Consider the following 71,481-nt stretch of genomic DNA (forward strand, 5'->3'; position numbering starts at 1 on the left):
TTGTGTGTATTCTTTGTAGCGTCTCGTGTCGCAAGACATTGCTTTCTCCTCACTGTTCCTCAAAGTCATTGTTGAGATGCTAATCTGGCTAGACAACCCGACTGTGGAGGCAGGACCACTAAAGACACTGCTCAAATCCTTTGCCAGTCAAAACTCTCATAAACACAGGCACAACGATGGTAAGCACCCCAACTAATTATCTTTTCACTTGTATCATTTTCTGTAAACAGTGAGTGATAAATGTCTCCGCCCTGTAGTACGTACGGGTTTCCTTCACCTCGCTGAGGCTTTGGCATATCGCAGAGACACTGAAGTGCCACTGAGAGCCATCATGGTGATGCTGAGAGCTGGAGAGAGATGTAATGCAGAAGCTGAACTCATTGGAAAAGGTATCAATAGAGTCATTGTGTGGATATGAATGCATATTAAATTAGTTTGTTTAGCTGTTCCAGAGATTAGTGAATATCATAGCAAAACTTGCTTGTTTGAAAACTGATTAGTTGCCTCCACCTTAGGTACATTAATTGTTATCATAGGTTATTATGTTTTTAATTCTAGAATAAATTTTAAGAATTCAATTTAATAAAAATGTATGACAATTATATAAAATCATTGTTTTATTATTATAATTTCTGACCCTTTTAGATTTTTCATACATTTAGAACAAGACAAAATGAGTGCTTCACTAAAAAGAAATCAACAGCAGAGTTGACCTCATTGAACTGGGAGCAAGACTCCTGATGAATTGGTCCTTAGATGATGTGAACCAAATCACCAACCTTGTATATTATTTAACACATTTGTTACAACCCTAGTTTGGTGCCACTAAGGCACAAAAGCTGCTGAAGCATTTAACATTTGGCTTTGCTTCATATGAATGCAATTAGGCAGTCCAAAGCACATGAGTAAATGTGTTGTGCTGTTTTTTTCAGTGTTACAAGGACTGATGGAGGTGAAGTCACCATATTTGGAGGAGCTTCTGTCTCTGTTGATGACTGTTGGTACACAGAATGGGACGGCTGGCCCTGTTGCCATGGTGATTTCCTTGCTCCTTCAGGAAAGTGAGGAGCGAGCTATGAAAAAGGAAGTGGATTCTACCAAGTGAGCATTGCAATTCTATTTCCCTCTCAAGTCATGCAAGAAACATTTATATTTGACAGCACTAAATGACAAACACGGCTGCCTGTGACAAAAATAGCTAAACGGCGCCTGCCGTCTGTGGCCTTGTACTTGTAAACTCCTATTAGATTTCGTTCAGGAATGTTTAATTGGTTTCGCAGCTTTATGGTGGCTTTAGAGGCAACGTTACTACTGAAACATTTTGTAAAGTGTGATTCTTGAGGGCTAAAATCACAATTTCCTGAACACTGGAGCTAATATCTTAAGCTAAGTTGTATTTTGCATCATTTTTGTTTGAGGTCTCGATTAAGGCTGTTGAAGCCAAAAGATGTTGAATTAAATTTCTGTAGAATAACCCTTCAGTTTGAACTTTGCCAGTAGCTCTGAGGTGACAAAGTCAGGGCTGAACTCTGGGCTGCTGGTTGATTGGCTGGAACATCTTGACCCTGAGGTTACTTCAGTGTGTCCAGACCTTCAACAGAAGCTGCTGTTTGCCCTCAACAAGGTAAGATAAGCATTGCATGTAGATACTCTTCTTCTTTTGTCTTATCGCACGAGAATAGGTATTCGCTTGGCATTAGTGGTGCCTCCTTTCTTGTTGTTATCTGTTTCAGGCACGAGGCACTCCAGCCTACAGACCGTATCTGTTGGCCTTGCTTACACATCAGTCAAACTGGTCCACCCTGCTGCAGTGTATCAGTGCTCTTCTCAGCAAACGCAGAGACTACAAGTACATATTTTTTTTTAAATGTTCCTCTTAAAGTAGCTTGACATTTTATTGAGGAAGTATTTTCTTACATTCAGCTCAATTTCTCTGTACTAATCTTCAGGCTAGACCCATCATCAGCCCTGGACTTCCTGTGGGCGTGCAGTCACATTCCACGTATCTGGCAAGGACGCGACCAGAAGATCCCTCAAGTAGGATCAAAACATTGCAAACAAACTCCCAGTTGCCCACTTATTTTTCCACATCATTTTCAAATGAGACCAAAGTCGAACCGGGTCAGTTCTGCTGGAGATGATTTTCATGTTTTCCTTTTTGTCTGTACAGAAGAAAACAGAGAAGTTTGTGCTGCGTCTCAGTTCAGAGGAGCTCATTAGCCTGGTGGACCTGATCCTGTCGGAGTCAGAGCTCAACAGTCGCAACTCACCTCATGATGACAAAAGTGGTGCTGACCAGACCTCCTGCTCCCTCATCCAGTCTAGGCTGCCCCTCCTTCACTCTTACTGTGATGGAGCTCTAGAAAACATCAAGAAAGTATCCGAGTACCTCATCAACTGCACAAAGAAGCGGGAGGACAGGTAAGACACAGACACCTCTCTTGTTGTTTAAGATGTATGTGTTCATCACATTTTTTTATCTAAGGTTTGCCAAAGTGTTCAACCAGTTCATTTCAATGCATTGTATTGTTCTCTCTAATTAGTCCAAATACTGTAAGTCATTTTTTTTCTTGTTATGCCGCGCTCATAAACTTGGGGTAAATCGCACAAGATTTTCCTTCTCGATGCAGATGAACTTTTCAGACTTCCTCTGTCAGCCACAATGCTGTGGACCAGGGAAAACTCGATAATTAGGTCTATTGGTGTGAAATTAAAACCAGCAGAAGTCGTCTGTACTGTGATCTCTTTAAAAGCTCAGTGTATTATAATGAAGGCAAGAGGATTAAGGCTGAAGCTCTAAACTTGCCTGTGTTGTGAATTCCTGCTCTGACTTAGCTGTCAGAGATCAGGGTGCAACTCTTTGTGGAGGCAAACCCTCCTTTCATGAATATGTCTCTGGTTATTAAACCACTTTAATGAGGAAACTTTGGCCAAGGTCAAGCAAAATTAGCTTCAGAATTACAGTATTTTAAGTACAGCTAAGCTGTCTGGTTAAATGGTAGCTAGTGAAAATATGGCAGGATAAAAACATGTTGAAAGTAAAGGGTTTTGGCCTTGTGTTGAATAAACACTTGATTGTATGTTAAGTATTCTTCTTGGGAGAGCTTGCTGTCAGATAAGCTGGTGTTTATTCCAATTACACGCAAACTATTGAACAACGAGCAGACTTCTTACTCTTGGTCAAGGTCGCACTGATTTACTTAATGCATAGCTGTAATCAACTTTTCATTTAGTAGAGAGTGCATCTTTTGAGCCCGACAAGAGCTTTAGCCAGTAAGAGGATTTTATAAAACTGCAGTGACTTGAAGGCAAATACCTCCGAATTACATTATGCCATTGAAGTACCTAGTTTGTATTAATGTAGATTAATTGTTGTAGCTTGTAGACAAAAACAATAGAGGGCTGTTTTATCGTGCTACGTAATCTTTAATTTCATATCAGCTTTGTTGGTAATCAGTGCAAAAAAATAAGTGAGAGTTGTTTCACAAAAACTACAACTTGTTCTGTAAAGCTGCATTATAATGCCAGTAAGGCTATACAGTAAAGCTGTGACAGGCTTTCTATTGCTGCACAAAACTGGTCAAGCAGTCACTGTCAATTAAATAGCTTCGAGCTACACAACTCAATAACATCGCGGATTACAGTCTTGATTATTTTCTTACTAAGCTTGTGGCCTTAGGATGGACGGCTGAACTGTCCTAAGCCAATAATAAAAAGTATTTTCCCTAAAGTGAAAGACTTATTCCTTAGTGGCTTGTCCCTAAACTATAGCATAAAGTATACTTAGCTTTTTGTTTACTTTGGCTTTCAGTGCAATGAGTAAGTGGTGCCAGAACTTGCTGCTGCAGATCTATCTGCACTTCCCTGAGGTCATCCAGCACGTTACCCTGCCTGAAGGCACATTCAGCATCGGAGGGGCTGCAGACGGCAGCAGCTGCAAGGTAAAGATGTCTTAGTTGCTCAGTTCATCTTCATCTTGAAATGTACCCACAGAAAGTGCTCGTAATCGTGAAAATTATTTGATTTTATAATTGGCTTCTTGTGTTCAGTAGCTGTTTTGTGTTTATCCACTCAAAAAATGCTTTGTGCTGAATACTATTGAAAATGCAGTTCTTAAACCCATGATATACCATTATACTATGGAGTGTAAACTGTGCATTTGAATGTTTCTCAGCTTGACGTCCTGGTCCATCGCCTGGTCACGCTGCTTGCTGATATAGGAGACTCAAAGTCCGTTGAGGGCCGTGTGTCCGACGCCAACCTTGCCTGCAGGAAGCTGGCTGTGTCACACCCTGTCCTTTTACTCAGGTGGGAAAACAAGAAAGTACACCATGTTGCTCTTTACAAGCTTTAGATTAACTGCTGCTATACAAGAGTATTCAAGCTAAAGACTGTTGTTCCTTTCTTTTTTCTGTTTTTCCTCCAGACACCTTCCCATGATTGCAGGCCTCCTACACGGTCGCATGCACCTAAACATGCAGGAATTTCGACAGCAAAACCACATGACGTTCTTCAGCAACGTGCTCGCCATCCTGGAGCTGCTGCAGCCACTTGTTTTCCACAGTGACCACCAGAGGGCGCTTCAAGACTGCCTTCTGTCCTTTATGAAGGTCCTTCAGGTGGGCAGCTCACATGCGTTCAAATCCTCGCTTGAGGATTCAGGGTTGAGATCAGACACAACTTGTTTGAATGAGTTGTAAATGCAAGTTTTACATTGTTCCTATATATCTGTGTATCCCTCATCTTGCAGAACTTTCAGAGGACTCGCTCTCCGTTGGTTTTCATCAATAAGTTTCTACAGTTCACGCAGAAGTACATAACGCATGATGCAGCAGCAGCCATTCCTTATCTACAGAAGCATTCTGACATCTTACAGTAAGTCTCTTTTGAGTTAATTTGTGATAAATCAACACTGAATGAATTCTCTTTATAATATTTATACCAACAATGGTTTTCCTTTAAAGTTATTTTACTGTTTCTTCTTTCAGGCGTATGTGTGCTGAAAATCCAGACCTGGTCCAGCTGAAATCTCTGCTTGCTGGACTCACTTTGCCAGTGAAAAGCTCCTCTGCGGAGGTTTCAGCAGAAGAAAGAGATGGTAAGCACAGTTGTAGGTATCAGCTTTTGACAACCTGAACATGGAGATTTTACAAAGCCCTCATATATGTAAAAAGTAGAAACATTTAAGTTGTCACCTTTCACCTGCTTGTGTACCGTTTGTCTGAATGTGTGGTTACATTTTCAGTGATGCAGTGTGAGAGCTCTTTTATATTCTTTTCTTGTAAACGACGAGTACTACAGTGGCATGCAGTTTCCTAAATAATATTTTTTGCTTCTTAGCAGATGATGTGTCCACTGGTTCTCTGCCACTAGTCAACATATCAGCCTCATTTTCCCTGAGTGCTGCAGACATGACAATGTACATGAAAAAGATGTCCAGAGGAGAAGCAGTGGAGGGTAACTAACATGTTACTGCAGCAGTGCCCCCTTCATATGTTCAAATCATACTGAGTAAGTATTGTCTCTTTTACCTATATGACTAATGTACAGATTTTTTGCCCCGTCTGCTATAGATGTGCTGGAAGTGTTGACAGAGGTGGATGAGAAGTCAAGGAGGAGCCCAGAGATCATACAGTACTTCATTGTGAGTCACGAAGAACAGACGCAAATGAAGATCAAGTGTTCTAACTGTCAGTGTGTCACGTCGATCACCACCTTGTTTTTGTGTTTGCAGAGTGATCTGCAGAGACTCATGACTTCCTCTGAAGAGTTGTGTCGGAACATGGCCTTCAGTCTGGCCCTGCGCTGCATCCAGAATAATCCCTGGTAAGTTTACATGGCTTCAGGATGAAACCATTCACAGAAAGCTTGTAGAAATCAAACCAAAATGTGCAGCAGAACCTGGGAAGAACCAATGATTTTCTTTCTAAATGATGCTTCTATGATATCCATCTGTGTGTCACTGCTCTACAGTCCATCTGTCTTCATAATTTCCTTGCTGTCACTTACTTTTCATTGCGTAAGAGTGTATGTTTTTTGTGCTGCAGCCTGGCAACAGACTTCCTGCCGACTTTCATGTACTGCATGGGCAGTGGTAACTTCGATGTGGTTCAGACTGCGCTGAGGAATCTTCCAGAATACGTGCTTCTCTGTCAAGGTAAGAAGACACGTATAAGCTGTGCCGTTTCTGTAGTCTAGTCTCATGACCTTGCAAAATCGTAAATAAAGCGATAGACACACACATCCGTAGCCGCATTATTCAATGCGCTCTTTTCTCTCTCCAGAACACGCAGACATTTTGCTCCACAAGGCGTTTTTGGTGGGTATCTACGGACAAATTGACACCAGTTCAATGATCTCAGAGTCCATGAAGGTCCTCCACATGGAAGCAACAACATAACAAAACACACGACTCCCCATCTGATTGAAAATAAGTGTCATTTACCCTCTGCATTCCAGAGCTCCATTATTTCTTTTAATTCCCTTTAGTTCAAACATAATTTCATCATCACAGTTTAACAAACTCAGAGGCTCTACAGTGGTGCAGATTAAAGGATCCTACACTGAGCTGGTATAGAAACCAGTAATATAATAACTTCTGGATAATTTAGTGACTTGAAAGAATGCATTAAAATTCCCTCTAAATGAGCTGAAAATGTTATAATTAAAATGTGAAATTTCTGTTATTTTGATAATACGGCAATTAGTACATGTGTTACATTGTAAGGGATGTAAATTATTTTTAACTAATTTAATAATTAAAAGAGAACTGGAATTGGAACATTCAGTTACATTAGTTCAAGACAACAGACTATATCAAAACTGGAGAAATGGTCAACAGTGGTTATAAAAATAAAGATAAAAATATCATTTTATTCTAATTATTACACAGATACTAAATTGTTTTGGTTGCATTTTTGAGGGGAACTTTTGCATTTTTTAAGTTATTAAGTTATAAACAGACATTATTACACAGCTCCATGAGAAAATAAACTACAGCTTTTTTGCTTTAATTTTTTAAATGGTTTGAATATGAAATATCAAAATTATTATTCAGGTAAAATACACACTAAAATGAACCTGCCACATCATGGTCCATTGTTTTATCACAGCGGTGTTTGATCAGTTTAGTTGTAATCTTTTCTTTTGTTTTTCTTTAACATTTTTCAGTCCCCAGTGTTTCTAAAATATACAAGAAAAAATGTGGTTTATTTTCAGTTGTCTGGTATCTTGAAGGGCTTTAATTTGTTAAACAACCATCCCATTTAACACTTTTCAAATTATTGAAACTCAGAAGCCAAAGTACAAAGGGTTATCATTCAAAACAGTATCCTCCAATGCCTGAACATTATCTGTGAGCCATTTTCATTTGAACATAATAAAATACCTTTCGGAATCTGCTTTCTTTATTGTTCGTTTAACTTTACCCCACTGAAAATCAAGAGTGTAACATTACAGCAAGTAAGGGTTGTTCTTCAGAGGCTCAGTGAAGACATTTCACTGCAACTTAATCTATAAAGCAGTTGCATGCTGAAATTGCAAAAACAGAAATTTTGCAAGAACCTATAATTACCTTTCAAAATAATGTTTTTGCACCTCCAAAAAAGACTGAGGTGGAAAAGAATAAATGGTGTAAGGTTTCATTTCATTCCAATAATTCTTGGATCCTGATAAAACTGGAAACAGCTGTCACATGTGCGCTCGCTCTTCACCGGGGTGTAACAGACAAATTAAAGGCGCGATGCACATGCTGTGATGGAAAGCATTTTGCCATGAAAGTGTGAGTTGTTTTGCCCAGCGCCAGTGACTTCATCTGAAAACCTCTTGATGGAGTCAAAGGGATACGTTAAACAATGTGCAGGCATGCTGGCGAACGAGGAAAGTGGACGTCCCTGTTGATGGTAAATTAACCATGGCGATAATTGTTCAATCACACAGACCAAAGGGTTCTTTGAAGATGGGATGTGGGTAGGCCATTTTACAACACAGAGTGCTGCTGGTGTTTTGTTACATGGACGGACGTGGAGATGCAGCCGCAGCATGGTTAAGGATCCTCAGTGATGGTAAGACATGCCCACACTGGTGGGTCAGTGGAATCTGTCATTCAGATATAAGAGACAATCAGTGAGATACATGGGCTGGACTGTTGAAAGCAGCTTGTCTTGGATTACAATGATGCAGTGTTTACTTGTAAAGTGTAGAACTGAAGCTAGTGATTCAAAAATTGACGAAAAACTGCTATGTTAAGGTGGTATGTTGACTAGCAGATGAAATTAGGCTATTTTTCATGGGGAAACGAATGACAGGCTGAGTTGTGACGGCTCATTGTAAATTGATTTAAATGTCTTCAGAACCTTCTAAATCCTCTTGCATGAATATTTATTCTCACATCCATTCCACATGTAATTAACTCGTTCATATGTAAACTGGATCACGTCCCACCAATCAGGCACCGTACCTGCTCAATGCTGATGCTGTTTGGTGTGTTAATTGCACCTGTATGGTGTCCTATAACTAGCCAAAAGCTCTGTTTATGGTTATCAATCAACTCGCTACACAAGTCTTAGCAGCTTGGGGTTTTGGTCGGGCGCCAGCATCCTATTGGCTGGACAGCAGTGAGGCGGAACAGAGATGAGTGACAGGTAACGAGAAAGAGGTGGGAGGGGGGGAGCCTGTTGCTGAATAGTCTGATGGACCACTGACAAGTTAACAACCGCTGCCTTTATTCATCATGCCAGGCTCAGTGTCCTCGAATGCAGCTGCTAGGACTTAAATGCTTGTTCGAACATTTTGCTATTTTCCTACCGCATATTTGTTGTGGTAGAGGAAAACTACGTGCATTTATATAAGTACTATTTTGAGGTGGACATCTCAGATTAAGAGGTTACATAAAAAAGTGAATGTTAAAAAAAAGTGCAAAAACATATGAACTTCTTTGGTAAGCGAGCAATGACCTCTTTGAAAAAGCAGTGGTTACATGGGATTAATATCTTTACAAAATGGCAAAAATAGCAAAAACTCCCAAATTTGGTTTATTTTCTCCCAAATTAGTCATATCAACCTCTCCTGTTGGAAACCACTGGACCAATTTACAAGTTTATAAAATAGTAACTAATACTAGTTCCACCTTGAACAGCTGAAATGGTGAAATTCTGCAAACACATTTTTCTATCATTTTGTGCATAAGGAGCACTTTCCCTTTTTATACTTTACGAGCACTTTGCTGATAATATACAGTGTTTTTATGTTCCATTTTGTATGCAGGAAAGTAACTACATGTGTTATAAGTACTGTGTTGAGGTGGGCGTTTCAGATTAAGAATTTATAAAAAAAAAGCAATGTTCAATTTACTAAAATGCCCTGAATGTGAATCTTTTTCACTCATGAATCAGGACTCCTTACAGAAACAGTGGCTAAATGACAATGAAGAGCAAAAACTTCAAAAAAGAAATGTATTTACTGCACTTCATTGCTAACCCTCTGTGTGGGGAACAACACGACTAATCTACACATTTATAAACTAGTAGCTAAAATAGTTCCACCTTAACCAGCTTAAATCAACCCCCCATGTTGGGAACCACTGGACAAATATACAAGTTTATAAAACGGTAGCAAAAGCGAGATCCACCTCAACAGAACTTTTACTGAAACAATAAAGTTCTTTGAACACATTTTTCCATCAGTATGCGCATTTTTGATACTTTTAAGAGCCTTTTTGCTGATAATACTTTAGTATTTTCTATTACTTTTATGTAACATTTGGAGTACAGGAAAGTAAGTACGTGCATTTATTTAACTCTGTGACTAGCGAGGTATGAACCCTTACAAAAAAGCAGAAACTAGTTGGAGCTACTATTTTTTAAAAAAAAAAAAAAAAAAGACAGAGAATAACAAGTCCTAAATTTGTGTCTTTTTTTTTTTAAATCACCCCAATTAATGCCAAAACCTCATGTTGGGAACCACTGGACCTATCCACAATTTTTAAAGTAGTAGCTAAAACTAACTCCGTCTCTAACAGGTAAAAAACATTCTGTAAACACCTATTTATCAGAATTTGGACTTTTGAAACTTTTAAGAGCTCCCACTTTTATTCAAACAGTTTGAATTACTTATAAAGATGCATTTATACATTGTTGTATCCGTACTTTAAACAATCTAAACACTTCTTCCAGCTCAGCCCATGCAAGTGATTGTGGGTTGCATGCTGGTCGCCACTGGGTTTTCCTGCCCATGTGAAAGTGGACAGTGAATGAGCAGCGAGCAGGAATGCGGCCAGCGGAGGCTTCTCGGTGTCTCTCTCAGCCTCAGGAGGGGCCCCGATGTGCCGCTACCTGCCCATGCACATCTGTCTGCTCTCCGTCTTCCTCTCAATGGCACCCTCGTCTTAGATCATCTCCTCTTACTCCACGCTTGAGTTGCACTTGGCTTGCATGGAGAGAGAAAAAAAATCCGCGGACCGTCTCTCGCCTCTCTTCTCCCTGGCACTTTGATGTCTCAAGTGTGATTGCTCTTGGATTGTGGCCGCTTTCCCTTGAAGGTTTTGACATGAAAAGCAGGCTGGGCTCTCAGGTTTATCCCATGGCCAGTGATCCAGGACTAAAACAATCAACCTGCTCACTGTGGGATACTATTACCAGGGAGAGTGGGACACCAAGCATAGGGGCTTCCTCAGCCATGAAACACACTTTTTCTCCAAGTTACAAACACATTTTAGGTGTGTTGATTGAATTATACCAATCCACGCTCCCATTAATAGATTTTAGGCCTAAGTTTGGGCAGGCAGTTGACACTAAAATACATATTCAAGCAGCCCGAGAATACATTTCCGACATGTTTGCACAGAGGTGGACAACTGAAACGATCCAACATTTGTAATGAATTAAAAAGAAATGAAGCCAGTAATTGCAGTTAAGATTGACCCAATCCGATAAGTATGAAAATGTGACATGTCATTAAGAGCGCAGGCATAAGTGACAACCCTTAAGCTTCACTTATACTTTCATTAAATATTGAATCTATGCTCATTGCTGTTCCAGCCTGCAAATTACACCAGATAGATACATTCCCATGACAGTGGAGCTGACGATTATCATCCATCTCCCTATGACATTTGGCAGAACTCTTGTTTTATGAGCTAAAGTGCCATTGTAGTGGATGAGAAAGAATAATAATGTGCAGCGTTCATGATCTCCATTATATCAGATGATATCTTCTCACACTGAGGGGCACAGTGTGACGGTTAATCCCCTTCAGCCATGTCTGTCAAGGAAAAAAAACTGGGTAAATAGCCGACATCATTTAATTTCGATTTCAACTCGATTGGAAATGTTTTTCCACAACGAAATCCAGATTAAAAAAGTATTTTATGTCAACATAAGAGCCTTGGTAACAGTTTAATGTGGATATTTGAAACTATGATTGTGATTCACTTTGTTATTGAGTGTTTTTCCCCTTTAATGCAGCTGTTATCAATATTTATATAATATCAATGCATTAGCTGACAATGTGAATAAGGTTTCTCTTAAACCTAAAATTGCATCTCCCTTCAGCTTTCCAGAGCCATATAGGGAGGTCGAATTTATTTGTTTTGGTTCGGTCTCACAGCTCAAATAGCATCATTTTCAGCCTTGACTAGCAGCTGTTTTCAGTGTTTTCAGTGGGAAATTTATTAAAAACCCACTGTACACTACCAGCTCAGCAACAAACACCTGATAGACACAGTTAACATCTCGCTGTTTTGGCTGGCGTGGAGAATTCTTCATAAGAGGTGGTGGAGACCTAAAACGGAGCTGAAACAGAGTGAATATTTGACTTAGATTTGCCAGTTACAAATGATTGATAATATTTTTGCTTAAAGATCCTCTTCAGACCTTTAAGCTGAGTCTTTTCCCAGGGGTTTAAGTTTTATATTGTATGAGGACTGGCTTCTAAACTGTGTGCCCTCAAACCCAAATTTAAGGTTAGCCATAGCAACTGTTCCATGTTGAAACAGTCCTCTTGTATTAAACTCTGCATTTACTTTATCTTACACAGTGAATGTCAAGCATCCATGTGACTTCAAGATCTCAAAATGCACATTTGGGGGGGATTTTCTGTGTCCTTGTCTAAAAATGTGCAATGAATGAATACAAGCTTGGACAAGTCCACTTGAAGCTAAAGACGTGTGAAGGGCATCCCACTGGTGACTCGCTAAACCCACAGATAATGCACATTCTGTCTCTGCCGTTAAAGGTCTGCTAATGATGCGATGATTGCCGTTTTAGATCTCCAGTGCTGCCATGTCATTCAGGGAAGTCAAAATACCAATACAACCTGGCATTAGCCATTACTATTGTTGTCCTAATGCCTCCTTCAATTATCCACGAGCAGGCCTTTAGAGCAGCTACTGTCAGAACCTCCCCCACTGGTTTTTCACCAATTTTGTCCCTGATTATCTGGATCAATGGGCATTAAAGGACCCAGGCACAGACAAACAGAGGAGTTTGAGGGTGGGGAAAGGGGGTCTACTTTCAGACAGACCAGAAATCCCCGGAACTGTCTGTGTGCCAGGGACAAACGGAGATGGCTATTCAGTCATCAGTCCCACCACACACAGTGTTTATTTAGCCACAGCTCAAAGCAGACATTTCTAATCTATTTTCTTTCTCCCTGAAAAGCCAAGAAATGATTTCTTTCAATCTCTGTCTGTCCTTTCCCATAAGCTTCCACACAAACGGAAAGTACCACTAAAATCTGTTTTTTATCAACTAATTCAATATGAAGTTACAAAATGTTTATTGCTAGGTATTATTTGTGTGGTTATAACAGCTTTTACAGATTAATAGATGCAAATGTTTGAATGTTTTGTTTGATTGGGTTTCAGTGCCGTTGAAGATTAAAACAGTGCAACTTTGATAGAAAAACACAGTCGACTTCACCTAAATATCAGCTTTCAGTTTCAACTCAGGCTTTAAAGAGATCCAAATTGCTCAACTGCTAATCCTGACCTCTTTACTGCGTCCACTAAGGCTTTAATTTAGTGTTTGAACAGGTGCAGATGAAAGGGCCGCACAGGTGACGGAGCTGCAGTCCTCGCTGTAGGAATGACCATCCCGTGACTCACCTCAGCTGGTTCCTGCAGAGGTCCCGGCCTGATCAAAGCCACCTCAGGGTGCCGGTTCAGTTGTGACAACACTGACAGCAGCGTGTTTTTCACCATCTGAGCTTGATGAGCAGTTAGTGAGGTACGTTGTTGGGTGATATGTATCTTTGGATTAATTGACACATCTGTGTTTAATTCACACAGGCAGTGCTGGCGATCATCTCATCACGGATCCATCAGCGCTAAGCTACAGCTGCCTTACTCAAAGGGGGAAAAAAGTGTTAATAATCTTCCTGTCTTGGCTGTTAATGTGTTGATATGTATGCTTTGATCTGAGACGGAAAAATCCTCTAAGTGTTTGGTAACACTTTGACGACTGACTTAATACTTTCCAGCAGCGGTAATAATATATTAGCACTTTCTTTCCTCCTGCACGTATCAGTTATTAACAAACACATACTATGACATAAGTACTTTACTATGACTAGAGAAGCAGTTCCTCCTCATCTCACTGCTTAGCATCTAATACACAAGTTTCAATTTGGAGAGAATGTGCCAGCATACCACAAATCAAAAGTTTTCTGTTTGAGCTGATCATTTAACAGGAGTTTATTCCTATAGTATGATCATTTTATAACAGTTAAGTGTGTTTCTTTTATTGCAACTCAGCTGCTCGTTTAGGTTTTGGTTAAGAAAGCTTATAAAAGTGTGTTTTAGCAAAGAATGTCAATGCGCCTCTCTTGAAATAAGCGTTCATCATGTCATCAACAGATTTCCTGATGAGGATCTTGTACAAACACATGTTGCAGCAGTCCAATGAAAATAGACAATTAGACTGATAAACACAACAGCAGCTCTATGGCACTGTTAATTAGGTAAATAAATACATTTAATGCGCTCATGATAGTTTATTACTCCACCAAGGAGGCGGAGCCTCAGCGGTTTTATGTGACGATTGGGAACGTTTGTTTGTCTGTCTGTCTGTCCGTCTGTCTGTCTGTTTGTCTGTCTGTTAGCAACATTACTCAAAAACGGACAAACAGATTTGGATGAAATTTTCAGGTAAGGTCAGAAATGGCACAAAGATCATTAGATTAAATTTTGGCAGCGATGCGGCTTATAGTCTGGATCCATGGATTTGTTAAAAATTTCTGTATCATTGTGAGATAGCAGCACGGCGTCACTGTAACTATGACAACAAGTGAACACTACGTCAGCTGCCTGCTAATGATCACAATTGTGATCCTACTACAAATTGACCGTTGCGGACTTATTGGGACTAGTGTTTCCGAGTCCCATCAATTCCCGCTGCCCGCTACATATTTAGGTCACATGATTCGGTATCCATGCGTAATGTACACATACATAACACACGACTGTGCTCAGCACAATGTCATTTTGTTTGTGGGTACATCTATATTAAATGGCCATATTCTATAGTGCCGTGATTTCTGCCACAAAATTTTTGAAGATTTCATCCGTTGGAAATGATACAATGACAGAGCAGCCTTGGCAGAGTACTGCACTCTGAGTGCTTTTCCTGTTTTGGTAAAATGGTACCATCAAACCTTGTCATCATACTATATGTATAAGTATTCGGTCACAAAGTAAAGCATTGGAATTGTTAGAACTTTGGCTGAAAATGGTGCTACATGAAAATAAGGGATCACCAAAGTTATTACAGGTTCATTCTAGGGGTAGAGGAAATTAGGCTGTATCCTCAGGGGACCACGAATGTGTATCGGAAATTTGTAGGCAATCCATCCAACAGTTGATGACATATTTCAGAAGGTTTTTTAGCTAATGAAATCGATACAAAGACCACCTGGGTTTAAAATGATGTCAAGAAAGCACCACACCCAGGACCAAATGATGTAGAAGCTACAAACAGAAAGATGACAAAAAGATGTAATAAGTCTGAAACAGCAGAGCATACCAAGCATTATAAAAGCTGATTTTTATTCCTGGTTTAATATTCAGTTAGTGGATTTGTAGCATTTTGTTAAATAGGGATTTGCGCTACACTGCTGCTAATCATTAAGTCCATTGCTCTAAAGCTTGACATGATGCACAGCTGATCTTTGGTGATTTAGAAATAAAACATCACTTTACTGAAAGAAATACAATAAAATCAACAACAGAGTAAATCCCAGGCTATTACCAGGGCTTAAAAACAGCAAATAAACTTCCAGGTTTGTGTGTTTATACTGAAATCTGTTTCTTTTGCTTCAAGAACTGAACAGTTGTTTTCATTACTGCTCCAGTGATTTGATCTTATTGTTTCTGACAACCGTTAAACTGGTCAGGTAAGAGTTCAGTGTGTTTGACGTGTGTGTGTGTGTGTGTGTGTCGAAACGAGCATAAACATCCTCGCAACGTACTCAGCTCCCATTAGTCACACTTGAAACATTGAAATTTCAGAAGATGTTGCAACTTGTTCTGGGTAGAAGAAGTTCAGGACATATGTAGGATGTGAGGAAAGGAAAAGAAAACTAGTGACAAATCCAGTAAACGCTAATGGGGTGATACTGAGAGATGAATCATGGGTCGGATCTTCTGCTCCGTCCCATGAAGCAAGTCCTGCTGTCTGTTTGGATGTCATGTGATCAGGGAGAGGAGGGGGAGAGGAGAAGAAAGCTCAGGTGAGACCACCTCCACTACTCAAGTCTTACCTTTACTCTTCAGGCAACACCTTCTACTTGCGCTGAGCACCAAACAGCAGCTGAAGTGGACACATTTAACATTATAATTGTTTCATTGTCTACCCTTTTTCTTTACCCTGGACATTGGGATGCGTTTGACCATTCCACCAGCATCCACCTAGAAGCCACCCTGGCCATTTTCAGTGGACTGCCTCGAAATCTTGGACTCTTAATAGCTTGGACATGTTTGGCCCAGGGCAGCTGGTTTCCACTCTTCTTCCTGCAGTTTTCCACTCACCTGCAGCTCACTTTTTCCCTGCATTCCCGAGCAGACTGGGCTCTCAGCCTCAAATCCTGATCCCGGGGCCCTTCATCAGCTATGAATCCCTGAGGAATTATCTGCAGCCGGAGCCATGCAAGGAAGCTCTGCTGCTGGCCACGCAGGCGGTCGGGATCGGGCCGCTCACAGAGAGCATAGGTGAGTTCAAACAGCAAAAACAGGAAACTGACACTTGTATGAGACTGTTCAGATAGAGCCAAACTGGCACGACATGTCCACAGTCTCTAAGACGGTCTGTGAGCGCCATCTGATCGCAGTGTAAATGTTTACAAAAGACTGACTAACAGCTCGTAACTAACAATCAATTATCAAGCAGTGTTAAAGTGGGCCTAATGATTGCTGCGCTAATTATCCAATCTAGAGCCATTAGTTCCTTGTCACCCGCTGGCGATTGTGTAATTGGTGCTCGCACTGTGCTTTCCAGATGAACAGAGGCCAGTGAAGCAGCGTCGTGCACGGGCCAACTACAGCAGCTGGCAGCTGGAGGAGCTGGAGAAGGCTTTCGAGACCACCCACTACCCAGACATCTTCATGAGGGAAGCCCTGGCCCTCAGACTGGATCTCATTGAGGCCAGAGTACAGGTAATTGGAACACCGAGTTCCTGCTGGGAATTTTTCACTTTGTACTCATTCAACAGATATCAATTTTTATGTACAGTGTGCAAATTAAACTCCTCAGCATTGCTACCAACTTGTGATGAGTGGATGAAACCAATAAAGTTACAGTTAATTCCAGGGTGTCATATTATGGTACAGTAAAGAACATGTAAAGTCGTATTTCTGTCAGTATAAATGCAACATAACTTTAACCCTCATGTGGTCTTAACATCCTGTAGACTCCCATTGTCCTAAGGGTCAAAAATGACCTGCCTCTAAAATAGAGGCGCTTAATTGAATTTTCCACCCAAAATCTCTTTTACATGAAGAAACAACCCGTCAGGCACTTTGTACATGTCTGGGTTTTATGCTCTTCAGAGGGCAGAAAGACTGTACTTAATCAGTGGACACCACTCGTTTTTATTACATCTTACATATTAAAACTGTTTTCTTTACTAAAGTAGAGGTTTATTATTGCTGCTAATGGTACTGCATAGGTGTAAACATTATTTGTTTAGCAAGAGATAGTACATGTATACCCTAAGAAAGCACCAGAAATGTGCAGAAAGTAGCTTTAAATGCATTTTTTGAAGGGAAACAACAGTGCGACTGTGATTTTAACTGCCAGGTCAAAAGTGACCCTATGACAATCTTTGTACCCTGTTGATGTACAGCTTTGAGGAAAATATAAACAAAGACAATGTTTCACTTTTTCTAATGTTGGGGTCACTTTAGGAAAAGTAATTAAATCTCAAGTTGAATAAAGGTCATTCAGGGTTTTTTTTGCTGTTAAACATAGTGGCTGGGTCTTCTTTGACCTTAAGACAACACAAGCGTTAAAGGATAGGTTTTTGTCTTTGTGCACCTCACATTAATATATGTGTATTGAAACTATCACCTATTGATCTGTCCTTGTTGTACTTGTCAATATCAGCCAGCACAGCTACACAGTAAGTGTGGGTTTAAAACTTCAGTCTGTGCAAAACTACATTTAGAATTTCAGTCCAAACCAATTTAAGACTTCAGCAGTCAGAGTTAGTGAGGCAAAATCTGTATTCTCCAAAGTTATTTTTACTTCATACTGTTTTTTTGTGTGTTTTTCTTCTGTCACTGCAATTGCAAAATACATCATCGGCATGTTAATTGACAGGAAATATTTGATCAAAGCCAGTACAGGTTTTATTTAACTTAGAACCAAGAATTCTTAGCTAAATATTTTATCATTTTAGAAGTTGTGCACAAAGTTTTTTCATTATTTCCATTATTGTCGTCATTTCTATTTCTACACAAATATCTCGTTATTTGTTTGAAGGTTTGGTTTCAAAACCGCCGTGCCAAGATGAGACGGCAGCTAAAGCTCCAAGGCCAGCTCGCAGGGCCTTATGTCAAAAGAGACGATGATGAAATGCCTGAGAAAGCCAGCAAAGGTTTAAAACAGACCGAAACTTCTGACGGTGAGCACTGGGAGAGACAACAGGAAGGACAAAATTATCCATGGACAAAAGCTTCGAGTGCAGTGTTGAGCGTGCGTATGCAGCCCGTGACCCCGAGGTCGGGCAAGTGGGAGAGGCCGGAGGGGCCGAGCTCGGAGGAGCTCCGCTGCTGCAGCATCGCCAAGCTGAGGGCCAAAGCCAGGGAACACGAGGCCGAGATCCACAGCTCCGTAGGCATGTCAGGAGGTGACACACAGCCACAAACACAGGAAACCGATGCCACGCACAATGACTGATCATTTCCCTTCTTCCTGTTTGTAAAGATAATATTAACAAAACACTATAAATACACAGGAGCATCATTTTGACCTGTAAGATGCTGAGGAGCTTCATTATTTAGCCACATTAGCTGAATATTTCCATGTCTGTATTCTTAAAATCCTTTTTATATTGCATTCCAGTTAACTTCTTTTATGACATTTCCTGTTGGGAACTTTTTCCATACAAATACAAAAACGCTGTACTTCATGTAACAACTGGCAGATTTTTATTTTTTGGTTTTCAGTACATCTTATATGTGACTGACGATATTTACTCTGAATGAACGCTACACGCTCTGTGCTCGGGGCTTCAACAGATAATGACAAATGTTGACGTCTTAACATATCAGTTTATCTGGGCGCCCTGAAATAGGATACAGTCAAGCAACGTCTAAATGATTTCAGTAATGACAAGCTCATCGCTGACCTCTTGGGTTACCTTCGCAGACAGGCAGGATGTCGACATGCAGCCGCACGTCCTCGCAGGAAACAATGGGAATAGCTGGAAAATGAAATCATGAACACTGACTGTACAGTATAAAGATCACATGATGAACTGCATCAAAGATTTAATTTACTGACAGCTATAAATGTCCCTAAATGTGTGTCTTTAACTGCTGCGCGCAATATTTATCCAGTATTATATGTTAAAATTGTCTGGAATCATGCACACAGGTGTAGATAGGGATGTTAATATGTGCTTTCTTAATTCTAGGTCAAACTCTGTGTACAGTTTCTTCATGCCTCCATACTTTTTTTTTCACATAGAAAACATACTAATACTGTTTTTAATGCATTGACCACAACTTGGGAGTGGTGAGACTTGTCTTCTAACAGTGTAGTATGACACTGCCCCCTTCTGGGCATGAGGACGTCCTCAGACAGGCATGATAACACACTTCACACAACACAACAAGCAGTTTTTGTTTAGAAAATGCAACCACTGAAAGCATTTTTTTATATATACTCTAATCAAGTCACAAGCTCTTATTTGTTGTCTGCCATCATTTCAACTTTTTAAACCTATTTAGCTCTGCCTGAATTTCCCGAGTCCTCTTGTGACAATTAATAAACAATTCATGTCTTACAGTATTTGTGGCCGGTTTTAATGAATGAGGTCAGTGTGGGTCGCTCCGATTTCAAAGACTCAATTTCATCTGTGGTCTCACACTAATTACATTCCCCATGTCAGAGGTTTGAACGCTCACTGATGAGGTCTGTGGGTCAAATTTGATTTGGGGCTGCTTTTCAAAATGGGTCAGAGAAGCATATTGAGTTATTTTGTTTCCTCCTGTTAAGGTGGAATGACTTTGCAAGCTTTCTCACAATTTTTAAAGTATAATTCATAATCAGTTTCCTATATGAAACTTTCTGAGAAATCAAGTTACAAGGTTTTTTCCAGGATTGTATGGGACACCGTGATATGGGCTAATTAGGTCAGAATCCTTATATGGGGATAGTTGGCCTCAATTAGTCCCCAATTAGGCCCCACACAAAGAAAAGAGAGGTTAAAAAAACAACAATGCATGTCACAGATAGTTCTTCTCATATATATATGCTGGCAGAGATAACAAGTTTGGTGTTTTCTTACTGAATAAATCCTGCAGCAAATTTCATCTTTACTGGAGCCTAAAAGATAATTTTCACAAAGCATTTACTGAATACATTATAGCCATACAACCTTTATAAAAACACTTTTTGTCATATCACTATACAGTGGCTTATTAGTTATATGTGCTAGCAGATAAGTCCAAGTCTTTGCCTCACCAACAAAACCCAATAAAATAGAATAAAAAAATTTGCTCCCTTTCAGCAGGCACAGATGAAATCCAGAAAGCTATTGAAACAGGAGGAGTTAATTCTAAAAGGGAAGACTACTAGAGGCAATAAAATGATCAAAATCTATCATAATTGCACTCAAAGGTCATATATTAGGAGGACAGAAGAAATCCTGCACCAGTGTAAAAAAGAAAAAGTTTGGACTTTACAACAACAACAAAAAATAATGCAACAGTTTGCATCTTTCTTTTTTGAGTTATGAAAACTTTTAATGAAATTATGTTCAAACAACAAACTACACCGAGTAAATGGAAATAAAATTTCCACTCCAGTCAAATGTATCTTTAATTATTGGCCTTAACCGCCCGATAAGATAGAGGAGGACACTTAAAATCCTGGACTCAAAGTGAAGAAAAATAAGCTACTTCAGCCTAAAATCAACTAATGCAATTTGTTATAGTTCAAATTGCACACAATATTAAGTTTATGCAACATGATCCATCAAAAATAATGTTTGCAACTTAAAATTATTATCTAAATCTGCAAATGTTTGAGACTTGAACTGAAGATGAAGAAACATAAAGTTATCAAGCCAATTTCATTAAGTTACCCCACCCTGTTTTATCCTAAAATCAAGTAATGCATGACATTTGAATTTAATTTACACACAATATTTAGTTGATGTCTCTAGCTCATCAAAATAATGTTTCCAACTTGACAGGCCTATCTAAATCAGCTTTTTTTTTGTCTCGCAAACATCCATTTAATTAATTGGTGGGAACAGGTCAATTGAAATACTTTTTGAAATGGATCTTTCACTGTTGTCTACCCAGTTGTATGGTAGTTTCAGACATCAGTGTGAATTAACTGGATTTGATTTTGCATTATATATGTGGTTAAAAAAAACCTTGGACAAGAGGTAGATATACACGACCGTTCAAAAGTTTGGGGTCACTTAGGAATGTCCTTATTTGTGAAAGAAAAGCAGTTTTTTTCCAATGAAGATAAGATTAAATGAATCAGAAATACAATCTAGACAATGTTAATGTGGTAAATGACTGGAAACAGCTGTTTGTTTTTTTTTAAATGGAATATCTATATAGGGATACAGAGGAACATTTCCAGCAACCATCACTCCTGTGTTCTAATGCTACATTGTGTTAGCTAATGGTGTTGAAAGGCTGATGATTAGAAAACTCTTGTGTCAATTATGTCACCACGTGAATAAAAGTGTGAGTTTTCAGGGAAAATATGAAATTGTCCAAACTTTTGAACGGTAGTGTAAGTAAGTAATATAACTTAATAAAAAAGAATATTTTACGGTCTAGATTTTAGTGACAAAGTAGTCTAACCCACAAGCCAAATATAGTGTTACAGTGGAATGTTGGACCATTCTTGAAAAGACAAAAACTTTCTTTTTCAAAAGGGTGAGTTTTCACTGCAAACATAAAATTGCCTGCCCAAACTTTTGAACGCTAGTGTATGACCACATTTGGATTTCAATAAAAACTTATTGATCAATTTCTACAATATTTCTGCACAATAGAATGGAAAACTTTTGCAGAATTTCCTTGGGTGGATTATAAGGACAACTATAACTACTTACTTTCCTGGATGCTTTGTATGCAACTGTGGTGAATGGCGAGTCTGCAGTGGGTGTTAATTAGTGTAATGAGCTGAGAAACACAAACCACCACCAGCAGCAGCAGCAGCAGCAGCAGCAGCAGCTCCTCGTCCCGGAGATCCGCGGCGCTCAGAAGGAAACAGGACGCAGCTGCAGCGCCGCAGTTCGCGGTCAAACCCACAACTGAGACAGTGTTTTTTTTTTTCTTTTCCTCTGACTCCTCCACACCGAGACCTGCTGCCTGTTGCACACTTGGTCCGTGTTGTTTCTGGAGTCATGGCTGCCATCAAGGCTTTGGAGCAGTGGTGTAAACTGCAGTGTGACGGTTACCGAGATGTTTCCATCACCAACATGACGACCTCGTTCAGGAACGGACTGGCTTTTTGCGCGCTTATACACAAATACAGACCGGACCTGATGTGAGTATTTAAAGCGGGTAAAATCTGGTGAGATTCTGCTGGTGTTTGGTGAAGAAATTAAACAGAATATGCGACCGAGCTGATCCAACCCGTGCAACATTTGTGTTTCTGATTTCTTGTAGTTTCTGCTTTAACTTTGGGAAAGTGGGTCAAATTCTGCTCTAGTTAAACTAAAAATTTCACAAATAAGTGATACACTGATTTCTTGTTTTTTTTGTCTTTGATGCTTGATATTAACCTTAAAGTGCTTTTATTCATATTTATTTTTGTTTAAATCTCCTAATCTTAACATACAGTCATTTAGAGTGTTAAATCTTCTATTAAGAATATTTTTTCTAAGGAGATCCATCATATATAAGATATATAATGCCTTAAAAATGTTACTTTTTAATATTTTTTTGTATTCCTCTGGGAGTTTTTTTTCCCTCACCCTGCATATCTAACTTCTCCTCTCTCCTCATTGTATTTACTAGAGACTATGACTCACTCCGACAAGAGGATGTGTTCGAGAACAACATGCTGGTAAGATGTGTGTCAAGCTGTTCAACATTTTGTCTCACTGAGAGGAGCAGATATACTCGAGCTGCAAAATCTGATGCAGCATAAAACATCCACTTCATTAACCCCGGATACATGATGGCACACACACATACACACACACACTCACTGTATTTGTTCTTGCTTTGGCATTTATGCAGCAGATTAGTTAAATATTTAACTGTTTCAAAAGCCTAATGCTAATTTCCACTCCGACTTTCTCGAACCACTCTGTCCTTATTTTGTTAACCCCTGTGTGAGTCAGGACCTCTCCATTATTTAGTCGTCTACCATCTCCCCGGCTTCCTGTGACCTGCAGGGTGCTACAGTATGCACTCTGTATGACTTCTGTGTTGTCTTGGATGATCCAGCGACTAACCTGAGCCCACTGGGAGAGGCTCTCTATCCATTTTGAATGAGGCTTGCTGTCATCTGGCACTCGATCCTACATGATGACAGTTCACTTGATGTATACTTTCTTGAGTGCAAGAAGAACAGATTTGTTGCCAGTGAACGGTGTGTTTGATCATGTTGTGATCAGCTGCTGAAGATGCTCCCAGCGCTGAAACATGAGAGCTGCAGTAACTCACACTCTTCTATATTTCATGAATAGTGTCACGTTTCTTACAGGTGGTTATTTCAGGAGTTGTGTGCATTTGTAGCCGAAAAAAATCAGCAAAATAGATCTTCAGATTCTTTATGTTTTGCGCTTTCCTTTTATATCAGCACATTTGGTATTCAGAAGGAGCTTTTATTTAAATTTAATGAGCGTGTCCAGGCTTATCCTAAACAATGCCCTGATATCCTGCTCCCTCCATCCTCTTTCTTATCCCTACGAGCTCACAGGAACTGTGCTGTTCATTATACAGCCTTTTTCAGACCTCCCTGGGCTGTGGCACAGAATACTGCTGGTCTATTTAAAGTAAATTGTATTGTTTGACATGTTTACACATGCTGCAGTTGTAGGAGTTGGTATGCCCAGTGAATACTTTGTTTTCATGTGGTTAAAAAATGCCTTGGATCTGCTTTCTTTGTTGACAAGAAATGTGATTAAACTTGCTGGGGCTTTTTTCTTCTCCTTCAAGGCTTTTCAGGTGGCAGAGGAAAAGTTGGGGATCCCAGCGTTGCTAGATGCAGAAGACATGGTGGCTTTACGGATCCCAGACAGGCTGAGCATTCTTACCTACGTCTCCCAGTACTACAACTACTTCAAAGGACGGCCTCCCAGTGAGAACATCTCTGCTTCAAAAACAGCTCTCGTACCTTTATAGACAAGCTTGGGCTGTTCAATTCAAAGCTTTTTCTTACATGTTTCTCTCTCAAGCACAGGCTGAGGTGTGTTGTTTCTTTCTTGTGCAGCACTGTGGTTGTTTGACACTAATGGTGTTTTACTTGTCCTCAGTGGGAGGTGTGAAAAGGCCAGCAGAGGGCTCCAAGGAGGAGCCATCAGAGAAGAAAAATCTCCCAGTTGTCGCCAAAACCTTTGTGTCCAAAACCGCCATTGAGAATTGTTTACCTTCCATTCGCACAGCGCAGACCTCACCCAAGCTGGCCAGAGCTGCTGCTCAGGTCAGTACGGATGTCGGACAACACGTCATCAGGCAGTGTTTACAATACATACATACGTATATTCCTGTAGGTTAAGTATATATCAACCTTCAGAACCCTTAAACCCTCTAACTGGTTTGACAGGCATGTCATCTTTACGAAAATTCCATATTTTTTTAGGCCCTCATGCTGTGAAAACAATAAGAATAATCCGATTTTCAGCTTTCTGACAGTCCTTGAACTACTCATCTGTGGCACGCTTTTCTATCAAAGATACTTAAAAGCTTTAAATCATGACATTTTATCAAAATCATTTTATTGTACATGTTTCATTGAAAATTTGCCACAGTTTTAAACAGATTGTATAAAAAGCAAGGACGCTATTAGTGGGGACTTTTAATTTCAATGACTTTTAGCTGAACTGCACAGTACAGATAGTAGTAGAAGATTAAAATGTAGGTAGTAAATAACCACTAATTTCCTGGTACTGGTAGCATGTGTTGGCATTTTGATAAATCTTGCACATGTTGATTCCAAGTTTTTTTTTTTTTTCAATTGTTTTGTAAAAATAATCAAAGAAATTCAACTTTCATTTTTAAGATTTTTGTAAATATACCTTTTTTTCACTGCACATTAGACATTTTTGACTTCCAGCCATGGTTGTGCTGTTTCCATAGAGGTGCAGACTTTATAATGCACTGAAAAATGAACCTATTGTGAATAAAAAATGTGGCAGTAAGTTGTTAGCTCCCTTTTGCTTTTCATTTACAGAAGGTGGTTTTGACAGAGAACACCAACAAAAACGGGACTCTCAATAGCAAATGCGTTGCATGCAAGAGCCACGTTCATCTGGTCCAGAGGCACTTTGTCGAAGGCAAACTCTATCACAGAAGCTGTTTCAAGTACAAAATTAATCAATATTAATTACTACCACTATTTTTATGTACTGTGGATTATTCCGTTAATCACTTCATGTTAATAAACTTCCCCACCAGATGCAACGAGTGCTCCAGCGTGCTTCATGCAGGAAGCTACAAACCTGGGAAGAATCCAGACACCTTCATCTGTAACGCCCACCAGAACAATTTCAAGCCTTCAACCTCGGAGGCCGCGATCAAAAACGGGCCAGCTGTACCCAACAGCGCCAGCCAGACCCAGCCTGCACCGCGCCCCTCGTTGCTGCTGTCGGCTTCACCGAGCATCATTCTGAAGCCAATCTGCCCGCCTCCACCTTCCCAGTCCTGGACGGCCTCAGCACAGAGGACGCAGGCGGCCCGGCAGAAGTTTTTCCAGGCTGCCCCGCAAGTTCCAGATGCCTCAACCGGTAACAGGAAGGAGCCTATAAGTATTTCAGGAAGGTCAAAGGTCGCAGCGAGTGTTGATGATGAGAAGAGCCGGGCCAGAGGGGTGATTGGAAAGAAATTGGCGGAGGAAAACTGCAACAATAACAACAAGCGCCCATTCACCATCCGATCAGCGGAGAGACGGTGAGCCCGCATACAATCTGTGCCCATGAATAGGCTGTCATTTGCAGTATCTGAATATTTCTAGTCGTTCCCTCTCTGTGTGCAGCTGATGGTGAGGAGCTTTCTCTCTCTGCAGGTTTGGTGATGAGCCAAGTTCAGCCGACAGCCCTGGTCTGAGAAAGGATAAATGCAGCCAAGGCCCAGCAGGAAACTGGGGAGGACAGGCCTCCACCAGCCAGACAAACAATAAGGAATCGCCATGTCTAAAGGCCATCAACAAAGACAACACAAGGCCAACAACTGTACACAAAACCGCCAAAGGCAAGCGCTCCTAAATTCATTTCACTTGTTCTTGATCCATTATTTGACATCTAGCCAGCATCCACTGCACCTCCCCTCCTATTCTCTGTCTGTCTCACACATTCATAGAAAACAAAGCCCTTTTGTCATTTTTTGCCCTATTTATACAGCCGGTGCATCCAGCATGCTGTTAGCTGACATTTTAATTTCTGTCTCACACTAATGAACTTTCATAGTTGAATTGTCATTCTCTTGGGATGGGCGTGCATGTGCGGGGTGTCAGAGGGGTTGTAGACAGAAACACAATCACTGGAAGTTTAATTGTGAAGGGTATTCAGACAGTTTTATATTTAGCGATGATGGAAGCTCTTTTTTTTCTTTTTTACATAAAAAGTAACCAAAATTAACCATATAAAAACTGAACATTACTCCAACCTGTTGTGGAAATCAGGCTCTCTAATACAGATGTGGATGTGAGGATGAGTCACTTCAGTTCATTGTTGTGAGTGATAATGAAACCCATAGCTGTGCTTATTATCAGCTGTTCAGGTGAGTGTGACAAGGAAGAGTCAAGGGAGTCTTTTGTTTGTTGATTACATGAGCCTGCATGTCATTGTTAAAGCAGATAAACAGCAGTACACTAACTTCACACTTGTCTTGACATTAGGAATAATTTCAGCACTTGTTTAACATGAGAGAAAAAGTCTAAGACTAAGTCATTATGCTTTTATTTCGAGCTAAAATAATTAGCAAACTGACCAAGTTGTTTAACTGAGTAACAATTAGCACCGGTTTTTAAAGTTTGCAGTTCTTTGTCAAGCAAAAGTGTCAAACATTTGATATAATGTGAGGATTTACTGCTTTCCTCAAGACATTGACAGACATCATCTTGGGTTCTTGGAACTTAAGAAACACTGTAAAATAAAATAAAATAAATAAATAAAATGATTAAAAAAGCAATAAAGATTTGGTAAGTGTTCCAGAAAAAATACCTTCAAAATGGTAGAATATTGTAGCATTCAAAAACTGTAAAAGACAAAAATGAAATAAAATAAAATTAATTAATTTAAAAAGTAAATGAAGATAATGGCAAAGACATTTTAAAAAAACCTATGCAATATCAATTAAAATATTATTTATTGTTATTTAATCCTTCATTTTTAATATATGTAAAATAAAAATAATTTTAAGAAGTTAATATAGTACAACAGGGTCATTTTGCTGTCAGACACTGAAACTACTACCCAATCTATTCTGTGAAAACACAGATTTTGATGTGGATGTAATTTACAGTTGTGGTCTGTATTTTTATTTTTTTTTACTGTTATCAGGTAGATTCATTTTTTTCCTGTGATTTTACTACATATTGTCTGTATGTCAAGGGAGCAGGCAAAATCTGTAAAATAAAGTAAAATTGTTCCCAAAGAAAATGATAGTCATGCTGTTAATATTTAAATTTTTTACAGTATGCACTTTTTTCTTTCTTAAAAACATTAACAAATGAACTGACAATCAATGTAATCTAACTGCAGCTCTAACTATATTTTCGTTCATCTTTCACTCCTATTTTTCTGTCTGTTTTTCTGCAGATCCAGTCTACCGCGAGTGGCAAACAAAACTCAAACCTGTGAGAACTGAGCTTGGACTAAAGTAAGTATGCTCAGCTATTTTAATAATGACTATTGCTCAATAACTTTCTCTCTTCACTGGAAGTAGAAAGGTCACACAAGTGGCCAAAAATTGCCTTCAAAGATTCTCCGTTGCACAACTCTGAGCTTATTCACTCTCCTGAATGCAGAATCAAGGAGCTGCGGCGAAACTTTTCCTACTCTAACACTAGATTTTCTCATTTCTAACCCCTGCTGATGATTTCACCACTGCCTTCATCACCTTTTAATATTAGAAAATATAAGGTGAGGCCTTTTCTTTATATATTTTCATTCTTACCCAGACTAATGGTGCATTCCATCTGTGTGAGATAAATGATTTACTTTTAACACCATCTTAAAGGGTTCATTTCATTGTTTGTTCACTTGTAGAGATGCTGAACCTGAAGCTTTCACTGAGCAGCATACACCTGGATTCATGCCCTCGACTCCCTCTAGCGTTTCTGTCAGTACAACAAGGCCTTCCTTGGCTCCAACACCTGCAGGACCTTTAGTTAACTTAGCGGTGTTTAATGCTGCATGCTTTACAGAAGACCGTCCAGGGAAAGCTGCACGTGGTTCCGACAGAAGAGGTGAGACACATCTTTACATTATTGTAAAAGACATTTGTCGGTCAGCATAGTACATATTATTATTCGAGGTTTGGATATCAAAAAAAAAAACATGTTTGCACAATTAGCTTTGGCCTGGGAGGTGCATCGTTATAAAGTTTAGTGCTTGAAACTGCACTTTTAATTTGTCTTGGCAATTCAAAATACTGTTGTTGTCAGCTATAGAGACAATGTGTGATTCTTCATATTTAAATCACAGCACAGTTATGTTAATAGCAGCACTAAGTGATTAAATCAAATACAAAATCTGAATAGTGTCTAGCCTCATCGACTTCTACTAATACTTTATAAAAGCTGTTTACATGATTGATTCTACAGCTGCTGGCAACTCTGAAACGATGTTTTAGTGAAAAATGGAAGGTTAGCATTTGCATGTATATGCATTAGTGATGCTAAACATAAAGTACAGCTGAGCTAATAGAATGTGTTTTTTTTCACTCCACCAAGGAACGCAGCAGTTATGTGACAACTGGCATTGGTTTGTCTGTCTGTCTCTCTGTTAGCAACATTACCCAAAAACGGATGAATGGATTTAGATGAAATTTTCAGGGAAGGTCAGAAATGACACAAGGACTAAGTGATTCGATTTTGGCAGTGATGCAGCTTATAGTTTGGATCCACAGATTTGCTAAACATTTCTGTATCATTGTGAGATAGCAACACGACGTCATTGTAACTATGACAACAAGTGAACACTACGTCAGCTGCCTGCTGATGATCACATACTTGCGGTCATACTACAAATAGGCCGTTGTGGACCACAAAGTTTTTAAAGATTTCATCTGTCGGAAATCATAGAAAGACTGAGGAGCCTTGGCGGAGTGCTGGCTCTCTGAGTGCTTTCCTTGTTTTAGTCTTGTAGTTATTCAGTCATAGCCCAGGTTTTGGAAAGTGTTACATTTTGACCCAGTAATGCTGCTACGTGAGAAGTCCAAGATTCACTGAAATAATTGCAGTTCATTCTGAGGGAAATATGAATGTCTGTAACAAACTGAATGGAGATCCCTTCAAAAGTTGACATATTTCACTCAAAACAATGAGTGTGAACCTTATGACAGCATAGGAGAAAACAGTGAATCACTAGTCGATAGGATTCATCCTCTGGGAACCATGAATGTCTGTGCAAAAACTGACCCATCAAAATTCGTTGAGGTCATGGACTTTGTGATTAAACTTGAGAAGTAAATGGAGATAAACGTCTTGCAGATTAAACCCTTATGTGTAGTTTTTTTCTTATGTGCTACATAAGAAGTCCAGGGATCACCTCAACAATCGCAGTTCATCCTGAAGGGAACATGAGGGTCTGTACCAAACTTTTTGGCATTCCTTCCAAAAGTTGTTGAAGCATTTCACTCAAAACCATTAGTGTGAACCCTAATAGCAGCGTAGGAGGGAATGGTCAATTGATCACCAAAGTCAATATGATAAGAAGTCCAAGGATCACACAAACAACTACAGTTCATTTTGAAGGGAACATGAGGCTCTGTACCAAATTCCATTGCAATCCCAACAAAATTTATTGACCCTTTTTTGTCATGTTAGTGTAGGAGGAAGTAGTGAATGATTACTAAAGTTGATAGGATTCATCCTCTGGGGACGATGAATGTCAAAGTAGACCAATCGAAAGTTGCTGAAGTCGTGGACTTTGTTATTTAATTTGAGAAATAAACAGAGAAAATTGTGTTGCAGATTGAACCTCTTGAGCTGCAGATCTGCATCATGTAAAGCCTCCTGTCCTTATTTTAGGTTTTAAACATGGGAGTCGCTCGCCTGTTAAATCCCCACCCAGACCGCCAGCTCTGGAATCTATTAGCTCTCCGACGACTGCTCCTGCCAATTACGGAAATCCATCAGGTTGGTTCCCACCTTTTTTTTCCTTCTAATTTTCAAACATGTCATCAAAGCCACACATACATGGCTTCAACCATCTTGTTGATTTCATATGAGCAGTCATATTTTTTTAAAAACTGAAAATAAACCAGGTGAAGTCATATGTGACAATGCTTTTCTGAAAAGCTGCCATGAAAGGACTATCTAATCCTATTTTATCTACCTCTTAGCTGCTAAAAAGGGAAAGTATTTGTCACCCACCAACGCCTCCAGGACTGAAATGAGGTCACCCTCTGTAAGTTCCCTCCATTAAGTCTCTTAAGAGATTAATTAACAGCTCTCCAAATATGCTTTCATTACATTCCCAGTAAGAAAAATGAATGACCTTCTTTACATTAAAGTGGCCAAAGTCAGAATTTTCAAATTAAAATAATTTTTACTTGACTTTGTTTTACATCAGGTGAAGTCTTATCATATTCCAGCGGAGCAGATCGAAAGGGAGCTGAATGATATTGAGACAAACTTGGCTCAGTTGGAGAAGGAGGGCGTGGAACTGGAAAAGAAGCTGCGCAGCTGCGAGGAAGGTACTTTTTTTTTCTCAACAACTCACCATTTCCTCTCACTTCATCCTCTTCCTTGTTTAGACATTCAGGTATAACTGAATGTCGACATATCGCAAACAAATGAAATTTCGAAAAACTCTCCTAAACCACTTTCAGTAGACATATGTATGACATAAACCTACTCAACTGAGCTCCTCAGGAGACCCTGCAGCACTTTTGCATATACTCTACAAATGCACCTGAGAATTACACTGAACTATATCCAATAATTACCTGGAAAAGTTCACGTTTCTCTGTCCATTACCACAATCCCTCTGTGTTCAGTGTGTATCATATGGGTCGTTCCAGAATTGGAGGACATTTGGGCTTCAAAATTTTAGAAAAATAAACCTTTTTTACAATTTTCTGCTACATATTCATCAGTAATAGGTAATAAACTATCAAAGGCATGATTGGCTCAGCTTACACATCAATGGTACCATTTTTATTCCATGTTTTATTTGTTGTTTGCCAACTTTAATCTACTCACAGTAACAGGGTTGCTAATCCTTGCTAATATTAACTTTTTCTCAGGGGTAGAAGCTAGACATTTAGCTGTTACTGCTGAGCAAGAGGACAAACGTACTGATGGAAAAAAGTAAAGAAAGAAGTAAAAATGAATTTGTCTTATCCTGATAATATGCAGAACAGGGTGGCAAGAGGTAGAATGAGACATTCAATCAAGGCTCTCAGTGTTATAAAAATATGAAAAACAGAAGAGAAGACATAGCTTTCCTCTACCCATTCTTTTGGAAAACTGTTTAATGATGTTAATTCCAGTGTATCATTTAATTCACTGTTTTCTTCTTCTTCTACCAGCTAAAAAGTTTATGCTAACATGTTGTGGGACACACGTTCCATGCATATTAATTATTATTTCAAATGTTATGTTTATTTAAAAAATGTTCCCACAATTACAAGAGATATCAATAAAAAAAAACCAAAAAGGGAGATTTAAATTACATTTTAACAGTTTTATTTGAGATTCAATTTGGTCATCAGGGGGTGGGACAAGAGAAAAATGGTATTTTAGTGGGAACTCCAGACTTATTTTGTATTTTTTTAAAAATCTTTTCAAACATTTTTTTTCTCCTAGTTAGGACAAGTACACCAACAACTGCATGTTTTAGCATTTTGTACATGGATTATTTGAAATTTGATGTGTGGGACGTAAAATGTCCTCCAATTCTGGAATGACACTTATATCTTCCTGTTGCTTCCTCAATCATTTCTTTTAGCTTTTAAACGTCGTTATCGGTGAAGTTAGTCCTCATAGCAATGCTAAGAGACAAAGCTGGTAAACCTCATGATCCAGAGGAGGGTTAACTGGACCCATGCACATAGACCCTGAGGCAAAATGTGTCAATCCAGTGGTCAATTTTTGCACTCTTGCAATGAAAAACCTCCATCACCAAATCTGATATTTTATGGACTTTGTGCTGAATCCCTCTGCTGCGTCAGTGTCCTGGTTACTTCACACATTCACTCGCCATCAGAGGTTTGTGTGTGTGTGTATGTGTGTGTGCGGGAGAATTACCTGCCATTTCTATTACTGTTTCTGCAGCCAAATGAGGTGAGAGGCACAGCCGGCCCACAGGGATGTTGCGTCTCCTTTGAGGCAGTAGGAGCAGGGGGCCTGATTGCTTTGCTCAAGGTCAACATGACTCAGGCGTAGTAATATATATTCTGGTCGATTGCTTAAATTTTTTCATTTTTTTTCTTGCCTACACGCCACCCAGGAAGCCTGAGCATGTAGTCGCTTGGCCAGAATTTGACATCAATTGCACACCAACCTAGGAGATCATCTGCTTCTCAACTGGAATTTGTCGGCGTAAAAAAAAAAAAAAAAAAAAAAAAAAAAGGCCCTGGCACCATGCTTTTTCTGGTGATGGCAGGATGTGGGCTGCTTTGTCTGCCTCTGTCCAGCTTAATCTGTATATGTGTTTTGATTGATTGGCCACTAATTGGGATTGGCAAATGTTCACCCTGAAATCGATTGATCCACCTACTCGGATTTTCCAGTCTGACTTGGTGAAGCTGAAAATGCGAGCTGTGTTTCAGTTTGAATCACAACACTGCAGACGACTGATCACTAAACTGTTTATATGTATCACCGAGGATGCTAAAACTTTCCTGTAGTTTGGATATTTGAGGACTATTGGAGTGCAAAATATATCTTTTCTTGTACACATGCATGAATAAAATGAAGCTAATCCCTACTAGGTTTTTGCTTACATGAAGACAAATCGGCACTTCATTCATGAATTTATTCTCTCTGCATGTTAAAACTCACATATCAAGAGAACATTTTATAGCATTTTTTTTAAAAAATGGCAGCACTGGGGCTTTTGTTTTTAATGTGATGCTCCAGCTAACATTTTCATTATCCATTATTCTGCTGATATTTTTATTTTTTCTTTAAAACGTGAGCAAATTATGAGAAAGGCTCATTATAATTACTCACAGCTAAAGGTGACGTGAATAAAAAAAAAACAACTTTATTTTGTGTGACCAACAGTCTTAAACCCCAAAGCGAGAACTTGCTAAAGTGATTATCGGCATTGCCACGGATGGTTTAATTTGTAATTTCCTATTTTAAATGAAGTGAGTTTTAAGTGAATTGAGTGTAACGTAAAATATTTGGCAAAATAAAGGGATGCTGCGTTCTGTTCGGCGGTTCAGGCAGCAGAAGAGGTGACTAACGCTAAGTATACAGTGAATAAGGAACAGGCTTGTTGTAACATCCTGTTCTGTGGCGTATGATATCATTCTGACGTTAAATTTAAAGATTCTGATTTAGAACTACCACCAGTCTGGGCTCCATTTTAGGATTGTTGGCTGCAATGTTGCCTCTTAATAAAGGCCTTGACATAGTCCCAGGAGGTGAGTCACCCGCCATCTTAATAAACCTCCAACCTCTCAACAAAACCTCTCAACCAGCTTCCTACAGCAGCCAAATTATCTTAAAAACCTAATTTGCACTTAATGTTATTATTGTGCAAATAACGCAGTCTTAATAAAACAAATGGGTTTATCTGGTGGAAATAGAATGAGCCATGGTTGTGGATGAGGGGCGGCGTCTTCACTGTTACAATATATTAAGAAATTATATTAAAATATTAACATGATGTAAAACATCTTTTTATTTATATATATATTCTGCACTTTGCTCTTGCACTGTATCATTAGAGCACAGAGCCAAAGTTGTCTTTGAATGTTGCTGTCGGAACACTTTCTGAGCTTAATTTATCCCTGCAGGATTTCATTTACTCACAAGTCAGAAACATTTAGTGGAGTTGTGCTGAACCATACCAGCCACCCGGAGCACATAATAAGATTTCAAAGAAACTTCCACAGTCTGTACAGCACATTGTGCTTTGCTTAACACTTTAAAATGGGCTGATTGATTAAATACACACACGTCAGCGATCACACATTACTGCATGACCCTTACGGAAGATTAACACACTTTATCTCTTGTAGTAATGTATTGTGTGGTACTAACCTATTTCCAGAGGGTGAGGCGGACATACTGATGGACCCACTGATGGTCGACTGGTTTAACCTCATTCGAAAGAAGCAGATGTACATAAGGAAGGAATCTGAACTCGTTTACATGTGAGTACTGCTTGTTTTATAGCTTATAACGTGAAAGCAGGTGTATATTGAGAAATTCTGCTGCATTGTTGGCTCTTTATTTTGGTTGTCATTGCATATCTCAGAGCTTTCCACCACAATCTGTTTTACTTTTTTGCAGCAAAAGCTCTTTTTATGCTTTTAATTACATAAAGCAATTCCAAAGCTTAACTATTTCCTGTGAATGAAGCTTGTATCATTTATATCATTACTATACACTTACATTTATTTGCATTAAGCAAACCAAATATATTTATTCAAGATTGTTTTCAAGATAGATATCATATGCATAGAACAATAGCCTTACTTTTTTAAAAAAAAACAAAAACAAAACAACAACATGTTTTTAATGGGTGTATATCTCAGAGCCAGGACTCAGGAGCTGGAGCAGCAGCAGCCAGGTGTGGAGGGGGAACTTCGCAGGCTGTTGGAGAAACCAGGTAAGAGATCTCAGACTCTCTGCTCACCAACACTTGTGTTACTTCCTCTTTTTCTGTCAGCATCTAAGTTTGACAACTTGCAGATCATTTAAAGTCCAGAGAGGAGCAACAGCGAGAGAAGAAGCTGATGCAGAGGCTGATGGAGATTGTGGACGGCAGAAATGCGATCGTGGAGGGTCTGGATGAGGATAGGCGGAGGTAACACAATCCAACTTTGACGTGATGTTTATTAAAATCCATATAAAGATGCATAACTAGAGTTTTTTTCTTTTCTTTGGTCCATTTCAGGGAAGTTGAAGAGGACTTGGAGTTGAATAAAATGATGCAGAATCTTGGTAAGCATTGCACATAATACATCTCTGCTAGATTTGTCTTTCTAATTTGAGTGCAATGTCTAATATGTTGTATTTTTTGGGGGGGAAACAGGAGTGAAGAAATCCAAAAATAAAAGGAAAACTTCCATCTCAAAACTGTTCAGGCGAAGGAGTAAAAGACGAGTTGAATGATCCTCAAGGGATTTTTTTTAAAACTAAATTGTCGTAATTTTTACTGTATTAATATTCACTTTGAACATTTAAGGTTTTTATATTTGACTACTACAGTATTTCTGCAGTTTGCTACTGAGAAGGCAAAGGACAAGATGTCAAGTTAGGAAGAATGATGGATGAAATCATTTATTGCTGCAAAATTCTAATCTAAATGTTGAGTTGAGGTGTTGTTTTTGGTCAAAGAATCACTTGGTTGGTTTGTTAAATTGAGTGTAAAATTTCTTCATAGGTTATGAGTCACACTTTGTTTTTTTTCTCAGGTGTTTCACTGTTTAAAAAGAAATTTTCCCACTTTAGTCCACAGAAATCTCACTATTATCAATAACTGTTGTTATGTACAGACACTATATATTTATGGAATGATTAGAATAAGGTATCATATTAATAGTTTTAGCAATATATAATGCAAAATTGATGCCAGGTTTGATTAATCAGCTATCAATATGTTTAAATAATGGAGAGGACACTGGCTGTTCCACATGCAAATAAAGAATGAGGATTCTAAGTGTGTAATCCCTCAACAGTCTTGATCCAAAATGAAATTATTTCAGTATTTATTTAATAATGGATTTTAACAAATTTCCTGCAAGGATATTAGTCGAGAGCCTTGACAATTAGGTTGGAATGGAGTGTAGAAAATGGAAGAGCCACACATGTTGCAGACTCGTCTCTCACACTGTACTGTAGGTGGCAGCCTGGGTATGCTGTATCACCAGGCAACAACTTGGAAATCCAATTTGCCACAGTACAGACAGTTAATTTCTTTGCTAATTTTATAAATGGTGCAAAAATGTTCGGCTTTGCTGATGCAATAATGTTATGTGAAAGAGGATTAGGTAGAGCGGTAGCTTATGGATGGGGACGGCTTATAAACTATAGGTTGTATTGAGCTCTTTATCTTCAAACCTGGTTTAATTAAACATTACTCTTTACTAATATCTGCATCAGAATTGCTCCCTACCTGAGCTATTAAAGTGTTCAAATGACGCGTGGAGCCGCTGGTGTGTGAAAATGCCATTCGCAGTGTTTGGACTGTGATGTTGCATCTTTAGAGGTGTTTAATGGTATGTGCTTCTTCGCTATTTATAGTATTTTAAAACTTGAAAATCAGTTGTCCAATAAATCCTTTGAAGATTAGAGCATATGAGAGGGTGAATTACTTCCTTAATAACAGCTTCCTTTGGCACACATCTCTCTATTTAACCAGCGCTTTTTTTTTTCTCCACTCCACTTCCTAAGCTTCACCAATGACTATTGATTCCACAACTCAAGACATGGCTTTCAGTAAGAAACCAACAACGCTCCTTTTGCATCAACAGCGATCACATCAACGTTTAATAAAGCTTTTTAAAAGACGGCATCAAGATAACTCGGTGGCGTCGATATATATTTCGCAGCTACTTACAAACTACACATCCCTCATTTTGAGATGCATGAAATTGTGATCATGAACTTGGAACACAATCTTTCTAGCTGAGCAGAGTTGGAGATGGTATTGGTACAAAATGCCACGCGTGATGTGGGTGACAGTCGAGACTGAATGTGTGATATTAGAGTTAATTAAAGCTTTGCGCCCCATCTACTGCAAATGCTTGCACTTCTGCAATTAAGAATCAAAGGCGAGGGCTTAGTGTCAGGGGGGTGTCTAATACATGGTTTTAACAGGAATGGGACCTGATTTGCCAAGCTCCTAGCGACAAGCATTAACAACAGCCTCAAATTAGAGGGACATTAATATTCATAAGTAAAACAATTCATCCTGTGAATGTGTGATGAAATGGAATCCTCTGAGGTGAGCTCTTGTGTCCAGGCTGCCATCGTTCATTAAAATATGCCATTACCCATGAAGTGCTTAATCTTTATGAAAGGGTGGTAAAATCAGTTTGAACTGCTCTGACAGAAAAGGTGGTAATTGTAATATTGTTCGGCACCTTACATTATGTTAATCCTGTACATTTTTGAAAACGCGATGGTGTCAAACAGCATGGGTTTAGAGGAAAAAATGTGCAACCATCTTTGCTTAAAATGCACACTGAAATTAGTGTGTTTTTCTATTAATAAGGCATGAGTGCTTTGTGATGTTTTAGGTTAGCCGCCTCTTGCAACACAATCTAAATTCTGTGTGTGTGTGTGTGTGTGTGTGTGTGTGTGTGTGTGTGTGTGTGTGTGTTTCGTCTTATTCCACTCCCTGCCAGAGTCTCTGCCACTAGCCTGTAATTATGATCCTCGAGGTAATTTTATCAGGCTCATTAGCTCTGATGAGTAAACGAGAAGCGTGCCTCTAATTTATTGGCCATTCAGGCTGGAGACTTAATTCTCATCAGAGAGATCATAATATTTGTATAGAGAGAAAGATATACAGTACACATATATGTATTTCCACGGCTCCTAGACCGACACTGAGGCCAAGACTTTGTGACTTTAAATCCATAATTACACTCATAACAGAAAGTCTGATTGGATAATTGGCCATGTGCTAAAATTATTTCCACAGATGTCATTGTGATGAGCAGAGGCGCCCAACATTGTCTCTTTTTGATTCAGGCATGATTTCAAATGAAAGCTAGTGTTTGCATTCTAGCGAGTCTTGTGAGTTTATCTTCCTGCACAAAATTAGATTCTCACACCTCTGCAAACAAAATTGCATTGTTTTGTTCCCTGTTCAATAGAGATTATCCATTTTCTGTGTCGGAGAATGTGTTAAGGGAGCGGTGTAAATATGCTCACAATTTTCAGTGTGTAGAAATTTGCATTGAGGGGAAATTATGCATGCTGGCTAGTGGAAATGAAATGTATAAAGTGCATGACTGGTAGACTTGACAAGTGCAGCTTTCATCCATCTCAAATGAATAATTTTCACTTCCCTTAAACATCCTTAATCCAACCATGTTATCAGCAGGCATGCAGGATTCTGCCAGACTTTCTCCTTAACGGCACAGCAACTTTCAACTTGCCAGAGATTCTGCACTGCAGTTGCTTACCACATGGTCTTAGGGACTCACTCTTATCCTTTCCTGCTGGTTTTGTGGATCAGTAAAATTCCTTCAAAACACAATATATACATAACGCAAGTCTTAATAGATAGCAGAATGTCTCACTCTACCCTCCTCTGTGCTGCCTCAGAGGTCGACTTAATGCACTGTATTTTACCTCTGATTCACATTGGCAGAGAACTCAGAGGATGGCGTCTAAAAAAACCTATTTGCTCAGTGGCCCTTTGTCCTCTATTTCAAATTTCAGTGACAGACCCTTCCATGCTCATATAATGTGGTTTGGAAATTCCTATGGCCGTAAAGGGATAGAGGAGGATATTCATGGTAAATTACTCATTTACAGCCCAGCATTCAGCGTTTGTGTTATTTTTCGGGACATTTGCTTGTCTTCTTTACTGAAATACACACTTATGATGATACTGTATTGTGGGAAATAATCCCAATCCCTTTTAATTTATGTATTGTAACATGTTCTTCAAAATGCTACTGACAATAAACAATGAAATGTGTAATTGGTGTTTATGCTGTTAATCCGTGTGATAGCCTCTAATATGAAGGGTTACCTGGCTATTTTCAATATCCACTTTCTCAGAAGCCTCAGTTTGCGATAAGAATATTAACCTCATCAATTTCAGGTAACTTTCAACGCTTTAACATCTTGTCTTAAAGACCTACGTGTTAGCAGGAGTCTCAGCCTTGGCATTTAGTGACATTTTAAGCCTTTTAACAGAATCCAGACAGGGATTTGCCGTTTCCACCAAAGGAAAATAATTTATATCCCCCTTTCTGAGAAACTGTGGGTAGAGGGATTAAATGCACCAGAGAGATTTGTATGTGGTGCAAGTAAAACAATATTGTGACTCAGTTAATACATTTCCTACCATCCACTTTCATGCTTTGAGGAAGTCGGGAGTTGTTACTCATCGAGGCGAAGTTGGCTTTGATGCTTTTCTTGTTCAATGTTCTCATTTTCGGGGCTTTTAAGCGTGCGGGTCATAGCGATGACAGCACCTGAACTCCTCTTAAAACTGTGCCATGAGACAACGCGTGGAAGCATCTGAGTCAAGTCCGACCAAGACCAATTATTTTGCAGTCCCTCAAAACCCCTGCAAAATGTTTTCACCCCACCTCGAATTACATTTAGAACATAATGATGTCATGTGCGCAAGAAAGGAAGAGAAAAAACACATCTCTGAATGACAGTTTGCAACACAAAAGGTCTTTTCTGTGTGTTGGATGGGTTGTGGACTGTGTGTCTGCCAGTGTGTGTGATGGCTGCTGTGTAGTGGAGACATGCAGGGCTCTGTTCTCTCTGTGGGCAGGCAGCTTTGATGCACTGCCTCTCTTATCTCATGCCTGGCAAGGTTAATGAAGTGGTGGCACTTTTGGAGGAAGTAGAAATGGGATGAGTAGCAAAGACCAGAGGAAGCTTGGAGATGAAACGTCCTGCTCTTAGCGGCTGTAAGTGGCAATTTTGGTGAATTACATAGACAATAAGAAAGGGGGTTGTCATCCTCTTAAACACAACAGTCGTCTGAATGGGGAATGGTTGATTGCATCTCTTTCAGCCGGGTTCATATGAAATTACATTAACATTTAGGCATCGCTTGTAACTTGATCTGTCAAACGTCTCCCCTTATAAGGACGTGTTAGTGCTCCCTAACAACATTTAAATCAGTTTTTGTTCCCGGATTGTGCTCTTGTGTTGCGCACACACACACAAAAGACAATTTTAGCACCTTAAAACCTAGACTTGTGAAATGCTAAACAGAGGAGCGTCAGATCATTCTTCATTTGAATCAGGGCGAGCTCATATGGTTTGCAGCAGGGTGTAGTCTGATCCGGGCCTTTTGAAGACTTCTGAAAACCCGCTGTGCCTTTGTCAGTGGCAACAAGTCCCACTTAAGTGACAGAGTTGGCTTATTTTATTTGTAAAGTGGCTTGGAAGTTGGCTCACGGTTGCAGCTTAAACAAAGGACCGAAATGCCAACCTAATATAAATATAATAACAGCTGATGTACTGCTAATGCTCTGTATTCCTTAGCTTTTTGGTTTTAATATTCCAATTCCCTTTGCATCTATAAGAGCTAATAGGTAAACAGTCCTGAATGGAAGAAATGAAGCAGGTCTACATGCCAATGAATTAGCATATAGATGAGTTCATCTCATACAAATAGTGCTCTTTTGCCCAGAACTCCCTGTGCTGAGCAAAGATCATGTATGTAAAGTATGCATGCAGAAAATGTAAATTAATCCATTTCAATCATCATTCAATCTAATAAGATTTTTTTTCCCCCTCCGTCCCTTCTCTCATTTGTCCCTCGTTGCTCAAATGTCCAGAAATATTGAGAGGGCGGTCAAACTGTTCCCCCGAAGCAGCTTAATTGTTTAACAGAATAAAAAAAGAAGTTGAGAAAAAAAAGAAAACAACATACAAACAAAAACATGGCAGACGTGAAACTGATGTCAATTACAAATAAGGATCATTGCTTGTGGATCAGACAATGACTGAAAGCAGTTTTGCATAAATATAAGCACCTCAGTGTTTTGCCGAAATCACACAATGCTTTGATTTTCCAAAGCAGAGATTCCATAAAAGGGATGCCATTGACCGTATGTTTTGTATTTGATCCTCATTATTGTAATTCCATAAACAAACACCGCCTCTGTGAAACATAACTATTTGTTGCATAGCTCTTGTTAATATGCTAAAAGAAGCTTACAGAATTGGGTCAGCTAATTAAGCAATTAGCTTATTTCAGCTCTGTGGTCAGGCTCTTACTAATCTATGGCATTGTGAGCCCAGATCTGGCAAAAACCGAGAGGCTTGTGTGTGTCAGTGTCTCCCGGCCCGTCTGACAAAGGATCATGTTTGAAGCCATCCTTCCCCTTCAGCAGAAAAGGCACAAGACTTGTCTGTGTTCACTAATGCTCACGTTTCTCATGCAAATCCTCCGGAATTGAAAGGTTTATTTATTGTCTAGTTAAGATATTGAGACATTTATGTAGTGTTGTTGGAGTGTTTGCTCTCTGCATTTGGAGCTGTGTTAACACACATGAAATCCCAGACAGATTAGAGTTTGATAGCATTAAAGCCATGATGAATGTTGGTGGCTTTTGCACCACGTGGTTTCGCAGCAGGCTTCTGACGAGGGGTGAAGTTAGGCAGTGTGACAGCGGAGCGGTAAATATATCGCCGGTGTAGTTTTTAATGAAACTAACTTTTTTTGTGAGCCAGGCTGTAGAATGGCTACTGTGAGCCATCTTAGCTTCTCTGACTGTATTTTAAAAATGGGGGTTGATGTTTGAGATTTTTCTGTTATCCAGATTGAAGCAAGCAACAAAATGTTATGTCTTTAATTGCAATTTAAAAGCACATTGTTCAGTTCTGTGAGTTTTATAGTTTATACACAGATCCTAACATGATAACAGACAAACGTAAGTAAATGTTTGTAGGGTTATTGTGTTTGGTGCCACAAATCTTGCCTGCAATACATGTATTTATTACAATATTGTTTATTCTGTACTGCCAATTTATACAAATCTTTGCTGCAGTTCCAATGTGCAGAAAGTTGCACATAACTCATATTTCTGTTTCAGCGCCTTTGCAATCACAGATTTTTTTTGGCCTTTCGACAGCAACAGAAACAAAAATTTAGCTTAGTTCGCAACCAGCAGATACTGAAGATTCGTCTAGATTTGTGTCGTCTTTGTAAAAGCAAATCAGATCTTTTTTAGCTCTGTTTTTGGTCTCCACCAATATCTGAAATATTTGAAACAGCTGGCTTATGTGGATTTGTAGGTTGTTGACAGTGCAGAGAGTGAACAAACCCACCAAAGTTGGGTTTGGAGCTGAGGGAAACTACAGAACAGCAGTAATTATCTGTATTTTTGTAAGTATGAGCATGGTGCAATGTTAAACGAATTGATTCTAACAGTTTTGAAGCTTGTAAATGAGAGTTTCAGTTGATTTCTAGCCCTAAAACCCTAACCCCCTACCTAACCCTAGCCCGACACACTTCAAAACAACATGTCGGTCTAACTATAAAAGTAACACCCGCTCTTCATGACTGCCATCTGAGCTGCCGAATGAATGATAATTTTGTCATTTACTATAGTTAAAAGGTTGTGTTGCTCTAGGAGTGTGGTATATTTTTAAACTGTAGTATGCTAATAGCGTTTTGATGAGAGAAATCTGAGTGAGAAGTGTACCTAATTGAAGGAAAAGGCTTGAAATGCATTGTTAACGGGTCAGAGAGACACCACTTACGGTCATGATGATGATATGCAAGGTGTGGAAATGCATTTCCAATCTCCCTGGCTTGAGCCCATCAGTTTCCATTCAGAAGTGTGTGCACTTGTTCATTAAGCTTATGCATATCATCAACTGGTGCACTCATTCTATCAGGCAGATATGGCAGGGATAAAACGATGTGAAGGATGGAAATTCAAACAACCATTCTCATTTGCAAAGGTCATTAAAGCCTGGCATACATTAGAAAATCTGCTAATTATGAAATGGCTTAACTCCACATTCAGTGGGATTATGTCTGCTCATTTAGAATATGTTGATCCCCTCCCTTACTCGCCACAAGACAGTTGATGTATGGGACTTGTGGCACAGAACTCATGTTCCCAGTGCTTGTCGGTCATCTTAACCGACTGTAAGAAGTCCATAAAAGTGGCCGTCTTGTACTGAATGAGTATCGACGCCACATGACGGGTTTTAGGGCTGCTGGGAAAATTTGTGATGATATTTGGCTCAGCCGCTCGTCATTTTTATTTTAAATGAAAGGGTTTTTTAGACAAATAGTGATGATGATTAAAACCTTTAAGCTGCCTCTACCATCAGTTTTTCTACCTGCAACATGAAGTCGAGTGCAGAGTTTTCAATCGTCAGTCTAAATACAGAGTAATACACAGTAATGAGCAGTTCTAATCTGCTTTTTGAATATCAAAAACAAGCACTGTGAGGCAAGCCAGAGAATCAAAAAAATCAAAAAATACAACTTTTATGTGACTTTGTATGTAATGCGTCAATCTCCAGTAAGAATTAGTTACTGAGTTTCTAGAAATGATGCAGGAAGAGAAATAATAAGGAAAGTAAACACATTTGATTAATGTGAATTTCAAAATAAGATCGCAGACAGTGCAATCAACATGTTCAACATCTTAATTGCCCCCAGTTTAAGTCATGTTAGTGACGATAGATTGCATTAAAAAATATCTGCACATGATACTTTGTAGTTATAGTCTGGCACCTCACACTTCTGAGCTCAGTGTCAGCTGGTAGTTTCCAGAAATATTCCCTAAAATATATTAGAATTGTAGAAAAAGCTTTTCAAAAGTTGTTCATAAAAAGACATATACATTTGCATGACTCTGAAAATCAAAAGTTTAGTTGAAATAAGACGATTTTGATTGTTTTTTTAAGATAAATGCAAGTATTCTTCCCAGTTTATATATTATTGTATATGTTCAAATAATCAGATTATTAGTTTTTCAGTCATCATATATGTGAAAGGTGATTGTTTACTGTCTTTTCAGTATAGTGGAAACTTCACCGTCACATCACATTTGCAGGTTATTTAATTTAAACTTACCTGAGCTGAACTGACACAAGATACGTGTACAAAGCAATGGTTATTTAATTAAACTATCTTCTAAAGAAGCTAATATGTTTACAGAAACTTTTTCATCCTGTACATTATTTGGTTAAATAATGAATATGTTTGTTTTTGTTCCAAAAGTGAGGATTTACTTCTTGTTGCACAATATTTCATTAGGATGTACTTCTCCAAGTGCCAAACACATTTTCTATCCTTTATCTCTGACTTGCATCGGAAGCAGTTCAGACTCTGCACTACTGACAGTGTAATTCACAGTTAACCTAAGAACTTACCTCTAATAATGCTTGTTACGATCCCGTAATTGACTGAAGATCCTCTCGGAGAATTTACTTTAGAAGATTGTGCATGACTTGGATGCACACTTGGTCACAGGCAGCACCTTCCAAAATAGCCTCCACATTGCAGGCTTTGTTGGATCAAATCACTATGAATTTGGTCTGTTTAATAATCCAATTGCCAATTAAGACAGGCGGCACTGCTTAGATCTATAAAAGGTTAATAAGCCTCAGCTGCAGTGTGTTTCTCCTGGGTAAATGTCACTTAGACATAGGCCACCATGGGTCAAGATCTCCCTCCAGATCTAAATTTAATCACATAGCATTGCCTGGCCCCGTCCTCACCCTCATTAGTCCTTGGCTTGTGCAGGAGTATGATCTGCCCTGTTTTAGCCCTGGCACTCTCCTTCCAGCCTCCGATCCTGACCCGAGCTGCATCCTCATGGACGCTAAACTCAAAGCAGAGATCAAGTCGAACAGCTCAGTAGATCTTCCAGTAGATTTGCATGACATGTGGGTCTGCAGGAGTGTCCTACGCCGGGGTGGGGGGGGTTATGAAATGTGTCCGTACCATCATATGGTGCGATCTGTTGGCTGAGCTGTCACCTGATGCAGGCCTGTGCCACCTGTCGGCCTGCCCCAGATAATGGCAGAATGACCAGAGTGATTCAAGCAGCCGTCTCATCTTAATTATCTCCTCAGAGTTTAATTAACTAGCTCATCTATTGGCCAAAAGGAGAAAAAAAAAAGAAAAGCAGGCTTGAATCACTTCACCGAGACAGAACGGATCATCATAAGATTATTGTTTTGTTTAAAGCTGCTCAAACGCACGAGGTGCATCATGACGAATAAATCCTAAGAGGCTGCGTATGATTAGAATGGATACATTTCCATATTGTTTGTGGGAGTACCGGAGGGAAGGCGCTGTCATACGCTCCGTGTGAGTGTTATGAATGTGTCCCTTATTTTAATACTGTATGCTGAAAAGATGTCATGGTGTAAGGAGTCCATATGGAAAAGAATGCAAAATCATTTAGTTCTGAATGTTAATACGAATTACGCACAAAATGGGTAATAATTCTTCTGCCCTACAGAAATGATTAACATAATTCTGATAAATAGGCAGATGGCAGAATGTGTGAATTGAGGTAGATTTATCTTAATTAATATCTTGAACCTACTTGGAGAAAGGTAAATGGCTCCACCGGGGCCAGAGATGTTCCTCTGTCTTGTGTGTGTATCTTTCTCATGGCCTGACATGTAGTAGTGGCCTGAGGATATTAAGTTGCTCTCCAGGTATGCATCAAACCCAGGCAGCCTGCTGATAATGAACATATACCCCGGCAAGCAAGCAAGCAAAGACACACACACACATGCACATATATACACACACACACACCCTCCACTTTTACAGCACACAAAAAAAAACCCCACTTTAACCATTTTTTTTCTCTTCTCTCAGCTGCGACCAGCTATATGTGGCTAACATTCATCATCATTTCCCTGCGACCACATTATTGTGGGCTTAAATTTCTTGCTTTATTGCCGGTGTCGAATAAAGTGTGAATTTCTTTTACTCATCACAAATTAAGGCAATTAAAATGTTAATTATTACAAGTAGAAAAGGGACAAAGGAATTCAAATAAATTGATGTATTGACGTTTTTTAATTAATTCATTTGGGTTCCTACTGTGTTGGATAATTATGCTTAAGTGTTTAATTACATATTTTGATGGGATCCTCAATTACTCTGGCTTAATAAAATATCATTAGCCTGTCTCTCAGGTTCTAAGCTGCGGAGACATACAGTAATAGTTGGTGTATTTAAATAAAATATTACATTACAGGCTGGTTGGGATATGTGGCAGGTCTCCAGTCCTCAATCTCCACTAAATCTCTGTTAACCTGGAAGCCACTCCTCACATCAAAGTTTGACACGGCGGCAAACAAACAGTGTTAAATTTACATATTAATTAGTGTCAGGCTATCAGCACGGGTGATGAATTTCAAATGTGTGGCCCTTTTGCTGTGGCCCTTCACTGAAGCTTTGCAGTGATCCACAGCCACAGTGCCGCCTTGCGGGAGGCTCAGCGCTCAGCCCGGCAGAACAATGAGAAATTACCTAGACCCAAAGGCCAACAGAACCCTCCCCATCGCAGACGTGATAGGTTTTATTACTTGGCGAGTGTAAATATTCAATATCCTTTCACTGACTGTGTGTCTTACAAATCAATTTGCAGTGTCACAACATCAACTGCAAAATATGCAAAGCGCAGATAAGTACCTAGTTGTCACCCATCCAGTGTTGCTCAGTCAACCTCCTCTGTCAGGAAGCACATAAGGAACGATAGCTGCCATCTGGTTGCTGTATGAAATTATCTTGTTTAAGTCCTCTAAAGGTTATTGCAGTTATGCAAGTGATCCGTCACTTTTCCAGCTCAGTGTTACAGAGCACCGAACACATTTTCGCTCTGTATTCTGTAGGCTTTACCACTTCAACATGTATTTTTTTTCTCCTTTTCATGTGTTTTACATCTTCTTGTAAAGAACAAGGATCTTTGGCAATGGCTCAGAGGCAAGATCCTATAATTAGAACACAGTTCAGTTGGTTAGCAGGTAATTTACCTTTAGGGGAGAAGTCTAATTATTGTCTTTGAAAAGCTAATTTAGCGTCAAACACTTCAGGTGTCTTTTCCCCTCTCTTCAGCAAAGGGAAAGGTATCCTGGAGCACTGAGGGCCCGAGCCATCTCCGCTTTTACTGCTTTCTGTTTACATGGCTTATTCTTAAAGAAGAAATCAGCCGCAACAAAAGCAGCGTTAAACAGCTCTCTCCTTTTGTTTGCTTCGGCAGGTGTGAAGGCACCACTCCTTGACCCGCTGATAAATGCTCTTAGCAGGCAGACCTGATTTCTGGCAGATGGTGTTTGTGAGTGACACTGGTTCCCAGCAGAAGCAGGCCCAGGGAAACGATCACAGTCGAGTCTCTGTAGGGCGAACCAGCCTGGTTACCTGACGGCATATGCTCTGCTGTGGCCTACACCTGCTGAAGGATGGCGTTTACACCACGGTCCCTGGACTCCACCTCCGACGAAGGTTGTTAATCACAGCTCACCACTCATTCGGGTGCTTTTAAAACAAGAAAATAACTGAACGGCAGGGAGGGGGAGTTCCTTACTTGAACGCAGTGTTGTTTGTGAGTCAGAGAGGAGATGATGGCGTCTGTTGGTACGTTTATTAGAGCATTTAGGAGGCTCTGAAAGCTGTTATTCTAAAAAGGAATAAAGAATACGCACGTTTGACAGTTTAGCAACTCAGTACTACAATATTCACTCAATTCTGTATGAAATGTGATTTTTTTTAACAAGTTTTGCTGCATGATAACACAGACAAAGCGACAAAATTAAGTCAAAAATAAGCAGCAGATGGTAGGGTACATTAGAAGTTCATCTGATGTTGGTACAAAACAGTAAAATTTGTTGATTTCTTGTATACAAACTGCAAAAATTACACAATAGTGCATATTATAAAGGTATTTTCTTTGGATTTAGGCCAACTAAATGATGGTGGGTTAGTTTTCAGTGAATTCAAACTAAATTTCTTTCCTACTCTTGCCTACTAAAATTTATATTTCCAATTAATCATGTAACTCCAAAGACCTTCCCATTAGGTCCACCCGAAACAAATCTTTTGATGCACATGTATTGGAAATTTCATTTTCCGGCACTAATTGGCCCATAGCATTCCAATTAGGCACCTCTTATATGTTTACATTATTTTTGAATAATAAATGCATCCAATTTATCCATGTATATATTTAAATGTAAAGCTACAGCCACTTTCTTTTTCATTCTTTTTTTTTTTCTTTATCCCCCCCTCTGGCTCTGAGACTGTTTATTCCACACTGTGCTATATTCCAGCCACACCAGCAGGGACTGAAGGACAACAGTGTCCACAGCCACGGGGATCAGTAACAGGTCCGCTGCTGAAATATGTGCAAAGTGTCAATAGTCTGGAGCCCCTCTGTCCAACTGGAAGCCATTGAGCTGCTAAAATAGAACTGGTGATTAGGACGCAGTCACCCCAGTCAGTGCCAATTCAGATGTCTTAGCAACCCTGGGCACGGCAGTTTGATCTTCCTTGCTGTCATTGATTCACAAGGCTTCCAGCTGGAGCAAAGATCCCCATTGAAGCGTGAGATAGAAACCTCTCCATCTTGGCACATCTTGGCTGGCTCAATCCCCTGCAGGCCATTAGGGATAGAATATGTTGTTTTCTATTTTTTTTTTCTCTCTCTCCCCTCCAGAAGAAAAATACAGTCTGTCTTCATGCTATAACAGCCATTACTTAATTGTGCCGGATTTTCCGAGCAGAGTGTTGCTTTAATTAAGCAGCTAATTGCAATGTAGCTCTTGATTAGCTTTGGGGGATGGGAATGTTCAGACAGCCTGATATGTTGTGCACACTTCAGAATCATTTACAGAAATTGAAGCTAATTTCGCTCTCTGTCTATTGCTGCATTAATTTAATTTGGGTTGCTTTTAGCTCATTAACACTTCTAATTAATACGTTGACATCACTATTAAGATGTCTCTTTGAAACTGGTGTCTCCTGATAATCAGGATGGAGGAGAGGCTGACGGATGGAGTGAGGAACTGACTGGGGAAAACGCAGAAAACTCTGTCAGACTGAAAGGGGAGGAAGACACCGTGCTCATTTATAAGCCCTTAATACTGTATCATAGTGGACACTAATAGGAGACTGTGGCAGGTGACTAAATTGGAAATGAAAGCAACGCTGATTGTTTTAAAATTTGATTGGGGTTACTCTGCTTGTGTGTGTGTGCGTGTGTGTGTGTGTGTGTGTGTGTGTGTGTGTGTGTGTGTGTGTGTGCGATGCTCTGGGGAGTTGGGGGCGGAGGTGCGTCAGGGCCAGATGCCATACACAGCTGAAGATCACGCCTGAGTAACTGTGTGTTTGGGTTTGTCATTTTAATGAGCAGAATTTAGTGACTATGGGCTGGTAACGCAGCATGAGAAGCCCCATTGCATTACCATCACTTTAACCAACCTCCACTGACTAGTACATATTATGTGGTGGGATTTCTGTTCATGCGGGCTCCTAGAAATAAAAATGTCACTTTGTTTTTGGAATTAAATTCACGCATGAATTTTTGGATGGGGCATGTGGTAATTCTTTACACGAGGCCAAAGTTCGCAATTTGTAGCTGACCTCAAAGCATCTAAAAAAAGCATAGATCCCAAATTTGCAAATGAACTGGTGTTTGAAATAGTTAATTCACTTATTCAGCTGCAACATTTCAGAAAATGAAAGCTGCAAAGGTGAAAACCTGCAGTGTTTTTTTTTTTCCTCCACATGACACTCGTGCCTCCCTGATTGACTTTCTCTCACGTTGTCTCCTATTAGGTTCCATAAGTTGAGAAATAAGCATCGATTGGGAAAGGATTCAGTTATTTGGCATGGTGATCAATAGGGGACCTTGTTTTTCCTGTGAAGTGCTTTCTTTTGCCTGAGTATTCCTGAGGACAGGCCACACTGTAGGAAAGCCTTCTGTTTAGCACTTCATTAAAACTGCCTCTAATAGGAGCCACCGGGGAGATGCTCCCTGCATCGTGTGTAAAAGCGATCAACATCTGCATCAATTAACCCCTTCATCCCCACGGGGCCCATTAGGAAGAGAAACACCCTTAAAAGCTGCATATGGTTTTAGCTCACAATGGAGAGTGAACAAATATAATTGCTTGTTTGCTTTTTTTCGTGAGTTTGTTTGTGTATTTCAAGAATATGCTCATGTATTATTTTTTTCAAATTAGACAAAGGCTACATGTAAGTTGTAGGAGTGACAGCAGTTATAGCTCACTGCATCTCACAGAACAATGGATGGGAACAGAAATATGTTATAAGTTAAATTATAAAATTTTTTATACATCTAAATTAATTCATGCTTATAATAATCGGTCTTTAACCAGCAGACAGGTTCTTTTACAGAGTCCTTCAGGGCAGCAAAAACAACAATATGGACACCTGAAGTCACCTTTTTGTCAAAATACACACAGGGATCTATTCATAGCAAAACGCTTGGGGAGCTTCTGTGGTTTTAAAACAGCCCTGCATCCCAAGAAAAATCCTCTTTTCAGTCACATTATGCCAGATGATGATGCATACTATAAAAGTTTTGTATACATAGCAGAAGACAATAATGTTTTACTACTCTATTACCTTTGTGGGTTGCACTGCTGCAACTCACTGGCATTCTGAGCCGCAATATTTCATGCAACAAATATTAATAGAGCAATTTCTCATTTATAGGAAGGCGTTATGTTATAGCAGCGCACCACTTCAGTGTCGACTTCAGATGGCGCAGGACAATTTTCAGCGAGAACATTTGCTTAATGCACACGACTTGTTTAATTTTGAGTGCAATGTGATATTATGTTTAAATTGGGAGCGATTCTATGATTAGATTTAGATTGAAATGTCTTTTTCACCCTGCACCGCATAGTACATTATATGACTAAAGAGGGAACAAAAGTTTATTATAAAATAGTGTTTTTTTTGCAATAAATGTGATAGAAAGAGGCGTTTCTCTCTCCTCACCTGTCTACATGTGCCAGGAGTTATTATCCCTCAGTAAACAACGACAGCTGAGCCCTGATATGTTTAACAAACCCCAAACCAAATCAAGAGTAATAAAATCACTCATTTTGGTTAATGAGTATATTAACAGCAGAGGTAGTGTTTAAGCACAAACAAGAACAACAACATTAATAATTGCAACTCTCTAGTGCCCGGCTGATGTAAGCTTTAATAATTAACAAGTCTTTGTCTTATCCCCTAGAGGCTGTATTCCTATTATCCAACTAAGTTACAAACAAGTAATTACGCTGTCACTGAATGGTCACAACTGTTTACCTCCGAATATCCCCTGGACCACATTTAATACCTACTTTCAATCTGCACATATCCAGCTTACCTGACAGATGCCTCAGTTAAAGGCAAGGCCGTGGTATTTTCAACTTATTTATTTCACTTTTTCCTCCTCTCATTAGAGGATTAGTCCTCTTACCTCCTGTGTTTACATATTAGTGCTAATCCAATTGAGTCAACAAGGGCACTTAGTGCAGGCTATGAACTGAGTCTGAGGGACTTAAAATGGGAGGGGAGGGGATATTAATTTACTTCTTCACATTTTAGGCTTCCAGGGAAAATAGTTTTGAACATCTGCTATGACAAATGAAGCATTGCAAGAAAGCATGCTGTCAGTAAGACACTCAGCTGTTGGACTGAGCAGGCGGCCTGTAGAGGGAGCCCCTGGTTATGAGTCTGTCTATGAACTACGCTGGCAATGCTTCATAATGCAAATTGCATGGTGTATGTGTATTTTTGTGTGTGTGTGTGTGTGTTTTCTTTTAAATAGCCTGTGGGGAAACATACCGCAAAATGATTATATTTGATCTCTCTCTCTTTGCCTTTTTCTACAACCGAGGGGTGAAACGCAAGCAGCCCTGAGTTCAGATTTAAAACAAGTGATTAGAATAGGAAATATGTTCAGTTAAGTTTAGCCTGGGATTTGATGTAAGAGCAACAATTTCTGGTTAATGAGGATTCGGATCCCTTGGCTCTCCCCTTGCTTCTTCCCTCTCTCCACCATCATCTCCATAACATCAGTCATGATCTTTGACCTGAGGGCCATACCCCGTGTCAGCTGAAACTAATTAGCCTTTGATCGCTGGTGACTGCACACAACACGAGTCACACCCGAGAGGTGGGTTTTTACCACGGGATCCGTTTGCTACACTGACACGGGCGCGCAAAATACCTCGCCGTGGAGGTTAGAAATGTATCTGTAGGCTGAAAAATGTATAAAAATTGGCCTTCAGGTGTCTGTGGAGTAGCACCACTCACATTTTGAACACAGGGCGAGGTCTAATGTAGAAGGATAGCCTCACATGCAGAACTCAATTAAAATGTCTTGCTCGACATCGGCTCATTATAGAGCCTGTATTTGTATAGTTGAACCATTTATCTTCCCCTAATTAGTTATAGATCAATAAAGCAATTGATTTTGCAGTATGCTCAGAGATTCAGTGGAGGAGTTAAAGCATGAAAAATGCAATACGGACCTTCCAGACAGAAACATGACTCTTCAGATTTCCCTGTAGACTTTTGCACAGTCAGCCATTATGTGTGTCAAAAAAACCCAAACATTTTATCAATTACGGATTCTGGGGAATGATTTACTAATGCAAACAGCGTCCTGAAATTCCAGATTGTGTGTGTGGAGAAGCAGAAAAAACCCATTTGTAGAATAATCTTCATTACCACCAGTGAAGGTAAATAACAGCAGTGCTTTTGGATGTTGTGTTTTGTCAAAGTGTTTTTTTTCCCAGGATTTCTTTCTTCTTTTTTTTTATCATTAATCATTTGCCTGTCCTTCTTTCTCCAGGGCTCAGAGATGATGGCAGCTAATTAAGTAGTGTCTGGTGTCAAGTGTGCTAAGAGACCATGTTAGGTAGGGCGCTGTTCTCTCAAACTATACTGACTTAAAAAGCATTTATTCTCTTCCTTTCCGTCTTTTGTCGCCCATTTCTTTGAAATGTAGCAATCTGCAGCTCCTTTCCAAGTTCCCCCCACCACAAAATAAAGCACGGTAAATTATACAGCAGTTCAAACACAAAATGCTTTGGCTTTGTTCACAGTAAGCTGGCGGAAGACAAAATTTTGGCAGTGTGAGGTGAAGCATTTCAAGTGTGGATGGAAAAGAATCGAAACATAGTGTCGTAAAAAAAAAATGAATAAGCATTTTTTTTCTTTAAAAGTTTAGCTGATAATGTTTATTTTGGCATTACTAAAATGGCAAATTGTAATGGCTTTTCTTTTTTTCTCCAAAAAGGTGCAGGTGTAACATTGAGTAAAAGGGGCTTTGTGTGTGGTAGAACCAAGATGGTAAAGTAACACCCATTAAAACCTAATTTGCACCTTTAGGCAGTTCATTAATATAGTGAATGGTAAAATCACACCAATATAGTCTGTCCTCACCTAAGGGCACCATCTCTATTCATCAAAACACACACACACGTTTCTCATTTTCACTAACATTAGCCACCGTTGCCGAGCTAAGGAGCTGCACTTGTGATAGAACAGACACATGTAATGTCCTGTCAGCCGCCCTGTAAGGACGATCCAGTGTCATTATTTATCACGTGGACGCTAAACAAGGTTTGGTGTCATCTGTGGTTTAAACACTCAACATGAATTCCTCACAGATTCACTCCTTCTGCCGAGAGATGACATAAAGATAATAGAAATATTTATTATGTAGTCTCACCATTATTGTCATTTTATCAACATGCTGCAGGCGTATTGTAATTTTTGTTTTGAACGTTTTACATTATCATTTGACTTAAATATCTATTTTAGGGAGGTTATCGCTTGAGTAATTGCCAGAGGCGCCAGTGATCCAATCAATCAGCGTGACTGAACTTCATACACTTCTTAACTCTCCAACACGCAGCCTTTCTCCACAATGCAGGCCACACATAAACAAATATGCCTCCAACACACACACCCCGAGGCTAGGCCACAAAAGGCTGCAGTTCTGCTCCTCGCCAGCAGATGACCAATTCTCTGTCTTTTTTCCCCAGTGGACTGTTCTGTCTGGGTTCTCCATGAATTTCCCTTTCTTTTCATCACTCTCTGATGTCCAGCTGCTCCTGTCAACACCTTCTTACAGCAAGCAATTCATTGCAACATACTGGCAGCTGAGACCCCTGTGATGAACTTCAATCTGCCGTTTGCAGTGGGGGCTTCACCCTGAGTCGGGCTAATCAAGGGAAACACCCCCTTCCAAGAGGGAGGGCGTCTACAGACAGATTGAGCCCAAGTTACCCCGTAATTACCCTGCCACTGCCCCTCTGCTGCAAGCTGCTGCATCTGAACCCAGTCAGCAGAGGAACAGACACTTTGGTGATTACTTTCCAATCTGTTTAACAGTGAACAACAACAACCTATGTGCTTTCCATTAAACCACAACTTTTTTTTTTTTTCCTTTTCCCCAAAACATTTTTTAAGGGGTCAGAGCGCTAGGCATTTTGTTATGCTTCCTACGGTAACACAGTGCAAATGTCTCTTGCCTCAGGTTTCGATTATTTCCAACTTGGTACAGTCCCTGGGGGGAAGTTCTCAGGGCTTTCTGAATTTTATTAAAGCCTCTACAGCTGATTACTTGGAGTGAGGTGCACAGGTTGGCGCATTTTAGGAGTGGAGTGGAGGCCTGACAGGGTCATGTTTAACATGTCCACAGGCAATCAATTCACCTTAACCCCTCCTGGTACTCCAGCCCTCTCCACCTAAGCTGTCCTTAATAACCAGGCAATGGCGAATTACTGATAAGGCACTGGGGTCTCTGACCTATATATCCCTCCCCGTATGTATTGGAAAAATCCACCCTGAAAGAAGTGTACATTTATAATGCATGGAAGTGTCGAAATTAAACAATCACACATTGAATGGGTGTGAAATTCACTTTATTCTTCAGTTTGCTGTACATGGGGAATGTGTTTGGCTTTTGCTGGGTGAAAAATGGAGGTAAATAGGTGGAAATATGTCACATACATGCAGCACATGAAGCGAAAATCAGTACGTAAACACAGAATGGAAAACAGTGCAGGCCAGATTCTGTCTTTACTTTATGCTAAATGTCTTACAAATAATCTTGAATCCGTTAAGAGGTGACTAAAGCTAAATGTTTCTATCATAAAGACAGTGATTCAAAAAGCTTGTTTGCTATATTGTGGTGTTTTGCTGGACATTCATTAACTCACCGGCTAACAGGGGGTTAAAAGGCTAAGATAGATTTTATTTAAAATAACAGATTTATTGTAATGCCAGAATTGTGTCTCGCTTATTTGACTCTGGAAATTTTCCATAGCTCAGTGGTTACATTGCATTTCTCTTACATGTCAGTGACCTCTGTGTAAGTTTTTACTTAACAAGCATGCAAAGGTTCTACATTTGCCCTCGTATGACAGTGACTAATTGCCCTGAGGATGCGAGCTGCTTGTTAGGCTAAGGGAGGATTCTCTTGCTCCTCAGCTGGCTAAATTCATTATTTCTCCCTTTTCAATTCACTCCACCTCATCTTATAAAGGTTAGAAACCAGATATGAAGATTTTTCCTGCTCTAATTGTATGTTGCTAATTTTCCATGTGGACTTGTTCCCAGTTGTGTTCTTCAGCACTTCACCCGCTGGAACTGTTAGAAGGCACTTCAGTGTACAGCAGCAATTTGACAAGGCATTCATTTGTACAGTCCTGTTTATTACAGCCGAAGCATTTCTGCTAATGCTGCACTATGGAGAGGGTTTTTTTTTTCTTTTAATGTTAAGCATAGACCCATTTTTGTGCAAAAAAAAAAAAAAAAAAGACGACTGTTGGAGGATTTTTTGCAGCTTTGTCTTTACCTTGTTACTTTACTCATAAAAGCACTTACTTACTCGTAAAACTAAGTGTCTAAAGTCTACTCTGAACTGTTTTGTTTCCAGCTGTCGTGCCTCGTCCCATCTCTCTGGTCAGAGCCTTGTCGTTTCTGTTCTTTCACCGAGGTACCTGTGCAGCTGTCAGGGTCGCGCCTGTTTAGACAATTAAGAATGTTAGACGAGAGGGGGTTAGTGAATCACTGAGAACATCTATCTGGCTGGACATTGTGCTCACGCATTACCACCCCGCTGTTTTGGTATTTATGCCCACTGTTTACACAGAGCACACAGAGGGGGTCCTCCAATCAATGCCATTATCTTTGCTAATACTCCTGGTGCAGCACACCTTAATGATCAAAATTAAGCCGTGCTGCATCACAGAGAACTTACACATGCACGGCAGCTGGAGTCAACCTCCTTTTCTTTGTGCTGTGTTATATAACAGCTGATTCCCTGCATTTATCCTTCTTCTTCTTCTTCTCCCTCCATTCTCTGCATACACAGTGTCTCAACCGCCTTCCCTTGTGTTCGGCACCATTTCACCCCACCTTCCCCCAACCTTTGCCGCCCCTTTGCCTGTCCCTGGACAGGTTTCAGCATATAAATTTGAAAATGATTTGTCCTGCCCTCTTAATAATAGATGAGAGAGCAGAGTCAGGGTCCCTTCAATAAACTCCATCCTCGCTTTAATTAGTGAACAAAAACGCCAGGCCTGCTGAGGACTCTGGCTTTGGCTCTGTGTTAGTAATTAAAACTGAAACCACCAAAAGGAGAGGAGAGGAGAAGGCTCTATTTTTAACGGGCAGGCTGTTTGGTGCCGAGTGCCCGTATAAGGCTCTGCAATAAAGAGTGATAATGAAGGTGTGAGACCTCTGGGGGCTGACTGGGCGCTCGCTACAATGGCTGCTCTCACACCAGACTGAAATACAGGGAGCAATTAGAGGAGGCAGTGCATAGACTGGCCACCAGAGATTAGTTAACACCTCAGGAGCTCCGCTTCAGGACAGGCACATGCTTGTTTTCTTTCTCTCTCTTTTGCTTTCAAGATAACGCACCGAGGCCTTAATGACGAGATTTATTTTATTCAATTGTCAGACTGATTCAAGTGGTCTTGTTGCAGGTTGTGTTGGTATAGATGGGGAAAAAAGGGGGAGGGAGGGGTCATTGATCTTTTTTAAGATTTGTACTTTTCCTTTTAAATTATTCAAAATCTCTCACTGTCACCAGCTCTTTTCCTCCACATATGGATTTAGACACTCTGACAAGAGCTTGCCTGAGTTGGAGGAGACCTTAAGCCCAAGAACCAATCAAGAGGACATTGTTAATGGAGGCCACATATAAGCCGTTAAGCCAGTATATGCATAATGTTATTTAATTGGAGTCATAAAAAGCCAATTAACCCCCTCCCCCCCTTACTTTCCCGCTCTCTCGTTCCCTGTGTCTCTCTCCGTCAAATCACTAACGAATGTGTGTGCATGTGTGACAGAAATTTGACGCTATTGTACGAGTCCACATTGTTACGCAAAAATCTGACACGCTATTATTTTAAGCCATTTTTCGAAGCAAATTACACATCCCAAGTCATTCCTTCAACACTCACATGTGCACAGGTCTCTATAAATAGGCAAATAATGAGTGGAGTTTTGTCCTATTGAAATATTTGCCAAAAAGGTGAGGGTTTTTCATGTGATCACTGTTTTTTTTTTGCCTCCTCATTCTCTGAATATGCGGATTTTGACAATATATTTGCTCCCAGGAAAATAGCAACAGTGGGTCGCAATATTGGATCTGTCAGGCTCAGGCCATTTAAATTTCAATGCCAGTAAAGTGGGGGAAGCAGACACTGTTAAATATGATGCTTGAATGAAAATCTAAACCCTCCAATACCTCTAAGCAATGTAACTCAATGAGATGAATTAACTGTAAATGCCTCATTCTCTGTGTGAGTGTCTTCCAATTTAAAATCTCATTATTCATATAAGATCCTGAACAAGGTGACTCTTCGGATAGATCGAATAAGTGAAGATAATCTTACCGGACAGTTTTATGCAAATAGGAAATGTATTGAATCAACTATGAGGAGAATGGGGAATCAAATAAGCTAATAAAGTAGAGTTAGGATGAAAAACACCATGAATAATGTTTCCTTCCTATCTCAGCCCAGTGCTTATACCACTGCCTGTGAAGTTACAAAGTGTATTAACTCAAAGGATGCTGTCATTTAAGTGCATTCTCTTTAGTGTTTTCTGAGTAGCATTAACAGTCGGCTTCAATAAGCTTTTCAATGACGCTAAATCAGTGAGCTGCTTAATCTCTGTTGCTGCAATCTTCAAATCATCACAGTTACAATATCTTAATATTTATTCCCAAATTACAGGCAGCGATTTTTTTTTCCTCCCGTGAATAGTGGTGTAATTTACACCTTGAGTGCAGGTAATAATAGCTCCTATTATTGCTCTGTAGCACTTAGTTTCCCAAACAGACTTGAGACAGAGTAACCGCTAATAAATGTTTGTCGGAGAGGTCCATCAGACAAGGATTGATTACTAGCCATCCCGTTCAGGGCTGCACAGGTCTGCACAAGTTCATCCATAATTCATAGTATAAATAATGTAACATTCATTACACAGAAAATATGAACTTTTGTTATGGTTTGTGTAGCAGACATTCTGCTTATAAAGCTAACATACTCAGTGCTTTAATTTGTTCCTCACCCCAAGGGTAAAACCAAATGACAAATGCAATGATATAATTATATAATAACCTCACAGACAGGGCTTGTAGATAAAGGAACTCTGACAAGGCCATGCGTGCTATTAAGAGGGGGAATGCGTTGTATTTATTAACCTGCAGGATTAACCTTGTCCAGTAACTATACGTTAGAAGTCAGATTTGTTTACTTATTTACATTTGGTCACACAGGCGTAATCTGAAAGAATTGCAGCTGTGGCTTTGACTGCCTTTTCGCCATATTGGACTAAAAATGATTTGCTCAATAACAGTGCATACAGGGAGATTCTTGCAACATTTACTTTCAGAGCTGAAGCAATTTACCACTCAAAGAACTCTCAAGAGAGATTTTTTTTGTGTGGATTTGCAAGATTTATAGCAAAGACAGCTGTGTGTCAACGGCTCCGAGGCTACTGTAGGCCCACCCATCACTCCACATTAGGACTCCTTTGAACATAAGTATATTTCACTCTGAGATGGTGACATGCCGTGTGAATCTGTGGATGTGAAATTATACACATTCAAGCAAACAGTGGTTAGAGGAAGATAAGGGTGCAAGGGGGGGGGAAGCTGGGAATTATAAAGGAGATCACAGAAATTATGTGCAGTGTATGTTATGGGCTTGAACTAATTTCCTAGACAAAAAAAACATGTGATTTGCTTTGGCGTTTGGAGTCGGTACGAGCACTTTGCCTGATGAATAAGTTCTTTTTCCAAATGAAATCGTGAACACGGTTGTTCCACGACTCCACAATGCTTCCTCTGCAGCCTCTCAGAGGAAAAATTGTCCTTCATTCCAGCACACAAGTAAACAATTTCTGCTCTTGCTCAGAGGAAAAGTGACAAAGTTTGAGAACAGGGATGTGAAGAGAAGTGAGAAGAAAGACTGTAAATCCCAGACAGTGCGCTTGGCAGACTGTGGGTGAAAAAAAAAGATATAATAGATTGAGCGAGGCTGTAAATCTGTCACAATAAAGAGAAACCTGTGGTGAGAACAAGAACTCTTCCCTCATCTGTCTCCACCACACTGACCAGGTCCATCTGGATCAAAGCAGCATCACGCAGGTTCCTCATCTGCAAATGCACAGCTTCACTTCCTCCAGAATATTTACCACAAAGCTTCCCTGTCATAAATAACTCTCAATTCACTGCTCGTAAGATAAAATTAACTTCTAGGCTTCAAAGTGTATGTAGTTTGAATAGAGCATATTTCCTCTGCAGAGAAGCACCTCCTAGCTGGCCATCCTGTTTGATTTGATGGGTTATTAAACACTTCTGTCAATAAAAAGCGTGGTGAATGCTAATTTCTGCACCCTCCATCGATAAATGACCATGAAACTAGCGCAAATTAACCTCTAAATGTCATGGGAAAAGCCAGTGCCACAGTCATTACTGTATGTGCTTCAGGTAGGAAGGAGAAGCTTGGTGGCAGACTATAGTAGACATATATGTAACACAGTCTGTATTTGAAAATTATACTTTGGTAAGACTGGGATTTTAGTCCCATAGTAATGTCTTGGCATGATTAAAAACAGCAAAGATTTTGGTGTTAGAAGAGCTTCTGGTTCAGCACGATAGTCTCATTTATCTGTGAATGTTGGTCCAGTGAATTTTCTGAATATGTTAGTGGTCTGTTGAGAGGCAAAATGTTGTCTCATTAGCTGATTGCTGATATTGAGTCTGTGATATTTATGTTGGTAATAGTATAGAAGTGTATTGCAGATTATAGAATAAGTCCAGTAATAAAACAAATCCCACAAAAAGGCCAAAATCAACAAATGATCCTACTAAAAAATATTGACTGTTTAGAAAAACGGCCCAATAGGTCATTTGTTGGTGCCACAGAGTTCCATTGTTCTTCAAAAACAATTGAACTCATTCTCCGGTCATTGATTAAACCCCTTAAAACTCATCTTTGTCCATCAAAATTGCATGTTTACAATATTTTCCCATGAGAATAATGTCTTCATTCCTTAAAGTGGCTCTACAGTGTTGCTTCCTTTTTGAATGTGATTTCTGAATGATCTCCATTTGCCCCACCAGTAGCAGCTCAAGCACACCAGCTCACTTATTAGTGGACAAAAACCAACTCAATGGACAAAAACAAAAAAAGGGAAAATTTCTGCACTTTAACACCAGAAACTGATTCTGAGGAAGAGTAATGATACAAAAAGCCCTCGTCTGCAGCTTGAGAGGAGTGGTTCCTTATTGTTACACCGTACGAAATCCTTTAATCTGGTACGCTGTGATACAATTTCAAGGCAAAAATGTTGAGCTGTGGTGTGAACTGTTTTGCTCATTATATGTCTTCTACCACATAAAAAACACCATGTGGACATGTTAACAACATTAAAAACTAGATTATTTATTAAAATTGTTTTGTTAATTTACAATGAAGCTGGACACCTCATAAATATTGTCCCACTGCTGTAAATACCCACTAGTGTACCAAATCCGTATTGAAAATGATGATCTACTCTTCGTGTTCGAACATGTTTTGCTAAAGCACATATTCGTGACTTATTTTTCAAGGGGTTAAGAAATAGACTAATTTATTGTTGATTTTCACAAGATTAATTGACAAATACAACAATTAAAATAATAAATATGAGCAGATTTTTGCTTCTACTGTCATAAATGTATAATTTAATGGGTGTAATGTGTAATTTCCCCCTGTACTTATGGAAAAATGTACCGAAGTTTTCTGGAGATGTCACTGAGTTACAATAACACAAATACCAATGTGTTGGTAGCTGAATGCAGTGTTCACTACCAGTAGAATTCACTTATGCCACAAGTACGCTGCCTGTTTTTGGAACTTTTGGAGAAACTTTTTCATGTTTGCGATATTACACTGGTGCAGCATCAAAACTCAATGTGACATGTTTGTATTATCTGCATAAAATGAGTTAAACAACTAGAGATTTGTTTTAGAACAAATAATAAACTAGATCTTCTGTGCAGCCACACAGAAGGGTGTGGCGAAAAAAACACAACCTTTTTTTAATTGTGCATTTTTCATTTCGGAGTAATACAAAATGATTAATTCATAGTCTCTTAAGTCATGCTTTTAATATTGCTTTTGTATTCATGAAACAGAGATTTGCTTCCACACGGAATTATGTATGCTTTCAGAGAATATTCAGTAAAATAAAATCCATTAGAGCAGGGGGGTACAAAAAGTGAGGGAAATGCAAAAACTGTGGTTTTAATGCAACAAATTATTTGCCATTAACCTCACCTGTTATTTTATGGTAAGTAGGGTCTGTGTTATTCTAATAATAACTTCTAACAGAAACCAATCAGGTTAGGATCACACGGCAACATAGAAAACATTGACACTGTGACCCTCTATCCATTACACATACTACTTTTTGACATGCAGCTCTACAATGGGGCTTTTACATTTTGCATTTGTGATGTTTCAGCTGTTCCGGGTGTCAGGCCTGACCACACGACTGTGATGACGGAGAGAAAAACAGCCCTGATGCATGATCCCGGTCCGTCACGACAGGTCAGTACCGCGGCTCATTCAATTGCAGATGATACGCCAAGTCCTACAACACAAGGCCAACAAAGAGGAAAATACGACTGCGTAAGTCCTGCGAGTGCTGTAAGTCTGCGCCAATGCTGTCCTTTTCACTGGCAATATCAACAGAAATGTCAACAGTGAGCGTCTGTCAGCACCTTGTGTCAGATAATCAGAGGAAGTGGGACTTGTAGCTGAGTTCATAATGCTCACCTAAATCCCTCACTGGGCAGCAAGTAGGGCAGTAATATTCTCTGATAAGCCGATACAGTGTTTTCCATAATATGATTATCAGTTACAACTTGTTCCAAAACAAACATTAGCTGAGGAGAGACCATCTAAGCCTCACATATATTTACTCCAGCTCCAGCCTTAGATACAGCTTAAAGACGCACATATATAAAAAAAGAAATCAGTTGTTTATTCCGCCTTGACATTTGAAAAACAACCAAGTGTGTCTTTTCTTTTTTTTCCCCTTTTTGAATGTTAACGCCTGCGATTCAAGGGAATATGAATCGACTGACTGTGGTTTCTGTGATGTGCTCTTTAGAGTCATATCTGAGCACAGAAGTAACCATTTATTTGCAGAGCGGATGAGAGTCTGCAGCTATATTAAATTTCTTTGCATAAATTGCTCACAGGAATTTATTCAATAGATCCAAAGTTTGTTTCCCCGCTACGTCTCGTGGACTGTGAAGAGATACAGGTGGAGCACAGCCAGGGATCGCACTGGGGAAGTTATTAATTTGGTCGATATTGATATTGTCCCATTGGTGTCACTATAATAGTTAAATCTGAGGGAAAAATCAATCCAAACTGCGCGCCGTCATGAATGGTAATGCTTTTGATTCATGTTTTCTTAAACCTATTGTTCTACTCTTGCAGAGACATTGTATATAGGCATATAAGGTTCTTATATGTTTGATCAGAGAGGCCCAGATTATTGTACATCTGGATGTATTTCCTTCTAACAACCCAATACAGTTTATGCTGGCATTTGACAGCAGTGTTTGATATGAACAGGTTCTTTTCAGCCTTTATCTGAGCTCTCATGGTCATTGAGTTGAATTAATGCTTTTGTTTCACTGTTCTGTAAATCCGACAGCATGTTGAAACTTTGGACACATCAGTGATTGGGCGTATAGAAAGACGTACAGCTCAGTGAGGACTCTAAACAGCTATGTGCATTGTTCTCTCAGTATTTATGGTTGTTTTTAAGTGCATCACATCCCTGCCTGTTTGATTAGACCAGCAATGGAAAGAAGCTACGCAAAAGGGACAAAAAAGTTCAAACAGCAGCAGATCCACCTTGGTGACTATTCAGAAATAATTAAGAATTAAAATAATGAACACAGAAAATGAAAATGCACTTTTCGTAGCTATTTCTAGCAGCATTCACGTTATAAACGTGAGTCACTGTGCAAAGAAAATACCTAAATACATAAAGCAAACGTATATATGTTTACTTTACAATATAAAGTTTGTTTAACACTGCCACGCCATACCTTACTCGATTAAAAAGAAAAAAAATGCAGCAAGTGTTTGGAAACAAAAAACCAAACCAACCAACATATACTGAAGTTTTTAGATTTTACATTAAACCTTGTTTTGTGGTGTTTCTGCTGGAAAACTATCTCTGTGACAGTTCATAAACTAGGAAACAAACCAATCATCCTGGAGGATTTTTTCTTTTGTTTGATTTAAACTATTCTTAGCTGGTGCCTTGGTGTAAAAAATAAATGTTATATTTTTATATACAAAAAGAAAAGACCTATAGAGCGTTGCTAATGTCAGTAGACTGTGTGGGCTTTGGAGAACTATGGATTTGGAACACAGGTTGAGTCTAGATCTCAGAATTAAAAGCGCCACAGTGCTTCAGTGCTACAGACTTCTATAGTCGGTAAATAAGAGTAAGTTTACCATGATTATTGTCTGCCACAATCAGAAAGACTCGCTGCACGTACACAGCCACAGACAGACTGATACTGCACAAATCAGCTCGCTAAAACACCCTTGTTAACATTTTAAACCTACAGAATCATAAAAGGTGATGCCGGGGAATTTTGGACTCCCATTCCCCCCTTCCTTTAAATCACACACTCTTGATTTGCAATTCCAAATCTAGAACATAAATAGGAGCTTCGCAGCAACAGCGTGAATCCAAGTAAAAAAAAACCTTGAATAGATTTTGAATTTTAAAAGCTAGATCAAATGAAAATCACACAAAGGCACCAGCAAGTGGAATTGAAAGTGTGATACAGATGAGGGGGGTGTTGAAGGGGTACGGATGAAAACAGGATTAGACTCCACAGGCCTGGTTCCCACAGATTGCCTGAAATGGGGAACAGATTTAAAGCAGGTACTGTGTGTTGACAGGTTTGGGGGTTTTTTTTTCCGTGCAGGCATTTCCCTTTCCTTTTTTTTTTTCCAGCATGTCTTACACATTTAACTAGACCCATGTCAAAACCTGTTTACATGTCATGAAAAGAAGCGGAACATGTTCAAAGTGGGTAAGCTGTTGAAGAAAAAACTTGGATGATTTGACAGTTTGAGTCTCTTTAATATTGCCCATTTTGAGGGCGGCTGAAACAAATGATATGCACGTCGCCGTTACTGTGCTATTAAATGATGCTGTAATTGACGCTGATTAAAATAAGGCTGTTTCTGTGTTGCGCCACGTGCAAATTCCGCCCTTGTCTACATGTGTTACGCGCATACAGAAGCGTACAGTAGTTCAGAGGCCATGTTGTTGTACCTTGATTTCCCTTCCACAAATCAAATACGAGCTGCACGCTTAAGCGTTTTCCCTGTATGTCAGCAAGTTTTAGAGATTAAACTGTTTCATGTTTAATGGGATAAGGAGGAACATGAGCTTCTATCCAATCCTGGCCCAATTGAGTGTTTTTAATGCAATTTGTCAACTCCCTCTGCTAGTGGGATTTGTTCCATACTGTTAGATGTGGAGTCAATTACATAGTATCTCTGAAGAGTATTTTGCTTGAGAGATTGCTCATCTGGCAATATTAAAGCTACTTAGTATATGTTTGGCTGTAATGAAGGAAGTACAGTTAACAGGTTTTTAAATTCTGCTCGCCGCTTTTTTTTTTCCAAAATACAATTTACTGGGTGCCATTTCAATAAAAAAAGCTCCTTGTTGTATCAGTGCACATTAATATAGAAATATATGTGACAGTAGTAATATGGATTGCTCCTCTCAAAACAGAGAGCAAATAAAACATTCACTTAACTCCATATATGATTCTGAAATGTCCAATATGATTAATTATAGACTCCAAGCATTACAAATGACTCACCGGTTAATGTTAACAAATATTCTCCCTTAAGGGCCCCTATTAATAATTTCATATTCTCTCTAAATATTATTCTATCCACCTGCTGCGTGTGATCCTATTTTCTCTCCCCCTTTTTCTTTTTTTTTCGTTTTGTGATCATACATAATTTAGTCCCTGGCCACATCTAATAAATGATGTTGACATATGCTCTTGCAGAGAGCACTGCCTGGAAGTGTTGGTTGATAAGCTTCTTTGCATTCTCACTGGATCCAATTTTGCCCTATCAGTACACGAGTGCGTGGCTATAAGGACTTTGGCTCTACTCACATGGTCCACCAGGCCTCGAGATGTCCCGAGGCTTCCGATTAGGGGAAACTGTTTGAGGAGGGAGGGGAAGAGATTTGTGTAAAATTCAAATTTGTCACCAATAGTATGTTTTTTAAGGGCCCCTGTTTTGCGATTCCAGCACAAAGTTGCACCCATAAAGCTCGTATTCATATGTATATGCATGGTTTACAGACTAAAATCTGCTCTTTTGTGTGTGTGTGTGTGTGGTGTGTGTGTGTGTTGTTGATTTTAGAACACATACTAAGGACCAGCTTTCATTGTACGCGCATTGTTTTCCAGGCGTGGGTGTGCGTCTGGGTGGAGGGTTTGGATGTATGTGGGTGGGGGGGTCATGAGCCACATTCACACCCACAGTACTGCGAGCATGCGGAGTAGAAACTGTGCCCACCAGAATGCGGAGATGGATTAAAAATTGAAATTGCTTTAAGCGCTTATATCCAAATATTTGTCCATTCTCAGCCTGAAATGAATTCCTACAGTTCCAACTCAACCCCACCACCACCACCACCTCCCCACTTCCTCCTCTTCTTCCCCCCCCCCCCCCCCCCCCCCCGAACATCACGCGAGAGAATCAATTCGATCAATTCCCCTCCACCAATTGTTTGTTGTGTTTTTTTTTCTTTTTTTTCTTTTTTCTGCTGACCACACCTCAAGGATTAATATTTGATTAGCCTTTAGGAGGGGTGGAAAGTACTTATTAACCTTATTTGTCAATCTGTCAGTGCCACTGCGTGGATTGTGCCTTGCGGCGGCGGGTGTTGGGGGGGGTGGGGCTGGAGGGGGGAGTGGAGGAGGGGATCACTTCAGGGAATATCATGTCTTCCAATGACTGCTCTCCTCTGGATGTTTCAGCATAATTATCCGTTTTAGGACCGCCGCCACAAGCATGACACTCATTTCTGCGTTTTGAATACATCTGTTAATTGATATTGTGATACGTCGTCCCAGAATAACGTAATAGCATTGATGTTCCTTCCCCAATTCGCCCAATTATGCCAACTTTTTAAATTATTTTCGTCGAGTAAATAACCTAGACGGGTTTGTGCTAACTAATTTTATTCACGATTGTTTGTAGACAAACAAAAAAAAAAAAAAAATAGAGTACGGTGCCATCCAGGTCATTTTCATTACAGCCCATGAAGACAAAGCATTTGCTCATTTTGAAGCGGACACGTAAACTTCCACACTGTAAGCAGTTCTCTTCTTCTTTTTTTTTCCATTAGTAATTTTAATTAAGTCTTCTGCACAACACTGAAATTGACTTTATGTATAATTGTTCATTATACGTCTTGTTTTCTACAATGGGGAAATTAAGGGGGCTCAAATGGATGAATCTGAGACATGATTAGTCTTGTTCATCCCAAATGTATAATTTTTTTTAATGCCTGGCGTGAGCTTTGCTGCAAAGTGAAATTGATACTCGGTATATGAAAACATTTAATGAATTGCCAATTCTGTTGTCAAAATCAAGCTAACAGATATTCTTCGGGGAAATTTAAAGTGGGGAGGGGCGTGGATGCACGTTTGAACATTCAAGCTTTGCAGCAAGACATTCATATTGATTTGTTTCAAAATTATTAGTATTAATATTGACAATAAGAAATAAACGCAGTTTTACAGAATTTTGACGAATAAAAGCTGCTCAGATGAACCAAACACACACAGACAGACGCACATTATTTAATAACCAGTGGCTTTATCTGTCTTTTGTTTACTGAGTGCAACTCTTGCATCACAACCGGTGCACCAGGGTCTGTCTGTCTCTGCCTTTAAAGTGTTTTTTGTTTTTTTGGGTTTGCTTGCTTCTAAATGATAACACCTCTCCATGCTCATTGGAGGCCTCCCAGATCCGTCTCCTCAACCTCTGTGTTATCTGTGATCATACGCCCCCACGCTATCGAGCTCAGTCAAAGACCATCCCATGGTTTGCAGTGTTAATTACAGATCCTTTGATGTGATAGAACACAGCCCTGTAGAGATTGATTACTCTTTGAGCTAAGTTGTCTTCCAATTACTTAGACAATTAGCCAACTAATTAAAATACTTACCCTGTGCATTGAAAAAGGAAGAGGAGTACTGCTGTGAGGATCTCCCTTGATATATGAGCTGCCAGGGATTCTCAGAGTGTCTCAGCTGAGGAGAAGGAGGCCTGGTGTGCTGACTGCAGCTCAGGAAAAAAGGCCCCAAAATGAGTCAGTGCAGCAGACTGTGATAATAATGTGGATCAAGCATTCGGAGACGTTTATCACTTCTTGTTGATTGAGGATAAGGATGTTAGATCAGGGGGGATGAATTGATGTTTGACAATCCATCGTTTCTGAGATGTTTTTTTTTTTTAAACCATCTGACAAATGCCAAACTTCTCAATGACAAGCTCAAATATTGAACATTTCCAAATAGTTTTGGGTTCTATTATCTGTGCAGATAGAAAAAATGTAAAGAAGCAACTTAGAGTTTTCTCCTGACAAACAATTAGTTGTGAATTCAATGGAGTGTGTCTGAAGTTTTACATTCAAATCATCAATCATTTGTAGTTGGACTGAAAGTGCCAGTTTGGGAGTCTTTATTTTTTAGGTCCACTGAGGAATTTGGTCTTCTGATTAAAAAAAAAAAGAGAGAGGGAAATTATTCATGAAATTGTCAAGAGGCTAAAAAACATAATTCTACTCTTTGATAGCAAACAGTTAATGTTCCTGTGCTGTTATCAAAATATTGAATATAGCTCTCATTCACTTGCAAGCAGCACCTGTATTTGGCCCATTTCTGTCCCCAGCATGCAAAGTAACTGCGGTCTGTGTGTGTCTGTGTTGTGTGCATTGTGTGTCTGAGGGTACAACGGGCAAACTTGGACTTTTTATGTGATGCTGAATGACAGATTAGACTGACTTGTGGTGCACTTCACACAAAACAGAGCGGTTTACCACAAAAGTTGAAAATATTACTTTATTTGACAGATGCTTTAGAGATGAAGACAGTAAATACAGGAGATATGGGGCTATAAATCCAACAAAGCATGCACTTTAGAATTTATATTTACTTGTTTTGCAACTAAACCATCAGGCTTCACAATTGTATCTACAAATAATGACCTTGCATACTGCTATCATCAATTGTAGCTCCCAAGATTAACTGCAATTCTGATTGGAGAGTGAGAATTTGAGCAAAAACTGATGTTTACTAGCAGAGACAGGCGCCAAGGTCCATTTTGTCATTGCCTAACATAATCAAAATTGCAACAAGTCCTCAAAATTAAACTAAAAAAAATCATTTTCTACCATTTTTCTTCAGAACTACATTTCTGGATGTGTTTTCTGGTATCAGCAGGACAACAGTTGCCAAAAAAAAATAGCCAATTTTGGCATTTACATGGTTTAGGTTTGCTTAAAGTAAAAAACAAAAATTATTTGGTTAGGGACAAATTCTAATTGTTTCTTCCTTAGCTGCTAAGAAGCGAAAATAATAATATATATGAGTGATCCAAGGCTGTTCTTCTTTAATATACACACATCTAGTCTTGGTCATTTGCTGAAATGATTGATTGTTTCGATTTTTTAGGCAAAGACAGCACCCAAAATTGGGATTGTCTGCATTTGTTAATTTAAACATGTGTAAGTGTGCATAAATCCAAAGGAAGTGGCTCTAAGTGAGTCTCTGCAACATTTTCCTGGTGTCCTGTTATGCAGATCACTGTTGTATTACACTGAAGCATTCTTTCTTGATTCTTGACTCTCGTATGACATAGTATACGTGACAACACTTGCAATCATAAACAAAGAGCTAGATTTCATCATGAAACTCTAAGTGCATTGCTCACAAACAGCTAGAAGTGTGCTTACAGCTAAATGCTACTTTTAATTTTTTTCTACTATCCTAATCAATATGATCATTATGACTCTTAAAGGTTTCTGTCTGAGGGTGCAAAACAGCACATCTGAGAGCTCTCTTTAAGGTACTAAGTATGTTTATGTTGGGTTTATTTTTAGCATTATAGTTCATCTTTAAAGCTGTAATGACTGTGATTCATTTGACTCTAGAAGGCCACATCTGAATGGGCTAAATTTATTTATTTTTTCTGCGCCCCGCATCTGACTGAGGCTTGCCATGCTTATTGTCACGTCCCTTTAACCCCAGCTGGGCAACTCCATTATTGCCCCTCCATTGTAATGTTAATGCTGTGTTATCTGTGCAAGGGACAAATATGCAAGGGACAATGGGGGTGTAGACATGCATTCAATTTATGCATCCATAATTGCTTTTGATGATGTAGATAAATATGTTGTACTCCAGAGAGTTTTTTTTTTTTTTTTTTTTTAGCACTGTGCAAATTACAGAAAATAAAACCTTAAAGCTTTTTGAAATTTCTGATCCCATGTAAATAACATTTTACCAGTATTCTTGAGCTGGAAGGCTAATTTTAGTTTCATGTTGCATCAGGTTTAAAAATCACTTTGTTGTTTAGTGAATATGTAATCATGACTGCGATTTTTTTTCTCTTATACTTAAGTGAAAATGCAACTGTAAATAAAAAACGCTGGCAGTTACTCCTTATAGGTGGCTGTAGAAGTCTCATAAACGAGTTACATGCTTTTTGCCCCAGCTTGAATGAATCTTATCCTCCAGATTTATGTTTGAGGTTGGAAACCATTCAGTTGTACTGCATATAAAGTACTTAAATCACCTTGTTTGACAATCCAAGCAAATTGCTGCTCACACAATCAAAGAACCCCAGATTTCAGAATATATCACAATACCTAAACAGGATAAACACCCATTTGTATATATGTGTGATCAAGCAATGATTTCCCTTCCTTGTTAGTGTTTCTTTTTCCTGGCTGCCAGTTTCCAAATCACAGAGTGTGTCTGATTGAAGTTGTTGGGGCAGGTTGGATCGAAAGACCCCCACTCATTAAGAGGTCAGCAAGTCTGAGGGATCAAACTCTCTTTCCTCATCCTCTAATCACACACTATATAAAACAATCTTAGCACCACTTAACCTGCGCAGGGGCCCTGATATGGCTTGGCATGCTCTGTCTCTATTAATCAATCAGCTTCATGCCTTCATGAGATGGGCGATGCAAATGTGTGTTATTGCTGAAGGTCCCATTTCTATGGATTTTTTTTACTTCAACCATTCACATGCCAGCTGTTAAACTCCCTTGACATACATGTAGCTCAAATATGGGACTAATAAAATAAATAGCAGTGACAGAAAAGCATCTCTCAGTTTAAGAAGTCGCTCCAGTTACATTTGGTAAAACTAAGCATGACCAAATATTTAAATATTGTCGGCAGTCATGACTGAATTGACTGTGTGTTGGAGGATTTGTAATCAAATGAGCTTTTCTCTGTTTCACTGTACAACAGCATCTTTGATGAAAAGTCTCACTCTGTCAAATCTGTCATTTCTTCCCGAGGTTATTCTCACCAGAGAGGTGCAGCATGATGATACTGACAACACAATTTAGGGAGCAGAACAAACTCAGCTGTTTTGTTTTCCGCTGACAGCTGTGTGCTCTCCCTAATACAGACCTAACTGGAGAGGGAAATGATAAATATGAGAGTGCTGAAATTCAACATCATTCGCCTCTGTCGGCAGACAAGAATAAAATACTCAGATAGAGGCTCAGAATCTTTGTCATCATGATGCAACTGGATTTGCTTTTTAAGAATATGGAAGTTTGATGGTTACAGGAAAAATTTAGTGTCATCAGTCTCCAGTGGTGGAAACCAGCAAGTGAGTAACACTGGTTAACATTACCTACAAGTTC

The 71,481-nt window shown here is 39.4% G+C and overlaps 3 protein-coding genes across 10 annotated transcripts in view; all 3 read left to right on the top strand.

Moving 5' to 3' along the window:
- ints1 (integrator complex subunit 1) overlaps nt 1-7,396 on the top strand; it is an 18,669-nt gene extending 11,273 nt beyond the window's left edge. For 3 of the 7 annotated variants that reach the window (XM_035958084.2, XM_023292132.3, XM_035958085.2), the window contains exons 32-48: nt 20-179; nt 258-389; nt 933-1,101; nt 1,498-1,624; nt 1,734-1,849; nt 1,950-2,037; nt 2,171-2,421; nt 3,812-3,941; nt 4,175-4,308; nt 4,427-4,619; nt 4,751-4,875; nt 4,989-5,098; nt 5,341-5,457; nt 5,574-5,644; nt 5,735-5,826; nt 6,048-6,157; nt 6,285-7,396. In XM_035958084.2, coding sequence (XP_035813977.2) covers nt 20-179; nt 258-389; nt 933-1,101; nt 1,498-1,624; nt 1,734-1,849; nt 1,950-2,037; nt 2,171-2,421; nt 3,812-3,941; nt 4,175-4,308; nt 4,427-4,619; nt 4,751-4,875; nt 4,989-5,098; nt 5,341-5,457; nt 5,574-5,644; nt 5,735-5,826; nt 6,048-6,157; nt 6,285-6,400 — 2,241 coding nt within the window. In that variant the 3' untranslated portion in view covers nt 6,401-7,396. The remainder of the gene's footprint in view (nt 1-19; nt 180-257; nt 390-932; nt 1,102-1,497; nt 1,625-1,733; nt 1,850-1,949; nt 2,038-2,170; nt 2,422-3,811; nt 3,942-4,174; nt 4,309-4,426; nt 4,620-4,750; nt 4,876-4,988; nt 5,099-5,340; nt 5,458-5,573; nt 5,645-5,734; nt 5,827-6,047; nt 6,158-6,284) is intronic. The other 4 variants (XM_035958087.2, XM_023292134.2, XM_035958086.2 and 1 more) reach the window with 2 other exon arrangements.
- A 5,885-nt stretch (nt 7,397-13,281) lies between these two features.
- On the top strand, nt 13,282-19,505 carry si:dkey-43p13.5 (visual system homeobox 2). Its single transcript, XM_035958088.2, has 4 exons — nt 13,282-15,723; nt 16,056-16,201; nt 16,488-16,645; nt 17,973-19,505. Exons 1-4 carry the CDS (start codon nt 15,617-15,619, stop codon nt 18,387-18,389), a joined length of 828 nt encoding a protein of 275 aa, XP_035813981.2. The 5' UTR covers nt 13,282-15,616; the 3' UTR covers nt 18,390-19,505.
- A 2,408-nt stretch (nt 19,506-21,913) lies between these two features.
- micall2a (mical-like 2a) lies at nt 21,914-49,149 on the top strand. Of its 2 annotated transcripts, none has more exons than XM_035958083.2 (17): nt 21,914-22,235; nt 22,709-22,757; nt 23,858-23,999; nt 24,175-24,341; nt 25,092-25,222; nt 25,316-25,807; nt 25,923-26,107; nt 27,676-27,736; nt 28,126-28,325; nt 30,111-30,218; nt 30,425-30,489; nt 30,655-30,778; nt 34,312-34,414; nt 34,799-34,872; nt 34,956-35,070; nt 35,161-35,207; nt 47,171-49,149. In XM_035958083.2, exons 1-17 carry the CDS (start codon nt 22,093-22,095, stop codon nt 47,224-47,226), a joined length of 2,262 nt encoding a protein of 753 aa, XP_035813976.2. In that variant the 5' UTR covers nt 21,914-22,092; the 3' UTR covers nt 47,227-49,149. The 2 variants fall into 2 exon arrangements, with proteins under 2 accessions (XP_035813976.2, XP_023147898.2); XM_023292130.3 differs by lacking the exon at nt 47,171-49,149 and adding an exon at nt 35,299-36,559 and having other exon boundaries at nt 21,915-22,235.
- Nucleotides 49,150-71,481: the final 22,332 nt, after the last annotated feature.

Source organism: Amphiprion ocellaris, chromosome 19 (assembly GCF_022539595.1).
Source record: "Amphiprion ocellaris isolate individual 3 ecotype Okinawa chromosome 19, ASM2253959v1, whole genome shotgun sequence".
Taxonomy (NCBI): Eukaryota; Metazoa; Chordata; class Actinopteri; family Pomacentridae; genus Amphiprion; species Amphiprion ocellaris.

What these genes read in the sequence shown, in the direction of transcription:
- si:dkey-43p13.5 (XM_035958088.2), top strand. Translation starts at nt 15,617, where the DNA reads ATGAATCATGGGTCGGATCTTCTGCTCCGTCCCATGAAGCAAGTCCTG. An exon ending in GAGAGGAGAAGAAAGCTCAG is followed by an intron (nt 15,724 to 16,055) that starts GTGAGACCACCT and finishes ATTCCCGAGCAG; the next exon opens with ACTGGGCTCTCAGCCTCAAA. An exon ending in TCATTGAGGCCAGAGTACAG is followed by an intron (nt 16,646 to 17,972) that starts GTAATTGGAACA and finishes ATTTGTTTGAAG; the next exon opens with GTTTGGTTTCAAAACCGCCG.
- micall2a (XM_023292130.3), top strand. Translation starts at nt 22,093, where the DNA reads ATGGCTGCCATCAAGGCTTTGGAGCAGTGGTGTAAACTGCAGTGTGAC. An exon ending in TGTACACAAAACCGCCAAAG is followed by an intron (nt 26,108 to 27,675) that starts GCAAGCGCTCCT and finishes GTTTTTCTGCAG; the next exon opens with ATCCAGTCTACCGCGAGTGG. An exon ending in CAGGCTGTTGGAGAAACCAG is followed by an intron (nt 34,873 to 34,955) that starts GTAAGAGATCTC and finishes GACAACTTGCAG; the next exon opens with ATCATTTAAAGTCCAGAGAG.